Source organism: Homalodisca vitripennis, unplaced genomic scaffold (genome assembly GCF_021130785.1).
Source record: "Homalodisca vitripennis isolate AUS2020 unplaced genomic scaffold, UT_GWSS_2.1 ScUCBcl_541;HRSCAF=2789, whole genome shotgun sequence".
NCBI lineage: Eukaryota > Metazoa > Arthropoda > Insecta > Hemiptera > Cicadellidae > Homalodisca > Homalodisca vitripennis.
The window spans coordinates 43,017-115,105 of record NW_025776686.1 but is presented as its reverse complement, the minus strand read 5'-3'; the positions used below and the strand labels follow the sequence as shown (position 1 = coordinate 115,105).

At 38.7% G+C, this 72,089-nt stretch overlaps 1 protein-coding gene and 1 pseudogene across 1 annotated transcript; both read right to left on the bottom strand.

The window, feature by feature from the left end:
• Positions 1–24,027: 24,027 nt before the first annotated feature.
• LOC124370836 (piggyBac transposable element-derived protein 4-like) lies at positions 24,028–25,638 on the bottom strand. The gene has a single exon (XM_046829136.1). The coding sequence runs from the start codon at positions 25,636–25,638 to the stop codon at positions 24,028–24,030; it is 1,611 nt and encodes a 536-aa protein (XP_046685092.1).
• Positions 25,639–38,867: 13,229 nt separating this feature from the next.
• On the bottom strand, positions 38,868–43,154 carry LOC124370835 (annotated as a pseudogene).
• Between the last annotated feature and the right edge of the window lie 28,935 nt (positions 43,155–72,089).

Here is a 72,089-nt window from a genome sequence, read left to right as displayed (position 1 = left end):
TTTTGCAATGCGCTATAAAATATTTTAGTGTGAATTCAAATGAAGTCCAAATATAATGAAACTTTGCAGGTATGCTTAACACAGGTCTTAGTTATTTTTAGAAATATTTTGGAAGAATAAACTTTTTTTAAGTTTTCATAAATTTATAAATAAAGTTATAGTTTATAAAAAAACATATTTCCGTTTCCCTAATATTTTCTGGAATTCTTCTGTAAAGTGAAATATGCAATTATATTCTTGTTCCTAGATGCTTATTGTACAATATGAACTATTTTAATAAATTTCTTATAATAAATAAATTTTTAAAATTAAAATTTGAAAAAGTATCAATTTTTTTAAAATGCTGTTTATTATATAAACATTTTTTTACTCACCCTTATGATTGTAGTTCACATTGCAGCTATATTTGTCCTAGTAACTCGCAACAATTTTGTAGCTGTAGCACAAATAGCTTTTGAGTTATGAAGGAAACGGTAATGTAAATCACAGGTTTCGGAAAATCGCTGTCAAATTTTTTTTAACACTAATATTTGCACTAAAATTGTTTAAAATTCACCAGCAGCATATCTAACTCCTTCTCTTTCCTTGTCTTTTTGTTCTTTTTCAATCCTTAGCTTCCTTCTTCCTCTTCTTACTTCCAGTGTTCCCAATTTTGCCTTTTTCTCCGAGTATCCGATTCAAATGTGGTATTAATTTTAGAAAACCATTAAACTTGTTTTGTGTTAGTTCTAACGAAGAGGGTGTAGTTTTTTTATGTGTTACTAGATGGCAAGGTAAGTTCTTTCACAAATTGAAGATTAAACACTTACTATAAAGTAATGTTTTCGTCAAAATAATACACCTAGAATACTTATGTGTAGTGGTGTATGAGGTTAAAGATGTTTCATCGTCATATTGAAATTATACGGGTAATTAAAAAATAATTACCTACATTTGGGTAAATATCAATTACCTCAGTTAAGCACAAATAAAACTTTTAATTTAAAAGTAATTCTACAAAATCCAAGAAATAATAAAACACAGTGTACGAAAATAATATATCCTATTTACTGTTAATTTTACTACATTTTTCTTTAGTAGCAGACAATTTGACCTCTAAGTTTTTGTACCTATCTTAAGTAGCTTTCTTATTTCACCTAACGTAAAGTGTAGTAATACCGTTAGCGGGGGGAGGAGTGTGGAGCCAGGCGATTGTCATCTACTGTCGGCAGTAGGAGGAGCCTAGCAGCTATCGCAACCTTGTATCCCTCCATGACTGCCCCCTCCTCACGATTCGGCGTTGACGGAATGGGCTGTTTTCGACGTTGGCGGACGAGCTGATTCGGCTCTGGCGGACTGGTATGAATTCGGAGTTCGTGGACAGTTGAAGATTCTACTTTAAAGTTTCCTATAGCGGCGATAAATTCTACTATTCTTCCATCAAAATCGAAGAGTTTCTACATCAGTCCGCGAGCTCCGAATTTATTTGACTAAAGGAATCTTTAACTTTCGGCCCTAAAAGACACATGAGTCCGCCAGAACTGAATAACGAGACAGTCCGCCAACTCCGAATCCTCCTAAATTCCGTTAGTGCCGAAAATTAGAATCGTCCGTGATCCTCGAATATTTAATGTCTTAGTCCGATAGCTCCGAATAATTTTCTCTCCAGTCCGTGAACGTTTTCGGTCTTAGCGGACGATTTCACTATTCGACCCTGGCGGATTCGGTGCTAACGGACTCCACCCAACAAAGGTCAGATGTTGCGACTACGCAATAGCACACGTCACCATAAAACAAAAAGATATTACAGTACGCGTGCTGGAGGTTCGGCCCTGTCGTTGCCCTACTAACCAAATACAGTAAAAAGCCCGCTAATTCGGCACTTTCGGGGATCGAAGTGTTCCGGATTATTGAAAATTCCGGATTACCGAGCGTCATATGAAAATGCCGGAAAGTTCGGTTTTTAGCCGCTAAAATCGTATCACACTAAATTAAAAGGAGTGAAATCAAGTGATATTAACTCAGAAAAGCTGAAAACCCAGCCAAAATACAATCACTCTTTAAAAATAGTGGCTGGGTTTTCAGTCCCAAAGAGATAATGTACAGTAGCTTGATTTTACTTTTTCTACATCACACAGCAACCACAACTTGACAACAAATCTGTGGTGTTTTTGGGCATATACTGCATCAGCAGAGCCCGTAGGGGGACGTCTTACTCTGACGTTTAAAGGTTGGCGACCTTTCGTACCCCGAACTAGTGCCAGACACATCTCCAATCCTGGCACTTTCCCCTGTCTCATCCATAAATCCTACCTATTCCTAATTCCTCCCTTTTCCTGACTGGATCGTGCTATTGTTTGTGGGGAGTGCTTGAACTGCTACACTCTGAGAAGGTGTAGCAGAAGAGAGCTGATGTGAGCTTGCTCTGCCGAAGCAGACGGTAGTATGAATCCTGGTGCCAGCCACTTCGGTCCCTGGTCAGGAAGTGATTATTGGACAGAAATGTCGGAGATTTCTGTTGCCACGTGCGAGCCCGAGTCGTGCGTGAATTCCCGACTCGGTTAAACGAGATAACATCGGGCCCCGGGGAACTGGGGTAGGGTGCCCTGCCAAGCTTTGGCTGACAGGTTCCCGAGGGTATACCCGTTCCCGATGTCTCGGCCTGCACCTTTAATCACGATGCGCTGGTTCAAATATTGAATGGCTACATTAAACCCTTCTCAAGCAAATGATAGAGTTGTAGAAAGAGATTCTATGGATCTGGAAAAGAAGCGTGCTCTCTCTTCAGAATCTGAAGAGGAAACAAACAAACAGAGAAAAACTGCAGACAAGAAAATTAATATTCAAAATCTTCCCACCCCACTTTTTCTAGTATTCAAACACAAAGACGATACTCAGAACTTGGCAAAGGTGAGCCCCTTCCTTGTTAATAAGGCTCTAGTCGGAGTGGGCGGCTCGCCGTCTTCTGTTAGGAAGCTCCGTAATGGAAGCATCTTGGTAGAGGCTGCGAACGCTCCACAGGCTCAGAAATTTCTCTCCATGAGATCCTTTTACGACAAAGTAGAAGTCGTTGTCCATCCTCATGAGACATTAAACTTCTGCAAAGGAATTGTATTCTGTCGCGATATGCTATGTTGCTCAATTGAAGAGTTGAAAGAAGAACTGAAAGATTGTCTTGTGACTGATGTGGTGAGAATAATGAAGGTTGAACACGGTGTACCGACACCTACACCAGGTCACATTTTGACTTTTGCCCTTCCTCACCCACCAGCCACAATTAGAGCAGGATATCTTTCTCTACAAGTTCGCCCATACTTTAGAAATCCCCAGAGGTGTTATAGATGTCAACGTTTTGGGCATTCGAGCAAAACTTGCAATAACCCTGAAACATGTAGTCTTTGTGGAAAAAGTGGTCACAGTGACAAGGACTGTGCCGGTGGCGAAGAACAGTGCGTCAACTGCAAGGGCAAGCATCCTTCAAGCTCTCGCAGCTGTAAAATATACTTAGAAGAAAAGGAAGTGCTGAAAATAGTTACTAGCGAGAAATTGTCTTTCGGCGATGCTCGTAAAGAGTATAGGAAACGACTTGGACAAACCCCGAAGAAGGACGTATCCTATTCTCAGGCTGCCTCTGTCCCTGTGCAACCGAAACCGTGTGCTTCCCGCTCAGCTCTGGAAGGCATGGTTAGAGAACTAACGCAACAGGTTGCTGCCTTGGTACAACAAATCAGTGCCAAGACCTTCCCACGTAGTGGAGGCACTGATATACCAGAACTTGCACCTTCTGTGTCTGTAAGACCGGCTACACCTACTCAAACCAAGGGACGGAACACTTTTAACAAGCAACAGTCTACTGAAGGCCAGGTTGCTGCTCAATTTTTAAAAAACCCCTAATGCTGGAGGTTCCAGCGTGACGGGGAAAAAAGATATATCTCCGGAAGTACGCTAAAGACTTGTTTCTGGGATAAATCAAAAAATTGCCTCTAAAGTGGTCGAACGGTCAAAGGGTGCCAACAGAACCCCTCCCTCATACCAGTCCTCCAAATCCAGCCTAATGGAGGAGGATTTGTTTGATGACGACCTTAGGCCACATTCAGAAATTGAAAAAACTAATGTAAATTTTAAACAAAATCAAGGAAAAACAAAAAACAAAATTACTTTTAAAACCTAATTTTATATGAATATTATACAATGGAATATTAACGGACTGCGAAGCCATCTGGAAGACCTGAACCTACTAGTATCACAAATAAAACCAAATGTCATATGTATTCGGGAGACCAAGCTTCAGCTTCACCGTGCATGCCAATTTTCCATCAGGGGATGGGATATCTTCCGCCATGACAACCATAATGACGGACATGCATGTGGAGGAGTTATGGTTCTCGCGAATCCTTCTCTGAATACAGTGGAGGTACCTTTGAACACACCTCTACAAGTAATATGCATAAAGATTGACATACCGTTTAAATTACATATCTGTTGTGTTTATATCCCCCCGCCACCAGAATGTCTTCCAAGAGAAGATCTATTGGACCTTCTTAATCAATTGCCTCATCCTTTCGTACTTGTGGGCGATTTGAACGCCCACCATCGTGTTTGGGGCTCTACTACTTGCTCTCCAAGGGGCAACATGGTTTCCAAGGTCCTTGATGATCTGAATCTTGTTTTGTTGAACGATGGCTCGCCAACTTATCTTTGCCCGAGAACAGGTTCCTGGTCAGTATTAGACCTAACCGTGTGCACACCACAAATTGCTTACCGCTTCGATTGGTCAGTTTCCTCCGACCTTTACGGTAGCGACCATGCACCGGTCATAACTAAAGTTCTCGATATTCCAGGTAATGTGCCCCAAAGACCTAAATGGGTGCTTGATAAGGCAGATTGGGACAAATTTAAACAAATTTTACAGGCACCAGATGTTTCAACATCAGTAGCTATAGACTCCGCCGTCAACAATATAACAGTTGCTATTTCAAGCGCCGCTCTAGAAAGTATTCCGAAAACAACAGGAATCATCAAAAGAAGAAACTTACCTTGGTGGACAGAAGAGTGTAGGATATCGCTTCGGGAGCGCAGGAAAGCCTTGCGGATATTTAATAGATCTCCGACCGAGGAAAACCTCGCACGATTTCGTCTTGCCAGAGCTAAAGCTCGACTCATATTTAAAAGATGTCGACGAAATTCGTGGAAGGAATTTACTTCTTCGATTAACCGTACCACCCCTTTATCTCTGGTGTGGAGGAGACTAAAGGCAGTTTGCGGAAGACAGCCACCTCTGCCTATTCTTGGCTTAAGGGTGAACGACACCATATTAACCGAGCCGAAAGATGTGGCAAACGCTCTGGCCTCGTCCATCTCTAACGTGTCGAGGACTACGTCCTACAGTCCTTTGTTCCAGCGATATAAAGTACAACATGAAGCACAGCCCATAAATGAAAATAACTATATAAGTCCCTTAAATTTATTGTTTTCCCTTGACGAACTAGAATCTGCTATTTCTCCCATTATAAACTCAGCTCCCGGTGCTGACGACATCCACTACGCCATGTTGAGAAACCTTCCTGTAGAGGTTAAAGCGTGCCTCTTGTCCCTTTTCAATAGAATTTTTCAAGAACGCAGCTTTCCAAGTTCATGGCGTAACTCTTACGTTGTATCATTATACAAACCTGGCCAAGACAAGTTCTCCCCTACTAGCTACAGGCCTATCTCGCTTACCAGTTGTCTTTGTAAGATACTGGAGCGAATGGTAAATCGTAGACTGGTATGGTTCCTGGAACACAATAATCTCCTGTCTCCACAGCAATGTGGTTTCCGTCAAGGCCGTTCAACTCTAGACCACCTAGTGTGTCTAGAGTCGTCAATCCTGAATGCTTTCCTTGAACGGAGGCAACTTGTTGCTGTGTTTTTCGATATTACAAAAGCGTATGATACAGCTTGGCTTAGGGGAGTTATAAATACCCTTTAAAATTGGGGCGTCGGCGGTAATATGTTGTATTTTATTAAAGGTTTTATGGATGAACGTTCTTTTAATGTAAGACTGGGAACTCATTTGTCCGACACCAAAATTCTTGAGAACGGTATACCTCAAGGGAGTGTCCTTAGTTGTACTCTCTTTGCTGTGGCCATAAACAGCATCACTTCCTGCGTCAGAGCTCCTGTCAGATGCTCTCTATTCGTAGATGACTTTGCTGTATTTGTCCCTGCCAGGAGGCTGGCTACTGCAGAGAGGTACCTTCAGCTCACCATCCACCGTCTTGAAGATTGGAGCAACCAAACCGGGTTTTCTTTCTCTCCTTCAAAGACTAAATGTATTACTTTTTCTCGACTGAGGAACGTCGCTGATCCAACTCTTAGGATAAATAGAATAATAATCCCAGCGAGTCGCTGTGTGAAATTCCTGGGGTTGTGGTTTGATTACAGACTGACGTGGGTTCCGCACATTAAAGAACTTAAGGCGAAATGTCTAAAGAGACTTAACGCGATGAGAGCTCTAAGCAGAACGAAATGGGGTGCAGATAGAAAATGCATGCTTCAGTTTTACAAAGCATATATTCGACCTTGTATTGATTATGGATCACAGGTTTATTCTTCTGCCAAGCCAACTGTCCTTAAAATGTTGGACTCAATCCATCATTCTGCTGTCAGACTGGCTACTGGGGCTTTTCGTTCAAGCCCCGTTGTCAGTCTTTTAGCTGAGAGTGGTGAGCCATCCCTATCTTTCAGACGTGTTCAATTGGCTATGAACTATTTTTTTAGTTTAAAATCAAGGCCAGAAAATCCGGCCTTTGAGGTTGCCCTAGACACATCACTTGCTCCCTTGTACCACAATAAGCCTAATGCCCCCGCACCCTTTGGCATTAGAATCCTGTTACATCTCGCAGAAGTGGACATGAGAGCGATTGATGTTGAGGTATGTCACGAGATGGATAGACCACCATGGACAGTCAGAACTCCCAATGTAATACTGTCGTTATTACAGTTGGACAAGCAAGACGCATCACTGTTGTCCACAAGCTCCTGTAGAGAAATATTGTCATCCTGTTCACCCTGCGATGTCATCTACACGGATGGCTCAAAGAGTGAGGCAGGAACGGGTTGTGCCTTTGTCACTTCCAATAGAGAGTACAAATTCTGCCTCACTCCTGGGTCCTGAATCTTCAATATACACAGCAGAACTAACAGCTATCTTGAAATCGTTAAATATTGTATGTCCAAGAACAAATAGGGTGGTAGTGTGCTCTGACTCGCTAAGCGGTCTGCTGGCTATCAAGGACATGTACTCCAAACATGTCCTTGTTCGTAAGATCCGCTACGCTTTGAGCGAGATGATGTCTCGGGGTATCGCAATTACGTTTCTGTGGGTACCTGGACATACTGGAATACCTGGTAACGAGATCGCAGATAGGGCAGCAAAGGAGGCAATCTCTCTGACTCCATGTACTAGGCGATCAATCGCGTCCGATCTAAAGCCGATTGTAAAGTTACGACTACAACATCAGTGGAATATATCGTGGGATCAAGTAACCAATAACAAACTTCGGCAGATTAAATACACAGTAAAGCCTTGGTCGACTGCTTACCGCACTAACCGTAGAGAGGAGGTTGTACTGTGTCGACTCCGTATCGGACACACTCGCTTCTCTCACAGTTTCCTAATGAGTCGTGGTGATCCACCGCAGTGTGCGGAGTGTAATATGGCGTTAAACGTCAGCCACGTGTTGATAGACTGCCGCCTCTTCGCCGGGCAGAGGAGAGCACATCGTTTGCCAGGCCGGTTAGTTGAGTTGCTTGGTGACAAAGAAGATGTTTTAACGAAGCTCTTTAGTTTTCTGGAGAGCACTAAATTAATGTCCAGAATATGAGTGATATAGTACCTGATTAGTTTTAGTAAACATTTTAACCGCTAGTTTTAGGTAAGGGTGAGCCCTTTTACAGTTCACCCCTGAGTTGTTATTTAGTTTTAAGGCTCTTAACTAGCACCGCCTAAGTGCAATCTTTTAAATTTCGTTAGGAAAATTTCTGTGTTTTAATCAAGGGTAAACCCCTTTACAGTTAAAAATTTCTGTGAGGTGAGAGACACCACTATCTTAATACGTAGGTGTCACGTAAGGAGACGGGCACTTTTGTCCTTCTATTTATTTGTTATTTGTTATTGGTGAGGGTGGGTCCCTTTACAACCTACCCTCACTAACTTACCTGGTTTTAGCATTAGATGTTGTTATATTTATTAACGTTATTATTTATCTGACATATTTTAACTATCGGGCCCCTTTACAGCCTCTCGGTTAATTCTGTTATTTAGTTTTAGTCCTCCGTACACTGCTGTTGTTTTTCTTATTGTCTTAATGTGATAATAATGTTATTTGACACAGAGATCCGCTATTTATTCCTTGCACTGATAACGTGACACCATATTTTAAAGTGTAGGTGTCCGTTAACCCTACGGGCATTGATAACCTGCGTGTTTTATGCCCTTATAAAAAAAAATAAAATAAAAAAAAAATGCATCAGCAGATTGTGACATTTGATAAGTATTATACTCTCATCAATAGATAGAAATCTGTTGGGAGTGTAATGACGCTTAGAAATTTGATTCATGTGGTCTATGAGAGGTTGTACACGAGCACAAGGATCATAATCTGGTTCCTTCGGTTTTGGAAGGTTTCTTGTGTCCACCATATGTAAATAAGCCAGTATGTCTTGAAATCGATTTCGGCTGAACATTCTACTAAACCTTTCAGTAAACTGACTGGAGGATGTCCACCAATAGTAGCCTTAATGTGCATTATTAAGATTAATTTTTTAAGAGGTTAAGGGGAGATGGACGTCCCTATCTCGCCTATGTTAAATTGGTAATATAAATGCCCCATTATCTCAGGAAGTATATAATGTAGACAGCTAAGATTTTAACCTAGTATTGTAGGCCTAATTATACATACACCCTACCAATTTTATCTAAATCACTCAAAAACTTACTGTAAAAAAATTTTTTTTTCCTAAAAAAAATTCAAACTTAAAAAAAATCATTTTATATTTTCAAAGTTTATTATTATATTTCAATAAAAGTGGTAGGGGTTCTGTATTACATCATAAACTACATGCTGTAAAAATATCATTACTGTAGCTCTACTAGTTTTTGAGATAATAGGTCATTTATAACAAAAATTGCGTTTTTCGGGAAACTCACGGAAACTGTAAAAATTCAACAAAAAAACAAGCTGATTATGAAAAATGAGTTTAATTTACCTTAAAACATCCCAGGGTTGTAGTCTGTGTCATTCTGGTTTACTTCTTCATCTTGCTTTTTCTTCTTTAACATCCTAGCATGTTTTCTTGCCATTTTCTTGACGGGCTCGTGTGCCTTCTCTGCTTTTAAAACACGCTGGAAATCTAGCTTACTAAGGATGTCAGTGCAGTTTTCCCAGGATTTATACCCATTTTCTCTTAACACCTTAACCCTAGCCTTATTTTCTTCATTGTAAGTCATCACAGCATCATATGTGCCACACTCTAGAGTTTTCAACCCTACAAAATTTGCCTTCGGAATTCTCGTCCATAAAACTGAATTGAAACTCTCGTTGACATTTTGAGTCTTCCCATGAAGACATTTCTTCAGAAGTTGAGGGTTAGCTAGATGCTGATAAATTGGCTTGATTACAACAATCACTGCTGGGTCCAAGGAATTGTTGTGGTCATAGGTTAGGTTAGGTACATCAAGTGCTTGCAAATACTTACACCACGATTTATCACAGAGGTTGTGTTGCGGTTTTGCATTTGTAGAAGCTTTATGGAAGAATGTCGCCCACACATCTCTTTTCATGCTATCTAAATTGTTTTTATTCCTTCTTATTGCTTGTCCATAGTAATTTTGTAAAGATTCAATTGCAGAATCATTCAACCTACCTTTCCTTCCACCCAAAGCTTTGCCATCTTCAAGTTTTTTTCCCCGATAATCACGTCGCAATTTTCTCAGCCAAGACCCCATTCTCTTTTGGACATGGCCAACGCATTCCAATTTTCCAATTATAAAATCATCACCATAAGGCTTTGATTCTAAGACTTTATGAAACCCCTTCGAATCACCGTCCCCCAAGTAATATTTATATCGGACATTCCTCGAGGACTCAGATCGGGCGAAAACTTTGAGGGCACCTACTACTTCCATGCTTCCACTCGCTCCAGTAAAATTCTTACATTTATGGGGAGATTTACTTTTTGTAGCACATGAATGACAGTAGTTTGTAAGTACTTCTACATCTATTATCTTACTGGTATCTATACTTGAAACAGAAATAACTCCATTGAGTGACGTATGCCCCCTTTGTTACCACGTTCCGTCAATCCCTACGCTAAGATCACGACTAGGTAGGCCTACTTCATCTTCATTTTCTGTGCAAAGATTTAGGCTTACAGACTCCTCAGTTGCTGAAATCATTGTTTCAGTGGCTACACACAGCAATTGTTTTGCTTTTTATCAGGACTTTTTTCAAAATACATGGATGATTGATCAGCGTCCCCTCCACCTTGCTTTTCTTGAACAATGTTATTGAAGTCTGCAGCAATCGCGGGTCTTTGTTCTTTGACCCGGCCGAACGGTTTTCTCCATATAACTCAATAGTAACATAAGGAACATTTTCTCAGTCATCTTTAAAGTTACATTGTTATAATTTTTACCATAGTTTCTATGCTTACTTACACACCTTTTAACATGGGCTTTTTTATTAATTTCAATTTGAAGTGGAATTATAAATTTTTTTGTATATTTTCTAATAAAATTCCATTTTTTTACATTTAAGCTATAACAACTAAAAATATATTGGTCATATTGAAAATTCCCTGTGTCTAAATGTGTATTGGGACCTAATAAACAAGTTCTGAAAGTTTCATAAGGATATCTCAAGTAGATCCTGAGAAAATGTTCCTTATATGTAAAAAAATGCAAGTTTCGGTAAATCGGAAAAAACTATAATAAACTTACATTTGTGATGTTAAGACTTACTTCTAAAACATTCCAGCTTCTTATTGCTGCTTATCTTCATACTGGTCTTCTAATTTCTTAGTCTGCAACCTCTTCATCCTCCTAGCTTTCCTTTCATAGTCGGTTATAGCTTTATCAGCCGCATAAACTCTCGCCGCATCCAAGGCCTTCATCGTTGAGATCATATGACAACCAGGTCTTATCTTCATGCAGTCCAAAACTTGACACTTTGTTACTAGTCCTAGGTTGAATGAGGCTATGGCATCATAAACCCCAAGTTCCAATGTGTCAATACCTACAACACTTTTTTTTTGGAATACGGCTCCAGATCACGTTGTTTAGGCTCTCGTTTACGTTCTGCGTATTTCCGTGAATACACTTTTTTAACAAATTCTCATCTGAGAGATCTCTAAAAATTGGTTTAATTTCTGTCATAATTGCAGATGGTAAGCTATTTGTATGATCATATTTTTCATTTGTAATGAGGGATCTATTATATTTGCACCAGGTTGTCTCTTCTTTTGGACATAGCCCATGCTGAGGCGTCTCATTAGTTGATAGTTTATGGAAAAAAATTGCCCATATGGCTTTCTTCATCTCTGTGACAGATGATACATTCTTTCTAATGGCCTGGCCATAATAGGATTGTAACACATCAATAACTGAGTCTGTTAGTCTATTTTTACCACCAATTGGTTTTCCGTCTGATAATTTTTGTTTGCCCAGTTTACTTTTCAGTTTTCGCAGTCTGGACCCTATCCGCTTTTGAATGTGGCCTACACATTCAAGTTTGGTAATCTCTATACCATTGTATGGGTCTAATCTAACCACTGAACCAAAAGCTGCACTATCTCCATCGCCAAGAAATTTAGTGTATTGTATATTGTATTTTTCTTTGGAGCGGCCAAAAAGAGTTTGTACTCCTGCGACTTCCATTCCCCCACTGCTTCCACTGTAGTTAGCCTTACAGTTGACGTTGTGGCTGTTTTTATCTAAGCACAAGCAATGTTTTGACAAAATCGCAACGTCTAACACCTTACCCGTGTCAACAGAAGTGCAAGTGACAACGCCATTGAGTGACTGATGACCTCTCTTCTGCCACCTTCCATCAAATGCTGCGGTCAAATCGCGATTTTCATTTTCCAATTCTGCACTGTTTTCCTCTACAGCTTCTGCTACGGCTAACTTCATGCTTTTTTCAGCTATTTCTTTCACTGCAGTTTTTAGTATTTTTATAGTTTTACTATTTTTTACTGAAGGATTGGGTAAGTTCATGACCCCACATAGCATACGCGCAGATGCAGGCCCTTTACCAATAGAGCGTAGGCCATAGGCTAACCTCAAGTTTATTTCAAATGCCTGCTCTTGTTCCCCAGTAAAATCAACAGTACACTTATTTGAATTATAAAAAAAAGCTTCGTACTCACATCTGTTACACATAAGTGACATTTTAGAAGCGAGGCCAAATTGTCTACCAACTTTCCGTATACTCATAGATCCTTGAGTACAATGTTTACACAATGTATTTTCCAATAATGCTGAAGATAGCAATGATAGATCTACTACTTCATTTCCATAATCAGAACTGTCTTCAAATATAGTAAAATCAGAGTCTGACAGTTTCTTTTTTGATGCACTAATCTTAGGACTAGGCCTAGAACTACAACTTGGGGTTTCACTTACTTTTTGCTTTTTACCATTCTGAACATCATTACTGTCACTAGCTGAATCAACTGCCTTTCGTTTACCAACAGGCCCTCTCTTTTTAAATACTTTATTAGAAAACCTCGGCATTTTCAATACAAACACTATTTACTAATCACAATTTCATTTCACAAAACTCAAGCAAACATAACCAACAACACTAAACAGTAACATAAACAAAACACAAGTCACAATAAAATGCATTTAGCAGAATGCAGCATCTGTAAAAGCTGCCACAGCCATTACAATAATAAGCTTCAGATCACAATAGGTGTACTATAACAAAGACAATAAGTTTACAATAACAAACTTCAAGCAGTAGCCTGCGAGTCAAAGGAAAATATACTAAAAGTTGCTTGTCGAGAATTTTTTAAAAAATTGTCATAAATAAACTAATAGAGGTATCATATAACATGTATATATTTTTGAAATCAGAATTAACTGAAGATTAATAAAATAATATTATTAAAAAAAACCGATTTTTTGATATTGTTTTGGACACTGTCCCCTTCCCCTGGCAACTAACAAACAACACTACTGAAGGAATCAACTCCTGCGTATTTCAAAGAAATAAATTTAGTGGTTGCGAAGCAACGTCAATATAAAAAATACGACTTCATCAGTAAAGGGACAGTAAATGAGTCGTAATTTATGACTCATATCAGTTGTAGGGCTAATCAAAGGCAGTTAGTGACCCACCTGCCGAGCAAGACATCAACCTTCAGAAGCTGGGCTGCAAACTACGCACGAGTGTGCTCTCATGCTACATGGAACAGCATTGTAGGCTCCAAGTAGTTCAAGACCTTGCCAATTATACGTCTTCCGAGGTTATATGTATATACCCAAGGTCAAGGGAAGATCCACAATTACCAAGCTCATTCCACAGAACAATATAATTATAAATATATAATTATAATAAATATAATTAGTCCGCATCCCGTCCTGGTATGACGTTAAACTGCCTCTTCCCACCTAACCATTCCCTAAATTCCTACCAAATCCCCCTCCAGGGTGTTATTAGTACCCGTCCTCTGACCGTTCCATGCATGGCTCGCTGGGAGTGCTTAAGCCGGCACTAGATGCCCTTTCTGGTGTCGGTGAGAGCTGATGTGAGCTTGTCTCTGCCGAGGCGTAAGTCTTGTACTGGTTCAGAAGCCAGCCACTTCGGTCCTTGGTCAGGAAGTGTTCAGTAGGCAGGGGTTGTCGGAGCCCCTGTTGCCACGTGCGAGTCCAAGTTGTGCGCGTATTCCCGACTTGGTAATCGATGGAAACCGGGCCTCGGGAACTGAGGTAGGGTTGTCCCCCAAGCTACGGTTTGTGGGACACCCGAGGCATGCCCGCTCCCGGTGAATCGGCCCGCACTACTAAACACGATGCGCTGGTGACCCTATATATGGATATTCAAACCACCCCACCCTTAGGGCAAGAATTCGGAGGAAGAGATCTTAATGATCCAGAGAAAAAACGACAGTTGTCAGATTCTGAAAATGAATCATATATAAAACAATGGAAAGTGGAAGAAAAAGTAAATGCAGAAAATATGAACATTCCAACTACCATTATACCTAATCGTTGAGTCATAAGGATGAGGGCAAAACTCTAACAAAGGTTAGTCTTTCCTTATAAACAAAGCTTTTGTTTCCTCAGGCGGTCAGCCTAAATCGGTAAGCAAATGAGAAATGGAACTATCCTGGTGGAGGCTGCGAATTACATCCAAGCCAGGAAGTTCCTTCAGATGACAAGCTTTTTTGACCAGGTGGAAGTCGTTGTTCAACCGCACTCCTCACTGAATACCTCTAAGGGGATCGTCTTCTGCCGTGACCTGATGGAGTGTAGTGAGGAGAAAATTTAAGGACGAGCTGCAGTGTGAAATGGTAACCGATGTGGTCAGGATGCTTCGGACGGAGAATGGGAAAAAGGTTCGACTCCTGGTCTAATTCTGACCTTTGCTTTTCCCCAACCTCCAAAAACTATTAAGCTGGGTACTTGTCCCTGACTGTACGGCCATACTTTAAAAATCCGCACGGTGTTACCGTTGTCAGAGATTCGGGCACTCTACTAAGACGTGCTCGGGCCCTGAGACTTGTTCCCGTTGCGGCGATGAAGGCCACCAAGAGGAAGGTTGCAAGAACGACGTCAGATGCGTGAACTGTAAGGACAAACACGCGGGCCACTTCGAAGGAGTGTAGAGTTTACTTAGAGGAAAAGGAAGTATTGAAGATCGTTACTCTTAACAAAACTCTCTTTTAACGAAGCCCGCAAAGAGTACAGGAGAAAGAATCGCTCCAACCCCTAAAAAGGGAGTCTCGTACTCCGAAGCTGCTTCAGTCCCAGTCCAATCCGCACAGTGCCCGTCCTGTACCGCTTTGGAAGGTATGGTACTCAATCTAACAGAGCAGGTTGCCGCTTTGGGTTAAGCAGCTTGCAGCCGGTACCGGACAACATCCGTTGACATCCGCCAGTAATCCTTCCCAAAGAGTTCACACGCCCCATACTAAGTCCAACACACAGACTCAAGCTCGCCCAACAGCTACTTCTACTTCAGAGATAAGGCTCAACAAAATACGAAACCCGCCTTATCTTTGGAAGAGAGGAAAAAACTCGCCGACAAATTAAAAAAGAACATAGAAACAAAATCAGAAAATAGATCCAAATTCCTAGTAAAAAAGACTAATCCATCCTCGTCCAGATCCTCACAATTATCACTTGATGATGATATGGTTGAGGACCCTTTGGAGATGCAGACAGAGTTCCAACTGTTCATTGGTAACTTCCGTCCTGTATCTAAACAAAGAAAAAAAATTACGATGAACTAGCACAAAATAAAATATATAATATAAAATGCTGTTTACAATGGAATATTAATGGTTTGAGAAGCCACTATGAAGACTTAAAATTACTCATAAATACAAGAAAAACCTAAATTTATTTGCCTACAAGAGACAAAATTGTCTCCTCATACTCATTTCAAACAAAATGGTTATGACATCTTTCGCCTAGATCATCACCAACAAATTGCCTGTGGAGGTGTGGCTATTCTAGCAGATCTTCTGTTAATGCTAGAGCTTTGAACATCGTCACAAACCTCCAGGCAGTAGCAGTATCAATCGATGTTCCTTTTAAAATTAACTATCTGCTCCATATATTTTTCCACCTCCCCCCTTTTGATTTATCTCTTGATGATCTACGTGATCTCTACGGCCAACTCCTTCTCCTTTCTTGATGGTTGGTGATTTCAATGCACACCATCGCTCTTTGGGGTTTCCAGCCATTCTGATCGGAGGGGTAACATGGTTGCGGGATTTGTGGGATGAAGTGGCAGCGGTCATTCTCAATGACGAGTCGGCCACTTACATGTGCCCTAGGGACTGGCATATGGTCGGCAATTGACCTGTCAATCTGCAGTCCGTCGTGGCAACTCGAGTGCATTGGTCCGTACTTCCCGACCTGTCAGGGAGTGACCATGCGCCCATTGCCGTGGCTTTTGAATCCTTTCCGTCTTCGACAGCAGGTGTCCCAGGTGGAAAATTAAGAGGGCTGACTGGAACGAGTACAAAAATAACATAATTTCTCAAACTATTAATATCCAATCAAACGACATAAATACAGCCACTATATTATTTACATCCAATATTTATAACATCCGCAGAGCGCAGCATTCCAAAATCCTCGGTTCACCAAACAAACGCCAGGTATCTTGGTGGTCTGAATGAATGTTCGGCGGCTCTAAAGGAACGTCCGAAAATGTTTAAGACAGTTCAACAGATCACCGACTGAAGAAAATTTAAGTAGGTACAGAAGAGCACGGGCCAAAGCAAGACAGGTATTTAGACAGAGACGGCGGCAGTCCTGCTGGACTACACAGATCGAATAAAACGAACAACTCCTGCTTCTGATGGTTTGGAGGAAGCTTAGATCTGTTTGCTGTAAGACCTCTCCACCTTCTCTTATTGCTCTGAAAAAATGGTACCTGATGTGGAACTGATCCCTTGACAGTTTCCAATCTACTCGGCTCACATTTTGCGGAAATTTCAAAAAACGTCATCTTACAATAGGGAGTTTCAAAATTTCAAAACAAATACAGAAAGACATCCTCTAAATTTAAATATTAATAATAACTCTCCTTTTAAACCTTCCCTTTACCATTGATGAACTTGATTCATCACTAAAGGCGACATCAAAATTCTGCTCCAGGTCCCGATAACATACATTTATGCCATGTTGCGGAACCTGACGGAGGATGGAAAAACAAGATCTTCTAAAATTATATAATAGAATATATTTAGAAAACACATTCCCTAATTCTTGGCGTCGTTCACTACATTATTGCTCTCCAAAAACCGGGCCAAGATAGAACTTCTCCAGGTAGCTATAGACCAATTTCGCTTACTAGCAGTCTCTGCAAAGTACTCGAAAGGATGGTCAACAGACGCCTTGTTTGGTTTCTGGAGAAAAATAATCTTCTTTCACCTTCCCAGTGCGGATTCCGACAAGGCCGGTCTACAAGTGACCATCTACTTGCATTGGAATCGGCAATCCTGAATTCCTTTATTGAAAGAAAACAGTTTGATCGCGGTATTCTTCGACATTTCCAAGGCTTATGACAAGGCTTGGAGAAGGGGGATATTAAATGCTTTAATATCTGGGTGTAGGGGGCCACATGGTTTCTTCATACAGGGCTTCTTGTCGGAAAGAACCATACAGGTCAAACTTGGGACAACAATTTCCGATTTATTCACGCTGGAAAATGGTATTCCACAAGTAGCGTTCTAAGCTGTACTCTGTTTGCCATTGCAATCAATAACATATCGTCCTGCGTTACCCCTCATGTGCGCTGTTCTTTGTTTTGTAGATGATTTCTCTATTTACATCTCTACAAAGAAGCTAGCGGTGGGGAGAGAGCTTTTACAGCTTACCATCAACAGGCTTGAGCAGTGGTGCGGAGTTACGGGTTTTTCTTTTCTCCACCTAAAACAAAAAGCCATAGTTTTTCTCCAGAATGCGTACTGTTGAACAGCCAAACGCTCTCTTGCTGGGTCAGAGAATCACTACTTGTGACAATATCAGATTCCTGGGTCTCACATTTGATACCCGTTAACTTGGGTGCCTCATCTGAAAGACCTAAAAGATCGATGCGTGAAGCGCTTGAACATACTGAGAGCTTTAAGCGGAACAAAATGGGGGGCGGACAGGACATGCATGCTCAGATTCTACAAAGCCACCATTCGTTCCTGTCTAGATTATGGATGTCAAGCATATGGGTCCGCAAGACCCAGTGCTCTCAAAATGCTTGACCCAATCCATAATTCTGCTTTAAGACCTGGCCACTGGAGCTTTTCGATCTTCTCCTCTTAAAAGTCTTCTTGCAGAAACGGGAGAACCTCCTCTTTCGCATAGACGGCAACATCTGTCCCTAAACTATGTTCATGCTCTTTCAGGTAAGCCAGACAACCCTGCATTTGAACCGGTTCCTGCGAAATCCACTCCAAAAATTCTTTCCTAGCTAAACCAAATCATCCTTCACCCCTAGCGTTTAGGGCCACAACCTACGCTTATGAAATAGGCCTAAACGATTACGAGTTCAAAGTCGTCCATCAATGTGATATTCCACCCTGGAGCGTCCTCAATGCCAAAAATCATTTTAAATCTCTCTAGGTTTAAAAAAGACTCCACTCCAGAAACAGTCTACCAACAAGAACTCCGTCAAATACTAGGCAGCCTCGCACCTTGCGATGTTGTCTATACTGACGGGTCAAAGGAACGTTGTAGAACTGGATGTGCTTTCGTCACTGGGGTTAGACGATACGGTTTCGTCTCCCCAACGACTCTTCATTTTCACGGCCGAATTAACAGCCATCAAAAAGGCCTTAAATATAACGTGTGCCATGACAAAATAAATTGGTTATCTGCAGCGACTCCCTTAGTGGTATGCAAAGCCATCACGATATGTATTCTAAACACTATAATCATCCGCGAAATATGGCACTCTTTGTCTTCCCTTCAGTCCGAAGGTGTTGCTGTCTTTCTTGTCTGGGTACCTGGACACATTGGAATATCCGGAAAACGAGTTGGCAGATAGAGCCAAAGAAGCATTGAACTCCAGCCTTACACCGCACGGATGGTTTCTTCCGATATTATCCCGGTGGTGAAGGGCAAACTGAAAGCCAAATGGAATACCGAGTGGCAGCAGTCGTTAACAACAAGTTACGACGTATTAAAGACTGCGTTGGACTCTGGGAGACAGCAACCGCCCGAGCCGTCGTGAGGAGGTTGTGCTGTGTCGCGCCTGCGGTTAGGCCACACGCTTCTCCACACATGGCTTCCTCATGGGTAGAGATGATCCTCCGGTCTGCGACACATTTGTGAGACTGTCATCACAGTTGAACATGTGCTTGTTGACTGCCCTCGCTACTTGATACATAGGCGCAACTCGAATCTGCCGGCTTCGTTGAACGGTATTCTCTGTGATGACGAACGGCAACTCAAAAGACTGTTGTGTTTCTGAATGCAACGTCGCTGATGAATAAAATATAGTATTATGTTAAACTTATTTATTCCGATTATTGATTGTTGTTTATATTTATAAGTTTTATTATTTATGTGTATTTATCTTTATAATGACAGCTGCCAAATTAGCCCCTTTACAGCTTTCTTGGTGGCAGTAAAATTTGTTAAGTTTGCACAGTTGATTTAATTAATGTTAAGTACCTTGTCCTTATTTATGTTCTATTTTATCTTTTAGTCCTTATATAGGTTAAGACCTCTCTACAGTCCTTTCCCTTGTTATATTATTGTTACCTAGAGTTTTAAGTATTAATTATTTACCCACCTACTTGTCGTAATTCCTATTTTTGTTATATTCAATGTAATCTTTATGTACCTAATTGACACTACCAAATACAGTAGGTGTCAATTCTTCTTGAGGGCAATGATAACACTCAGCGTTTTTTTGCCCCTTATAAAAAAAAAAAAAAAAAAAAAAAAAAAAAAAAAAATTAGTCCGCATGCTCACATTTTACTGTGGTTACACGATGATCCACATGAGACTGTCAGAAAATATGCCGAAGACCATCGAGCTTGTGGAGAAGCTGAGTTCCGTCGCCAAAGAAGATGTGCCCAACGATACCATCTACGCCAATCAAATCCACAAGCACACTTTCACCTGCACGAAGCGAGGCGAAACTACTTGTAGATTTGGGATCCCGTACTGGCCAATGCTCACTACCCGTGTATTGATCCCAATGCCTCAAACTGATGGACGCCGCATAGCATTCCAAAAAAAGGCCAAGGAGCTACGCAACTGTCTCAGCGAACGTACGTACGCTAGCATGGACGACTTTCTTAGGGAGCATAGTTTGACATTCGATGCATACCTTGACATAGTGCGTTCAACTTTGCGCAGGCCATCTATGTTGTTCAAACGCAACTTCGACCAACTTATGACGAACACATTCAACCCTTACCTCGCTGGTGAAATCAAATCCAACATCGATATCCAGTTTATCTTGGATGAATACAGCTGCGCACAGTATGTCGTGGAATATGTGAACAAATCAGCTCGTGGAATGGGTAACTTGAATCGTGAGCTGACTAAGATGATGGAAGAGCATCCTGACCGGGACTACACGGGCCAATTGAAAGCATTGAGTGTCAAACTTCTTAATGCAGTTGAAATGTCAGCTCAAGAAGCAGCATGGTATTTACTACGGCAACCGATGAGCGAAACGAGCCGTCAAATTATGTACATACCAACAGTTTGGCCATCGGAAAGACAACGCTGTCGCAAACGTCGGAAACAAATGGATCGCGAAAACATCGAAGCAGACAGTACAGATTTATGGACCAAGAACATCATTCAGCGATATGAAGAGCGACCTCTCTCTCTGGAATCTTCATATTTGGCCGAGTTTGCTTCGTATTACGCTGATTATCATGATTTCATCGACAATGAAGATGACGTAGATGTGCAAGAAGACGAAATTGAAGAACCGGTGACCGAGGAAAGGACAACTGTGGGAAGGACGAAATCAAATGAACACCGCAGACGAAAAATTGGACGAATAATACGATACAGACGCTACGAAATAGATGAAACTGTTAATTATCAACGTGAAATGGTATTGCTGTTCTTGCCTTTCCGCAATGAAATAGCTGACATTGTTGATAGCAATAAATTTCTACAACTGTTCAATGATAACAAGGATACCATCATGGAACGCCGCCAGCTGTTCGAAAACAATCTCAACATCGACAGTGTGATGCAAGAGCTTGAAGCTATGATGATTCTACAAAATTCAGACAGCAGAGAACCACCAGAAATTGAGGAAAGAAGAGTGTTTGTCGAGCAGGTGTTAGGAGGAGAAGGTTCCGAGAACAACGATGATGTCAATCAAATCGTCCCGCGAGAAGGCTTATCGGTCGTAAAAAAACGTTGCAACTTGATGCCAAAACAGCAATTTTGTGAGCTGATACGAACGACGAACCCTGAACAACGTGAGCTGATTCATGAGGTCATACATCGTTTACATGGCTGCGGAGATGAGGTCGTCTGTGGGAAAACTTATTCAGTTAAGTGCCTGATGGAGACGTACAATCGTTACACACAGGAACACAATTCACTGAACAACGCATACGTTGCTTGTGGAAGCACAGGCAAATCAGCTGTCCCTATTGGTGGAACGACAGTTCACTCAGCGTTTCGTCTCACAACTTCTCGAGTGACAAAACTTCTTTCTGCTGAGAACTTGCAAGCCTACAGAAACGTGTTTGTCGGCGTGAAAGTTGTTTTCATTGATGAAATCAGCATGTTGAGTGCAGCTATACTTGGAAAAATCAATTATCGACTACAGCAGATTACGGGTATTTACGATCAACCATTCGGAGGCATTCACATGATCTTATGCGGCGATTTCAGACAGCTGCCACCTGTGCGCGCTACTCCGTGTTACACAGTACCATACAACCAACTCGGAGGACCTGTACTCTGGCAAAGCATCAACTACTTCCCATTAGTCCGTGTTGTCCGACAAACTGACGAGCTGTTTTCGACGATTCTCACCGAAATTGGAGATGGACTCAAACTAAGTGTCAATAAGATCGCACTTATTGAGTCCAGGCACAAATCTGAAGCCTGGTGCAAAGAGAACGTACCCGACGCTGTCAGATTGTATTACAGCAACCAAGAAGTAGATTCATACAATCGAAACGCAATTCAAAACGCACACAACTGTATCGCCACTGATAATATGCTCGGGTATTCCAGCAATCCTGAAAAGAGCCGGGAGCAAGGGAAACTTCACAAGATGTTGGTTGCAGAAACCGACGGATTGCCATACATGTTGCCATTAGCAGTAGGATATCCGTACATGATTACATCTAACATAGACGTCGCCGATGGATTGGTAAATGGGGCTATTGGAGTTTTGCGATACATCGAACGTCAGCCAGCCAATGCAGATGACCGTTCTGCCCCAGGAGGACCATCGACCAGCACAAGTTTGCCGCCAGCTGAAGATGAAATCGCCACTCTATGGTCCCAGTTTGAAGACAAAAATACGGGTACCAAAGCAAAAATCAAATGTCGACCACATGTGCACAGCAAACCAAACACCTTATCCGTCGATTGGGTGCCAGTGCACAAGAAAGTGGTAAACATTTCGTTAACAAAAACAGTGAAGTGCAAGCGAAAACAATTTCCTTGCGTGCCTGCTTGTGCAATTACGATCCACAAGGCCCAGGGTGGGACGTTTACTACAATTGTTTACAAGTACTCCTCAAAGCAACCACAGCAATTGGAATATGTACCCATGAGCCGCGTCACAAGTATCGACGGATTGTACATCATAACAGAAAAGGACTCTCCATTGGTTTTCAAACATGGCCGAAATGGAAACGACTCACAGACTACTCGAAATATTCGCAATGAATACATACGACTTCATGGACACACTCTAGACACAACTACCAAACAAGCCGTAAAATTCTGTGACGACGCAACCGATGCTGGACAACTTATTGTAACGAACATCAACTGTCAAAGTTTAAGTGCCCATGCCGCGGACATTGAAACAGATACAGTGATACCACGATCCGACTATTTAGTATTGACTGAAACGTGGATGCGCGACACTTGTGAACCAACTCCAATCAAGGATTATGAGTGCGTATGCAGGGAAAATAATCAAACTAACTCAGATACCAACGCGGCTGGTGGAGTGGCGATCTATCGTAAATTATCATCGACATCTACGGCGGAAGTGGTCCAAATTGCGATTACAGACGCAACTCGTGTCATTAAAACCAAGGGTGACATGTGCATGACTGAAGTTACTTGCTTCACCGCTAATACTAGCTTCAAGTTTATACTCGGTGCTGTATATATTCATCCAGGAGCTGGTATGCAGGACATTGGAATGTTACTATGGCAAGGACTCAGTCCGTACGTTCACAACAGCCAGTACGTGCCACCGTTCGTGCAATTTGATTCTAGTATACCGATTCTTCTGTGTGGTGATTTTAACAAAAACGTAGTCTGACAACTCGTTTCTTAATTTCATGAAATATACGTATAATCTTGATTGCGTATCAAACGTTTCTAAGTCAACTACGTTAAAAGGAACACCCATCGACTTGACTTTCGCAAGACACATTACAGCACACAAACACTTCCTTTCATTTCATATTTTTTATATTGGAATGTTTGTTGTATGTAAAAACTCATTTAAATTCTGTGCCAACTAATAGTTCTGTACATGGTTATTTCACAAGAAACTGTAATATGCTTAGATTAGATAAGTACAACTATCATTCCACTAAATCAAACTTTTTAGAAATAGGCAAAAAAACTGTATAATTTGTTACCAAACCATATCCAACAACTTAGCTTAAGACCTTTTAAATTGAAAATTAAATGTTTGTTGTTGGATTTCTGCTGTTACAATATTGAAGAGTTTGTTAGTTTGATAAGTCAGGTAGATAGACTTAGTAATTAGTCAAATAATCATTAACACGTTCACTGCTAAATATTGGAAAAAAATTTTAGAATATGCTAAAATAAAATATAATTTTTTTACTTACTATATGGTGAGGCCAGTTTTGTAGATAGGAAAGAAGCTGCCAGAAGTTAACCTTGCACCCGGAAGTGACGTCATAAAGTTGTGGGACGCCGGTCACCCATCAGCACTGCCGAAAACTCCTCCATGTGGGACACTGGTATCCCATGCGCACTGACTAAACTTTTAGGGCTGTTCGTGCTTTTCCTTCACTACATCGTATTGTTTATGACAAAAAAGTCATCAAAATAAAATTAAAAACTAAATAAAACCTATTTACATCCCTCCCACCACCCTTTCTTCTAAACAGTCCTAAGCATGGTGTTTTTCAAAGCATGCCACAGGACAGAGTGAAGGTTCTCCTGGGCACTGTGCACAAAAGTATGCAGTACGTTTTTCTCTTCCTTCACTGTGGCAGACTCTGCAACGTTTTCTCTTCTGCCGATTCCTGTTGTCCTTCCCTTCAATCAAGGAGACAACGTGCAGTGCCTTCTCATTGCTTCGGCGAGGACGTTCTGGGGCTTGTAGCTCTTTCTCAGGGACAAGGGATTCGATGACAGCTAGCCTGAAGTCATAAAGATTCATTGTTTCTTGGGGATTGGAAAGGTTGTACAGCTTCAAGGCGTTCACCAGTGCCATCTGCATTATGTGTACAAAGATCTTTTTGTACCACCTCAGCGTTTTTCTTTCGCATGGATAGTACGCTAGCATTTGATCTGCCCTATCCACTCCCTTCATAAATGTGTTATATTTCACAATGGGCAGGGGTTTTACTCTAGCTACTCCATGGCGATTCCGTGATTCAACCATGTTGTTTTCAAACTCTGTAGTGATGTATGTCACTACACGCTTGTCCTTCCACTTGGCAACAGTGACTTGTTCTGCACTCCGAGCAATTGTCTCACCTTTTTTTACTTTGGCTGATTTTACCTCATCTGGCAGGTACTTTCTGTCTGCTCTAAGTGTGCCAGTACAATACGTCTTCTTCCTAAGCAGTTGGTAGGCCAAAGGAAAGCTATTGTAAAAATTATCCATGTACAACGAGTGACCATGGTTGAGCTTCCCTCTCATAAGATGTAGTACTACCTTTGTGGCATGACCTTTCCCACCTAAGTCACTGAGAGATCCTGAGTAGACAAGAAAACGAAGTATGAGACCACCAGGTTCACAAAGAGTGTACAGTTTGATGCCATACTTGTGGCGCTTTCCTTTGATGTACTGTCGGAAAATCAACCGACCGCGCCACAAAACCATAGCCTCATCCAAAGAAAGTTCTTTGCCTGGATAGTAAACATCATCCATCTTTTTGTTGAAGTGGTCAACTAGCATCCTTACTTTTGACAAACGGTCTTCCTGTACACCTTGAGCTACATTTTGATGATGTGAGAAATGAATGCATCGTAATATAATCAAAAACCGATCACGGCTCATATGGTCACGGAAGCAATTCAAGTTGAACATTCGATGGGTTTTCCAGTAGTCATTGAGGCGGTTCAGTTTGAACGTACCAGTGTGAAGCAATAGGCCTATGAACTTTTTTAGTTCGTCTAAAGTTAAGTCCTTCCATCTGTGAATACGTGATCGTGGCTCAGTGGAAGGCCCAAAAAACAAGTCAAAAGCGTACCTGTTTGTATCTGCTACGATACTTTCCAGCAGCTGATCGTCAACCAAAAGCAAAAACCAATCTACCGGCTTATTTTCTCTTGGCGTAGGGACTAATAGTTCATTTTGTTTTGTGAAAGGAATAACTGTAGGGGGTTGTAGCTGTGCAGACCATGCAGGGTTTAGTGGAAAAGTTCCGTCATCATCCAAGTCACTTTCGGAATCGGTATCACTTTCCTGCACGGAACTGTCTGATTCATTGTCAAGGTCATTGTCTATAACCTCCCGTTCAATCTGTGAGTCACTGAGTCCGGCAGCCATTGTTATAGTCACAAGTATTTGTAGGAAGTATAAAAAAACTACATAGCAAATAACAAATATAACAACAAACACACGACACACTTCACGACACTAGCAACGAACAAAGAAAGGCGCCAGCGGGACACGAACAGTGCAGTGTAAACAAAGATGGCGGTTTCAACACGCGCACAAATAATCGCCTTCCTTGTACGGAGCCTGAGCAGGCACTAAACGACCAACGTAGTGATGGTGTGATGGGACGCCGGGCACCCATGCGCATGCGCAAATGGATTGGTATGGGACGCCGGCGTCCCACGCGCAGTGAACGTGTTAAGCCTAAGCATGACGTTGTGTCGCATTTGTGAAAATGTTTACCACAATAAATTTTCTGATTCTGATTCATTACCTATTTATTGTACTACCTAGGAGGCATATTATACCTGAATCTATTAGGAGGCATTTCAAGCTTAAGTACATAAAAATGAATCTCTAATAAGCCATGCAGGTAAAAAAGTGTAATTCGTGAGCTTACCTGTGAATCATTCTCCTTTGAAGCGTTTTGTAAAGTACATGAGTTGATGGTTTCCTTGCACTTGTTCTTATCCTTCAAAAACCCAAAAGGTTCGTAAGCAAACCATTTGCTCCTGTAGATCTCGTCTGCACCTGATAAAAAATAGGTACATTTAATTATCAATTCGTTGAACCGAAAACATAGGTGTACTATTCAGAGAACAATGCACCGTCTGGCTGCAAATCACAACATCTTATTTCCATTCCACCTTTTATTGTCTATATTATAATAACGATAATAAAGATACTTAACTTTTTTATATATTAAGAGATGATCACCTTCTATTTTTATTATTATTTATGATTTCTTGAAAATAATATTGTCAATTGGTGTATTCAAAGTGTATGAAATTGGTTGAAAGATTTATGAATTTGGTTGAAAAAATTATGAATTTCACCGGAAAAAGCTATAAATTTGCTAGAAGAAGGCTGACTTACCTTTTCCAGTCCCTTTTGAAGTTTCTTCCTTGTTCTTCTCCCTCCTGAAGGAAGCCAACAAGGAGGTTATTTTGCTTTTGACGGTGTCCTATGTCGTCTCCAACTGCGTCGCTATAGCTTCCCAAGCGTCATTTTTTTAAATTTTGTTGAAGTACAGCTTGTGGTTCGGCTGCCACAGCTCTGGGTGCCCCTCATAAAGAGAAACTAAAAGGAGGCACTTTTCATTCTCCCACTCCATGCTGCTTTCACGAAAAATTACTACACAGAATAAACTAAAGAAGTAATTCCACACTCGAAATGGGAGACGTGTGAACTCGACAGCCAGTAGGCAAGAACAGAATTCGGTGAACGCTGTTCGAAGAAACCCGAGGTGTTTACACTGAGCGAGCGGCGAACGAGCATCCCTTTGATGATTCGCCGGAAAACCGACATCGGGCGGATCAGGCTCGAGCACGAACGAGCATTCGATTCGACCTTGCTCGGCTCGCCGAAACTGTTTACACTGCCTGAGCCTCGAACGAATGATCGTTCGTCACTCCTGTTTGCGACGAATGCTCGGGCAGTGTAAACGGGGCTTTAGGTATTTTTTGCTCTATAAAATATATAAGTATAATCTAAATCGTTAGAGAAAATTTTATTTTAAAAATTAAAAACTTATTTTTATGTGTGGTTTGCCCGAATTTGAAGAAAATCGGTGTGGTAGTCTTGGGTTAGTTTTTCCACATACATTTTTCAGCAGCAAGTGCTTATATCGAGATATCGAGACAATGGCGTTTAGAACGTTTTACAACTTACCTCGCCTGGTGGCAATTTTCCAGGGACAGGCTTCTTGTTTTTTGAAATATACGGCTCCCCGTGGTCCTTGGCATCTTTACGTACCTTACTCTTCCAACTTTGAACGTTAAGTTTACGTTTCTTACCACTTTTCACATGATTAACGTCGCCGGGCGGCTATGGCGCGGCGGTTAGAACGTTTTGTACCCACGCGGCGCGTGGCGTCTTCAAAACATACCTCAGTTCAGCAGACGATTTTTGTGGTACCAACCTAAAATATTTCAACATTAAATATACCGATGTGTAGAGGATGTCGTCTAGAACGTTTTACACTGAAAAACTCCACTTTGGATATTTTGTCGCTTGGAACGTTTTAACGCGGACCCATTCAAATGTTTTAAATACTGTTTCTGGCTTAAAGTAGTATTTTGTGTATTTTAAAGCAGTCAGTTGAGTTCGGCCTTTGTGCGAAAATTTAAGTATAATAACCAAATTGATATATCAAAACATTAAGCATTAGACTGCATCAAAATATTAGACATCTTCCTTCTGTTCTTGAATCATTGCAAATCAGACTAGAAAATCTTAATCCAGATTTAGTAGTTCTCACCAAACATAAAGTGGGCTCAAGTCTAATAGGCCATATCAATATTCAAAATTATGGCATATAATCTTATTACACTAGAGAAAACTTCCAAGGAAGAGGTGTAATGATACTTGCAAAGAAAAACCTTTTAAAATTTAAGTCAGTAAATCTTAAAATAGTTTCAGAGCAGATGGAAGACAAAATTTTTGAAGTTTGTATGTTGGCATATGTAGAAAAGAATAGAAACATGCTGTTGTTGGGATTTTTTAGATCGCCAAATACTTTAAATTAGTGTATTTTTGTTAACAAACTAAATTTAATATTGGAAGCTCTATGTTCTAAATATAATGATATAATGATTATTGGAGATTTTAATATAGATATGACTAAGAATACATGTACTAGTAGGGAATTAAGTAATATACTAACCAACTACGGCTGTTATTATCTTGTAGATTATCCAAACCGTTTAACAGAACAATAAGAAACTGTTATTGATAATGCTTTTACTAACATTGATATTTCATTAATAAAGATAGTTGGTATTAATACACAACTATCCGATCATGATGCTCAATTAATCGAAATCAATATAGGTGCTCATGAGAACAAAAAAGAAAAAAATTTATTTTTCAATATTCTAGACATTTTTCAGAAGAAAATATTTCAAATTTTCTGATAGCTCTGAGTAATGAATTATAGTTTGATGTATATACCTCTGATGTTTGTAATAAATTTGGAATGTTTAACAACATTTTCCTATATCACTTTAATATTTGTTTTCCCAAATTATTAGTTAGTAAAAATGTCAACCAACAATCTTGGATTACAGATGACCTGAAATTGGATAATGCTGACTTAATCACTCAAAGTAATTTGGCACGACTACCAAAAAACAAAAATATGTAGGATAGCATAAAACAGAAAAACATTGAATTTAAAAGAAAAATATTACAAAACAAAAAAGCATTCTATGACCACAAAATTCTAACATCAAAAAATGTAATTGGTGATATTTGGAAAATTATTAATAGAGAGGTTGGAAATAATGACGGAAAGCTTTACACTAATCCTGATAAAATAAGTGAACTTTTTCTTAATCATTTTACAAAAAATTAAAATTTACAAAAGAGCTTCCGCTCTCAAAACACCTCTGAGGCAGACCACAGTAATAGTAAGCTGTTCCGGTGCAAGGAAATTGATTACAAGACCCTAGATAATATCATTTTAAGTCTGAAAACAAATAAAGCTGTGGGTATGACGATGTACCATTAGCCATTATTAAAAAAGCTAAGACTCTCCTGTTACAACCACTATTGCACCTATTAAACTCCTAATTAATTACTGGGACATTTCCAAAACAATTAAAAATAGCTAAAATTATACCAATTCACATAAAAAATGTAAAAATGAGATGGATAGTTATCGTCCAACTGCCTTACTGCCAGCATTTTCAAAAATGTATGAACGCGCTATGTCAGACCAATTACTTGATTACTGAAAAAAATCAGTTGCTGGACTCTTTTCAACATGACTTCGGAAAAGGCAAGTCAGTCAAAACAGCAGCATTGGAATTCATAGAATCAGTAATAGATTCCATTGATAATTCAGAAAAAGGTCTGGATACTTTTGGATCTTAGCAAGGCATTTGACAGAATTTCACATGATTATCCATTCTTGGATTTATTCTGATTATCCATTGTTGTTAATATTAATGAATTTTATTATTTAATTTTTATTTATCATTATCATGACAGCTGCCAATTTAGCCCCTTTACAGCTACCTTGGTGGCAGGAAAATGTGTTAAGCTTTTATAGTTTATTTAATTAATGTTATGTAACTTGTCCTTATTTATGTTCTATTTATCTTTTTAGCCTTTATATGGGTTATGACCTCTCTACAGTCTTTCCCTTGTTACATTTATTGTTATCTAGTTTTAAGTATAAATGATTTACCCACCTGCTTGTGATTCCAATTACTTTTGTTATATACAGTGTAATCTTTATTTACCTACTTGACACCACCAAATACGAGCAGATGTCAATTCTTGCTTGAGGGCGATAACCGCAGCGTTTTTTGCCCCTTGTAAAAAAAAATTTTTTTTTGTTCGTCTACTCATGGGCCCAAGAGTATACAACAACAAAATATTGCAACAAAGAATTGGAGATGGCCAATGAAAGTACAACAAATTGGAAAAACTACCTAAGGGAGGTTTGTGTAAACTCCTTACTACACAACCCAATAGAGATTGGTAGTCCAGGTTGTACTGTAGAAATTGATGAATCCTGTTCTCCAGGCGCAAACATCAAGTTGGGAGAGTATACCCACAACTGTGGGTTTTTGGTGGTATTTGTCGCGAGACTCTAGATTGCTTCTTGTATGCAATACCTGACAGAACACCTGCAACATTGGAGTTTTGTATTAGACTCGATTTTGCCAGGTACGACAATTATTTCTGATTTATGGAGATCATACAATGGTATACCAAATATGCCAGGTATGAATTTCCAGCACCTAACTGTTAATGACAGTGAAAATTTCGTCGACCCAGTTACTGGTGCTAACTCGCAGTCTGTTGAATGTATGTGGGCGTTTGCCAAACGCAGCAACAGGTGGGAATGTGGAACGAGCCGTAGTCACGTTGATTCCTATCTATGTGAGTTTATGTGGAGGAAGAGGAACAAAGACGTTGATTTGTGTGATGCCATTTGGAGGGATATCAATTGGTATTGGCCTCCAGAACAATAAGTTTTGCTCTCAATTACTTGAATTTTTTCATGAGTTAGTTATACTTTGTTTTTCTTGTTCAATAAAGCGTGGTGAGTTGATCTGGGCTTGGACTTTGCAAGCTTGAGTTAATCTTTTTTTCTAAAAAAACAAACGGCGCAAAGCGCTGCGAAGCGGGCAAGCATCGCGTGATCTGAGTTTTGAATAGGCAAGCTGGGGTCTTTTGTGCTGGCCCTTAAACGAAAAAGACCCGAAACCTCTGTAACACTGCAGTCTACGTCCATGTTTAAAACCTCTGCAACACTGCAGTCCATGTCCATGCTTGAACCCTCTGTGAAACTGTAGGCCACGTCCATGCCTGAAGCCTCTGTGACACTGTAGTCCACGTCCATGTTCGAAGTCTCTGTAACGCTGCAGTCCACGTCCGTGTTTGAAGCCTCTGTAACACTGCAGTCCACGTCCATGTCCGAAGCCTCTGTGAAACTGTAGTTCACGTCCATGTTTGAACCCTCTGTGACACTGTAGCCTACGTCTATGTCCGTAGCCTCTGTACTAGTGACACTGTAGCCCAGTCCATGCCTGAAAGTCTCTGTGACACTGTAGCCTACGTCTATGTCCGTAGTACTAGTGACACTGTAGTCCACGTCCATGCCTGAACCCTCTGTGACACTGTAGCCTACGTCCATGCCTGAACCCTCTGTGACACTGTAGCCTACGTCTATGTTCGTAGAAGTGACACTGTAGTCCACGTCCATGCCTGAAGCCTCTGTAACACTGTAGCCCTCGTCCATGCCTGAAGCCTCTGTGACACTGTAGTCCACGTCCATGTTCGAAGTCTCTGTAACGCTGCAGTCCACGTCCGTGTTTGAAGCCTCTGTAACACTGCAGTCCACGTCCATGTCCGAAGCCTCTGTGAAACTGTAGTCCACGTCCATGTTTGAACCCTCTTTGACACTGTAGCCTACGTCTATGTCACTATAGCCTCGTCACTGATGTGGTGAGAATAACGAGGGTCGAGAATGGTGTACCAACACCCACACCAGGTCACATTTTGACCTTCGCCCTCCCTCACCCAACAGCCACGATTAGAGTAGGATACCTTTCTCTTCAAATTAAACCTTACTTCAGAAATCCCCAAAGATGTTTCAGATGCCAGCGTTTCGGACATTCGAGCAAAACATGCACCGGCTTAGAGACATGTAGCCGATGTGGTCAAAGTGGCCACAATGACAAAGATTGCACAAGCGGAGAAGAGCACTGTGTGAACTGTAAGGGCAAGCACTCTTCAAGCTCTCGCAGTTGCAAGATTTATTTGGAAGAGAAAGAGATATTAAAGTTAGTAACATTAGAAAAACTGTCTTTTGGCGACGCCCGTAGGGAGTATAGGAGACGACTTGGACAAACTGCAAGAAAAGACATCTCCTACTCTCAGGCCGCTTCTGCACCTCCAGCCCAGCCCGCACAGTGCTCCTCCTGCTCAGCTCTGGAGGGCATGGTGCGAGAACTCACTCAACAGGTCGCTGTCTTGGTGCAGCAGTTAAATGCCAAGGCCTTGCCGCAAACACAAGCGAGTAGTCATACGACTTCTGCCCCCGTAGCAAAGGGACCCCCGAAACAAACAGGAGCCATTCCCAGGCCAGTTTCTGTGTCTGTGGCACCCGCTAAAGGAAAAGAGCGACCATGTAACCATTCCAAAACGGCGGAGGAAAGGAAGTCTCTCCAAGAGAGACTTAAAACCCAAATCCGATCGAAAGCTCAGGCGAGATCAAAGGGAAGCACTGGTTCACCCCCCACTCCCTGCTCCTCTCAACTTTCCATAGTTGATGAGGATGAAATGGGAGATGACCTTCTGCTTCGATCAGAATTTCAAACAACTCAAGGTACATTTAAACTTAATAAAAATAAAAACAGACATAAAATTACATACAGTTAAACAAAACATGAACGAATTTAATATTATCAAATGGAATACTAATGGTTATCGCGGACATTTGGAAGATGTAAAACATCTTTTACAAACCAAAAAACCTCATGTAATTAGCAACCAAGAGACTAAACTCCACCCGGGATGCCAAACCCCTTTGAGGGGATTTGACATCTTTCGTGAAGATTTCTCTCACGAGGGGATTATCTGTGGTGGTGTTGCTCTATTCGTGGATGAATCCCTAGGTGCCTCTGAGGTGCCCCTCCACTCCAATCTCCAATGTGTTTGTGTGTTAATCCAAGTCCCGTTTTAACTGTATATATGTACCGTCTACTTTCCACCAATCCCAGTCACCCTCTGTCAAGGTGATCTCGAGGCACTGATTGGCCAGTTACCGAAGCCTTTTCTTCTCCTAGGCGAATTCAATGCCCACTACAACATTGATTTAAAAATATCTGCCAGCTCTAAAGAAGAAATTTAAATTCTATCTAGTTTAAATATTTCCACCATGAATAGTTAATCTAAAAAGAACAACCTTTATATTAACCCAAATAAAACTAATTTTATCACTTTCTCTACTCGAAAAGGAAAATCATAAAACCCAATAATAAAATTAGATGACCAAAACATTTCACAGGTCAGAAGCTCAAAATTTTTAGGTTTGGTAGTAGACCAACACCTAAGTTTAAGTTGGACACATCATGTAACAATGATATTTCCAAGAATATCATCTGGTTTGTATGCCCTTCGCAAAATGTCCTTGATATGCAGCTCAAAAACACTGAAAATAACTTATTTTGCATACATACATTCAATAATTTAATTTGGCATAAGCCTTTATGGTGGGACTACAAATAAAAATATGGACTCTATTTTAAAGACTCAAAAACAGGCCATAAGAATTATTTTAAAATTGGGTCAAGTTGTTCAGTTAAAACAGCATTTTTCTTCATTAGGAACGTCCTGGGTATGACGTTAAACTGCCTGCCCCCCCCCGCCTAACCACTTCCCTAATTCCTACCCAATCCCTTAAACTGCCTACCCTGTGTCCCTTCTCTTCATACCAGGGTCTATTCTATGGTCTGCATTTCTTCTTTCTTTGTGCAGCCCTCGTTTTTTCTTACTTCTTTTCTATCCACGTTCTGTCTTCTTTTTCCATTTTTCTCCGTAGGGGAGCGGCCTGCCCGGACGCTTTAAGGTTGGCGACCTTTCGTACCCCTGAGCTGGTGCCAGACTATTGTCCGAACCTGGCACCTCACCCTATATAACCGAAAATTCCTAATCCTGTCCCGACTGGGTCGTGTTGTTGTTTGCTGGGAGTGCCGGAACTGCTACACAGATCCTCGAGCATGCCCGTGTTCGGGGCTGTGTAGTAGCAGAAGGCTGATGTGAGCTAGCTCTGCCGAGGCATAACGATATACATGAACCCTGGTGCCAGCCACTTCGGTCCCTGGTCAGGAAGTGAGTAATGGACAGATATGTCGGAGATTTCTGTTGCCACGTGCGAGCCCGAGCCGTGCGTGAATTCCCGGCTCGGTTAAACGAGATAACACCGGGCCCCGGGGAACTGGGGTAGGGCTGCCTGCCAAGCTACGGCTGACAGGTACCCTAGGGTATACCCGTTCCCGGTGTCTCGGCCTGCACCTTTACTCACGATGCGCAGAGTGAAAAAAGGTGCTTTTCCTCTCATCGAGATACGTGTATAACATCTGGTCTGTCCCATCAATACCTTCCATTCCATGATTATATTGGTATACAATTTGTGGTTTGCTTTTAATTAAAATTCGACCACTTCTTCTCATTGTATACAATACGTTTTTAGCCTCACAGTTTGATGAAAGTAAAATGAATTGATTTTTGTTAGTGGGTTTTCCCGCATAGCCATCATTAGAATAGGTCCCTTCCTAACGTAGGTTTGTTGACCTACTTTATATTTACCTAAAAACTCTTAGGCATTCCTTGTCTGTTTAATCTGACGGTGCCTGTAACCCAAGTTGAGTTGGCATACAGGTATCTGGCTAGTTTTTTTGTAGTGAAAAGGTTATCCAAGAAAAGATGATACACTGTTTGAAAGAAGTTTCCCATCCGCATTAGTTTGTCCACAACAGCATACCCCTGACCAAACCTTTGTAAGCAGAGACCTCCGTTGAAGATGTGGCTGAACAAGGTCAAGTCCTAGAATCTTTAAGTTTCTGCGATCCATGGTAATTTGTAAATCGACTGAGTTTAGAATGACATCCAAGAGACCAAACCATAGTACTTGGGACCAGCGCCGAATTCTTCTTTCTACAGAATAAATAGCACATTTCTGATCCAAGCAGTCGACACCTCCTTTCGTTAAGTTGTAAAACTCGATGATTTCTGGCTTGTTTTGATTTTCTATGTCGATTTTCTTATCATGATGCATAGTTGACAGCAGTGTAACGCTTCTGTTTTTTTTTCTTTTTTTTCTTTTTTTTTCGGTACAGAAGAAACCAAAGCCTTGTCCCTAGTAAAGCCAAACACAGATGATTGGACGGGTCGGTATTTGTCAGGTTTAAAAGCAACCGGTATATCCCTTTTATTTTGTCGAATCGTTCCAACGTATGTTAGTTGTCTTTCCCTTAACGTATCGACAAGTTCAATGGAAGTAAAATAATTGTTAGCAGTCACGTTCCTTTTTGGATTAGTAACTGGTTCAACAAGGCTCAAAACAGTAGCAGTAGTAATGAGCAATCTTTCTGGATTCTCAACACTGTCCTTGAGCCACAGACATTCGGAATTGCTTCAAAATCATTTTTTTTCCTGGATTGCCTACGCCATATGCAATAGACGCATTTACAACAGTGACGTCAACAAATTGCCAAAATATTCTCAAATACCATCTTTCCGGTTGATTTGGTAGCATGATTTGAGGTGATCTGCTTTATCTACGAACCCCATGTGACATTGTAATCTTTTACCATTTTTAGGCAGGGGATTGTTACTCGAGTCCCATCATTTTTCTTTCTTTGGGCTGTAGTTACTTCAGAAGGGTCATGGTGGTTGCTAATAAATAAAACACCTTTATTATCCATTCATTTGATGCAGGTAAGTCCAGTAGTACTACTCCTGAATTCAAAATCCTCTCGATGCATCTCCTTGTCTTCTTTAAATATATTTGGGGTAAATTTTCTACTTTTCAGAATAGTACCGCGCAAGCATATACTTGCTTTCTTTACAAACAGTCGAACAGAGGAATGGAAGTAAAGTAGTTGTCAATATAAACTTCATATCCTTTCCCTCCAAAGGCTTGCATAAGCGTTTAACTACACTGGCACCCAAAGCCTTTTCAACAATACCTACAACTTTACCAGTATAAATATCAAATTGCACAATGAAACCTCTTTCATCAGCCCTAGTTCAAACTTTGTATCCACGTTTTATTGGTTTCATGGGCATATATTGCTTTAAACTTGATCTACCCTTAAATTTAATCATAGAATCATGAATAGCTTGAATTTGGGTCGCCTTGTACATCTGTGAAAATGTTTCAGACAGCCTACTCAAAACAGGTCTTATTTCGAACAAATTGTCATAGTTAGGTGAGTCCCTAGGATGTTCTCTGGTATTATCAACAAAATGCAAGTTATTGAGAAGCCAGCCAAATCAATTAACCGACATTATATTAGAAATGTAAGGATCTCTTAGTGATGGATCCGAAGACCAGTAGTCTCTATAACTTGGAAGTTTCTTTATTCCCATAAAATATTAATTGCAATGAAATTTGTTATCTCTTTTGTGTTTGTAGGGTGTCTACATTGACCATCATTGTTTTGAGTGTTGTACAAGTTAGTTTGAAATACCATTTCATCTATTAGGTCATGAGGAAAATATTTTAAAAACATATCAGTTGGCGTGTCAATATCCTCAAAGAAATTTGTGGTGTCTTCCATAAAAGGAACCTTATAAACGAAATTGCGAACAAGTTTCCAAGGAAACTCTGTTTTTCTATGTGATCTATAAATTAAGGGCAGACCATCCAACTCATCATCGGCATCTAGATTATCACTAATAATGGTATTATGTTCTACCGTTTCTTGGGCCTGCGGTTGAATGTTTTCAGAAATGGGTGATAGATTTGGAAACAACTCAAAAAGTCCAGGACTTTGAAAATCACCAGAGGTCGATGGCCCAGCTTCATTAATAATGGTTGTACGTGTTGCTTCCCTCGAAGGAGATTTAATTATTGAAGGGGAAGATGGAGATCTTAGTTGGCCACTTACTTGTGATAGAATTGGGTCATCCTCCAAAATAACTTCAGTGTTTTCATCAATGATGATAGAGATTTCCGTAGGGACAGAGGAAATGCTGTTACCTTCCAATTCGTTGTCTGAGAGGCCAATTTCATCACAAGACCTTCCACTAGGAATTTCTGCAAGTAAAACATCTTCCGTCAGCTCGTCAGTCAGCCAGAATTTTCTGCGAGACATGAAAAATACCATATATTTACTAAGGACTAATGTTTAAAGTTTTAATATAAAATCATGTTATATATGTTCATCTCTAAACCATATTTCTTCGCCACTTTTGCCCATTTGTTCAACTCTCGTTCTATTATTCTAAAGTTTTAATATAAAATCAAATATATTGGTTTTGATTTGTCTGCTAAATAAATAATATGATATTAAAATATACTATACAGGTTATGTTCCTTGCCAAGATAACTAGGCATGGTGGTATTATAGGGGTACCACGCATATTTTACCTATAAAATATGCAACAATGACAAACTAGGTATTTTACAAGTGCTATAAACCTTCTTGAATATATTCTTTTGCAGGAAATGATATAGCTTACCTTTGATATTAAAATATAACTGCATTGAAAGATGACAAAGCAGCAGTAATCCACCCTCTACGCAGTGCCGTGTCTTCCCGGCTTGCAACTGCTTTGTTCCACTAAATAATGCAGGCTACTAGTAGTTCTGCTGAAATCCGCTAGGTTACATCACTAATCAGATCAGTGATGCGTTTACAGTCACCATACCACAATGCAGTGAGCCAGGAAAAATAATGTTCTATCTGGTATTCCTGTAATATCACTATGAATCAAAGGGTTAAGCTTACCGGACCTACAGTCTGGCCCTGTCATATGACTTTGTAAGCTCAGTTTCTTACTCACCTCTGACATACGACCAAACGTCTTCCTCTTTTTTTGTTTTCAATGCACCAGAAATCACTTGAAGTTCCTCTCCACGATCATCACTATCGATTTCCATCACTATATTAAATAATTACGTAAAATGTAAACAACACAGCCCTAACTAACTAGAGTTACACAAACATAACCTCAAACACAGCGATAATGTCCAAGCAGAGTGACAGAACTGAACGCGAATGGCGGGCTTGTCACTGGTCACGTGACTAATGGTTGAATTGCCTCCTTTTTTTCCCTGTAGCAAACTTACTTAGCCCCCTTTTTTCCTGTACGCTGTTTTTTCATTAGCTAATTTGAAGGGACTAAGCTCGTTTCTTCCCTGTAATATTTTTATACAAGAAAAGCTATCAAGCGAATCTATCGAATGGCATCATAAACCAACTTTGAAAAAAATTAACTTAGCTCCTTTTTTCCTTGTACCCTTCAAATGTTAAGCGCAAGTGTTGGATTCATCCTATCAATCAAAGCAGAGAATACACGGGGACATTTTACACTCTTTTTGAAGAACTAAGGCTTGATAGTTGTAAGTTTATTAACTTTTTCAGAATGTCCATTGAATCCTTTGACAAACTCCATGATAAGTTGAAAAATGAAATTCAACATCAGAATACTAAAATGAGAAACTCTATTCCTTCAAGAGAAAGGCTTGCTCTAACATTGAGGTAAGTAGTAACTCAAAATATATACCTGACACTTTTCATTGATATTTCAAATGTAGGCCTACTGATCATTAGTGATTACATATTTTTGTAACATTTATTTATAATCTATAATAAATAAAACCAAAAGATTCTTACAACAATAAAACAAGAAGTCCAAGATTCCGAGATTTTTTTATCTATGATTTTGGAACTAATTTTTGAAACAACTTTTAGGTAAGTAGGTATTGAAAAGTGCAATTTTTTAGATATCATTTTAAAATGGTACAAATAGCCATTCAAGAAAGTGTAGAAAACAAATAAACGCACAAGTTATTTTTTGAATATTAATTTAATTTTTTTACATGTTACCTTGAAACCGAATACTTTAGATATGATAAAAACTTGATGTAACTAATTAATTAAAGTCATAACTGGCTTCTGAATAGGAGATTCAGCTGGAGAAGGGCTCGCCGATGGATAGATCTCTGGAGATGTGGTTGCTGACGTGTGGCCAAAATCTTGATAGTATTGTGCAATTTGTTGTTGATGTTCAAGTGGCTGTCCTTTCGAAGAGCGTGCCTGCTGGTGGTTTGAATCACTGTTATTGGGATTTTGTGGATTTTGATTTCGATTTTCGTGCAATTGATGAATTTGGGGATTGATGAATTTGGGGATTGATGAATTTGGGGTGGTTGTGGGATTGTTGTGATTGGAGGCTGTTATTTACGATGAATTGGTTGGGATAAGACAATTGGGAAGTGCGACATGATTGATACTGTGGAAAGGGATAGTTGTTCGGATAATAGGAAGATGTTGGCGGGGGAAGTAGTTTGAAGTTGAGCAGATTGTTTGCGTTTATTCTCTATTTTTTTTCATTACTTCCAAAACACCCATTTGGAATTCAAGAATTTCACTGTCATCGAACTTGTGCAAATGCGGCAGAAGTACTTGAATATATGAAATATGAGGACTTTGTTCTTCTAATGTTTTTATCATTTTGAGTTCAACCTCATCAGGCTGACGACGTCTTTTGTTTTCTCGTGGTTTGGGCTCCGTAAAGGTAGGCTTCTTGGGGGTAGTTGGGCTTCGGGTAGATTATTATCAGCTTTGTCTTCATTGTTGTCTGATCTAAATTCTAAACTTTCTGCAACTTCCCTTGACTGGTATAATTTATTTAAAAATTGCATCTGGTCAGCGTAGATGTATTTCTTAATATTATGGGCACTAGCTCAACTTTTCTTACACTCTGCTAGTTTCTTCTTCGACTTCGAGAATGCGTCCCGAAGATTGCCCCATCTCTTTATTACTTCTTTTCCTGAAACAATTAAATATAAATGTAGACCAGGACATTTGTACAAAAGAAACATCAACCTGGATTTTAAATAACAGGCTGAAATTTGGTGAAGATGGTAGGTATACCATCCTATACAACACACTCAAAGTATAAAAAAGCCACCGAGGACAACGACCGTGATTTAGGATATTATAAAATATCTGTGTGACGAAGCATCTTATTGTAGGAGGAATAGTTTGTTTCGCTTTAAATCTCAGGAAATCCATGTTGAAATGCAAGGCACCAGTGTCACGTCGATAACAAGATTTTTTTTATTGGATTTGGCAATCACATTTCTATATTCCTCTGGCGTAAAGATGGTTTCATGTTTGCGCAGGTTCTTTTCGATGATACCAAAATCTCGGTCTGAGTCCAGATATGTGTGTCCAACTTCTGGAAATTTGTGATCGATTAATTCAAATGTACCATTCTGCACCAGGTGTTGGTATAAGCAGATCTGTAAAAAAGTTTTTGTTTTAGCCACTGCATGAGTCAGACCAAATAATCAAATGATCTTTTGATATTAGGACTTCATCAAATTCCAATGCTATTAGAAATATCTTTACTCACCCTTCGCCGAGCAATGTTCACCACCTTTGTGCAAGCGTTGGCTAAAAATGGTGTTTGTTTGTTGTAGTCCAGCTTGTAGAACTCCACTAACAGCTTCTTCTTTTCATCGTGGGTAAGTTCACCACATTGAAATTGGCATGAGCAGACCCTTGCCTGAAAAAAAATCGCATAAGTATATTTTATACGATTCATTTCACAAATTAATATTTAAAAATATGATTTTTAAATTTTTTTTAACATTCTTGTATGATAATATAAGCTTACAGGAACAATAACTTTTGTACATTTTCATACAAATGTAAACTGAAGAGCTATTTTTACAGATATGCGATTTGCAGCGTAATCTTAGGTATTTTTTGCTCTATAAAATATATAAGTATAATCTAAATCGTTAGAGAAAATTTTATTTTAAAAATTAAAAAACTTATTTTTATGGGTGGTTTGCCCAAATTTGAAGAAAATCGGTGTGTGGTAGTCTTGGGTTAGTTTTTCCACATACATTTTTCAGCAGCAAGTGCTTATATCGAGATATCGAGACAATGGCGTTTAGAACGTTTTACAACTTACCTCGCCTGGTGGCAATTTTCCAGGGACAGGCTTCTTGTTTTTTGAAATATACGGCTCCCCGTGGTCCTTGGCATCTTTACGTACCTTACTCTTCCAACTTTGAACGTTAAGTTTACGTTTCTTACCACTTTTCACATGATTAACGTCGCCGGGCGGCCATGGCGCGGCGGTTAGAACGTTTTGTACCCACGCGGCGCGTGGCGTCTTCAAAACATACTTCAGTTCAGCAGACGATTTTTGTGGTACCAACCTAAAATATTTCAACATTAAATATACCGATGTGTAGAGGATGTCGTCTAGAACGTTTTACACTGAAAAACTCCACTTTGGATATTTTGTCGCTTGGAACGTTTTAACGCGGACCCATTCAAATGTTTTAAATACTGTTTCTGGCTTAAAGTAGTATTTTGTGTATTTTAAAGCAGTCAGTTGAGTTCGGCCTTTGTGCGAAAATTTAAATATAATAACCAAATTGATATATCAAAACATTAAGCATTAGACTGCATCAAAATATTAGACATCTTCCTTCTGTTCTTGAATCATTGCAAATCAGACTAGAAAATCTTAATCCAGACTTAGTAGTTCTCACCAAACATAAAGTGAGCTCAAGTCTAATAGGCCATATCAATATTCAAAATTATGGCATATAATCTTATTACACTAGAGAAAACTTCCAAGGAAGAGGTGTAATGATACTTGCAAAGAAAAACCTTTTAAAATTTAAGTCAGTAAATCTTAAAATAGTTTCAGAGCAGATGGAAGACAAAATTTTTGAAGTTTGTATGTTGGCATATGTAGAAAAGAATAGAAACATGCTGTTGTTGGGATTTTTTAGATCGCCAATTACTTTAAATTAGTGTATTTTTGTTAACAAACTAAATTTAATATTGGAAGCTCTATGTTCTAAATATAATGATATAATGATTATTGGAGATTTTAATATAGATATGACTAAGAATACATGTACTAGTAGGGAAGTAAGTAATATACTAACCAACTACGGCTGTTATTATCTTGTAGACTATCCAAACCGTTTAACAGAACAATAAGAAACTGTTATTGATAATGCTTTTACTAACATTGATATTTCATTAATAAAGATTAGTTGGACGTATGTATGCATAATGGAACCAACCCACAATGATGTCTAACTGAGAAAAAGAGGTTAAAAGTTTAGCGTGGGTTCCCCATTCCCAGTAACAAAGAAATATATTCCAGATGTGTTTAATAAACATATTAAAGGCTTTATTAAGTTGTTAAATAAAATACCACAGCAAGAAATATAATATTGGTTGATATATTAAGGAAATTGTTGGTTGGTTCCCCTATGCTTAAATTCAAATATAATATGATTTGAGCTTTATAACACAAGGGAACCAATTGATACAAATGTCTGTTATTATCCTGCAATCTTGTTTAATCTAAATAATTAAAGGTTTTTAAAAATACACCTCATTTTAAAAATAACTTTATTAAAAAATCTATTACTAAATAAAATTACATAATATCTATTTGTATTATTTTTTAGTGTGTGGAAAACGTTATAAACAATCAGTTACATCGTTGATGAAAGTTGGATCTTTTCATCCTCTCATACGTCATCACTAGTATTTATTTTTATAGTAGAACAAATTAAAAAAACTAGAACATAATGCTATATTCACTTAATTGATATTTTCCTCAGCCTCTAGTTCAAAATCCAGATTCGCATTGAAACCATCAATATCATCTTGTACGTTGGTGTCAGAGGAAAATTGTTTGTAAAATTCCTTCGCATCTGATGGGATTAAACTCATGATTGACTTGAGATCTTTTAACTTAGGCAATGAAATCCCTTTTCCATTGGGCCATAGGAGTGGTAAATTTTCTGCTAATCGCAAGTAGCACGTATTAGCTCCTACCTTCTTCTTTTTCTTTATATCAATTTCTTGTTGCAGTCCACCTAGACTTGTCCTTACAAATATTGAGAAAGGTTTATCTTTAAAGATTTCAAATTTCTCTGAACTTAAGCCATCCCAACTTTTATTCCATCTACATCTTCTTTCCTGTTTGTTATTTTCTTTTCTAAAATCTGATGTGCTAAAGAAGTCCTCTTTTTTTCCATTCTTGTTACAATAAACTTGTTCTTTCTCCTACAATTCTCCATCACACTTATGTAAATCTGAATCTGTGTACATTCTCTGTTGTGTCTTCAAGTGGCACTCGACATCCCCAAAACTCTGCGTCATTGGGAAGGTAAGAATGCCCTGGGAATCATGTACCTTAAGACAATGTTTTCCAAAGGTCGGGTGTAAGCTAAGGACATGTTTGAGGAGGAGAACTATTTTTATGCTCCTGTTCTGCCCCCCACATGAATCGGACCACAAGGTCAATTCCTTAATCCCAGGACAATTTTCCAAAATATGCCTCTTCAAACAAGAGCCAACCTCTTGAGTACCTCGGCCAGCAGTATTCTCCAGCCAAACATTAAAATTGACCTTTACCAGTTTTCCCCGAATGAATACCCAGATTATAAAGCATGATTTGTCGTTTATAGTAAATGACATTTGTCGGCAGACGAGGTAATGGTAGGGTTTTTTGAAGATCAAAAGACAGCGTTTGTTTTGATTCAAACAGTTTTTGCCGTTAGTAAGTCGTCTTGAAACTGAGCTCTTACTTCTTCGACTAATTTCAGATGAGCCTCATGTTTTATTTTTTAAATTTCATCTCTCTCTATATCACTGGTAGTTGAATTTTCCAGGGCATGTAGTGTGTCACAGGTACTGCAGGTGTCTTTCTGAAGTGGTTTCCGTTTTAGGTTAAAATCTGCATAAAATATTTGATTATATTTTGATTGGGACACAGGATGCTCTACTTCAGCCTTGTACAAACTGTACATACGTGGCAAATGTCATATCAGGCAGGGGGTATAACCAGCATGATTCTGTTGTCGTTCTACAGTAGTGGGACCTTGTATGCTGGAATTCTTTTTAATGTGGTTTTCGGACTTCTTCAATCCGTTTGTCTTCAATCTTGTTACTGCCACCCACATTTCCCCCTTTCATCTTTCACATTATCGTTTTTAAGCTTTTTAAGAGCTGTATTAATTCTTTTTGTGGACACTCTTAAGGTTTGTACGTACATATTCCTGCAAATAACAGTATTGATAATTGTATATTTTCCTTGTGTAAACTGTCTTTAGATAGATAGTTGTACTGTTGGTCTTTTTGTTTTTTTCTTCCTGTACTGATGCACAAATAAACATGTTTTGGGCATTATAGTCCCCAAATCATAAAATTTCTTAAAAGTGCTTTTTCTTACTTCAAGTGACACTTTCTCATTACACTTGCAAGCACAATGAAAATCCCCTGAAGTTTTTAGGGTACACAACTTTTCCTGTTTTGAGAAATGTATTTTTTTATTACTATTTTTCCTTTTTTTTTCTGATATCTCTAGATTGATGTGCATACTTTCTCTTCCTACCTTTCTTTGGTCTTCCTGAACTGTCAATTTCTTCAAAATCAGAACACTAGAAGAGCTATCATCTGTTATGCTAGGCGTTTCGTCTACTACTTCTGCTCTGTTGTTATCAATCTGGGGTTCAGCAATTACTTCGACTACTTGATCCTCAATGTTCGGTTCTTCAGTATTTAGTTCACCAACATTAATTAAATTATTTTGATTTCCCAGTAATTAGTGGGTCATCATCTTGCATACTCTGAAAAAAAAAACAGATTATTAGCTTCAGGGTCATAATAGGCAGTTTGCTAGTCTAATGGTTAGTGTCTTGGACTTAAGTTTAAGAGATCATGGATTTAATTACTTGGATGCTCAATCACATGCTGGGAGAATGAATGAGTTTTCTTTAAAACACATTTCAGTAAAACTTGAGTAAAAATATTACTTGGGTATAAAGTATACTTTAATAAATATTCATTTTCAACCATTTAATTTTAGACATAACATCTTTAAAATAAAAATCTTTAGTTGAGTTAGTAGTACAGCCGACTGATTTTCTGGTTATGATCTATTCATAAAAATACAACATTGACAGTAACCATAGCCTAAGAGCCGGAGCAAAGATATGTTACAAACGATCAATAATTTTAAGACATTAAGAGATCTCTACCAGATAACTGGAAGATTTTTTTACGGACCTGAAAAGAATTTATGTATGTTAAAATTTGTATTCCTTTTTCTTTTTCTTACCTCATGCTCTTCCATTTCCAGATGAGGAACAATATGAAAAGAGTTAAGATCATCTGGTGCATGGTTAGTTCCATTTTCTACCATCATTCTTCCAATATTATCTGTAATTTCAATAGCACCAGATAATTGAACACTATCACCATCATCTAATATTGAATCTGTTAGACTAGGTTCTTGTGATTTGCTGGTATCAAATGAAATATTTGGAAAGTCGTACACAATTTCCATTTTTTGAAATATCCAGGTAGCTTGTATCCTAGAACAGAACATAAAGTTGTAAATTGAAGTAGTTCAGATTAAAAAGAAGTATTTTGTCATTTTTGGCATAATTTCTAAATTAAGATAGTCATGAACATGAATAGTAGCTTACCAATCCTAATTATAATAATATAACCTAACAGCTTTTGCACGCTGACAATCGAAAAAAATTAGCAAATAGGCGATATTTTGAAACCTTTTATTTAGTATTTAATTTAGGCCTAGTATTGAACTAAAAAAATCCAATACCAAACAAAAAGTTTTGGTAACTATGCAGCAGTTGGTACTTGTGGAAAAATATATATTTTTAAACATTTTTCCATGTAAAATTACTTGCTGAACACGATTATAATGGTCTTTTTTGTCGGAAAACGCTGTTTAAATTCACTTAAATGCTACTTAAAAAGTACAGATTTCAATGATTGTAATCTGCTGCTTGGAACATTTAACGACTTTTCCGACAAAAAAGACCGTCATATTCATGTTCAGCAAGTAATTTTACATGGAAATTAGTAAAAAAATATTGATTTTTCCACAAGTACCAACTGCTGCATATATACCAAAAGTTCATAAATAAAGGCTAGGCCAGTTTTTGGTACGTAATACTGCAAGTAATGTGTAGAAAAAATCTTTCTGCCATTAACACCACTACCCTAAACTTTTGCCAGTTTTGTTAGCTATTGTTATAGGCTAGGTTATGTTCGAAATAAATTTGTATCTGTCCTTCAGATAAGTTTATACCAAATCTAAACTTACCAAATCAGGCATGTTATTTTCCAACATTTCATTGAGATCTACACCGTTTTTCTCCTTCATTCTGTGTAGGTTTATGTGATATAGGACTATCATTGCAGACATAGCTATGCTCTTGTTGTATATTTGTCGACTCCTGAAACAAAGGCAATTAATTATTTATTTTACTGGAAAATATTAATTTCATCTTATTTTAATGTATATTTATTATTATTATTACAATATTTCATTATAAATATAAGTAATTATTAGTCCAAGGCTCAAAAAACCTATTATTTAACCTAAAAAATTATGTGCTTACCTGATCAGTTTCCAATAACGTAGGATCATGATCTGGTTCAGAAGAATCAGGGGTTTGAACTTTTGCCATTTCCATAATTAACAAAGTTCTTCTCTTTATATCCATTTTGTAACACTTAGACACAATACAGACATAAAACAATCATTTATGTTACTCTATTATTATTGTATTGCAAGCAGGTTTATCTAACTTCAAACTTGGTTCCTGTATGCAAAACAGCTGATCAAGATGAAGACTACACAACAAAGAGAATCAAGTTGGTTGGTTCTGTTATGCATATTACAAAACCAGTCTCTGAATTTTGAAACAAAGAACCAAGCCACTTGGTTCCCTTATTCATAATATTGAATCCGACATACAGCATTTGATGTTTTTTCATGATTTTTTTTTTGCATTTGTAGTTTCAAAGCCAGTTAAAGTAAAAAAATCAGGGTATAAATTCTTTCAAGCTCTTCAAGATGGCGGTGATATCTCAATTTCCCAAAAATTGTTGGTTGGTTCCATTATGCATATATAGGTCCAGTTGGTATTAATACACAACTATCCGATCATGATGCTCAATTAATCGAAATCAATGTAGGTGCTCATGAGAACAAAAAAGAAAAAAATTTATTTTTCAATATTCTAGACATTTTTTCAGAAGAAAATATTTCAAATTTTCTGATAGCTCTGAGTAATGAATTATGGTTTGATGTATATACCTCTGATGTTTGTAATAAATTTGGAATGTTTAACAACATTTTCCTATATCACTTTAATATTTGTTTTCCCCCAAAAATTATTAGTTAGTAAAAATGTCAACCAACAATCTTGGATTACAGATGACCTGAAATTGGATAATGCTGACTTAATCACTCAAAGTAATTTGGCACGACTACCAAAAAAACAAAAATATGTAGGATAGCATAAAACAGAAAAACATTGAATTTAAAAGAAAAATATTACAAAACAAAAAAGCATTCCATGACCACAAAATTCTAACATAAAAAAAATGTAATTGGTGATATTTGGAAAATTATTAATAGAGAGGTTGGAAATAATGACGGAGAGCTTTACACTAATCCTGATAAAATAAGTGAACTTTTTCTTAATCATTTTACAAAAAATTAAAATTTACAAAAGAGCTTCCGCTCTCAAAACACCTCTGAGGCAGACCACAGTAATAGTAAGCTGTTCCGGTGCAAGGAAATTGATTACAAGACCCTAGATAATATCATTTTAAGTCTGAAAACAAATAAAGCTGTGGGTATGACGATGTACCATTAGCCATTATTAAAAAAGCTAAGACTCTCCTGTTACAACCACTATTGCACCTATTAAACTCCTAATTAATTACTGGGACATTTCCAAAACAATTAAAAATAGCTAAAATTATACCAATTCACATAAAAAATGTAAAAATGAGATGGATAGTTATCGTCCAACTGCCTTACTGCCAGCATTTTCAAAAATGTATGAACGCGCTATGTCAGACCAATTACTTGATTACTGAAAAAAATCAGTTGCTGGACTCTTTTCAACATGACTTCGGAAAAGGCAAGTCAGTCAAAACAGCAGCATTGGAATTCATAGAATCAGTAATAGATTCCATTGATAATTCAGAAAAAGGTCTGGATACTTTTGGATCTTAGCAAGGCATTTGACAGAATTTCACATGATTATCCATTCTTGGATTTATTCTGATTATCCATTGTTGTTAATATTAATGAATTTTATTATTTAATTTTTATTTATCATTATCATGACAGCTGCCAATTTAGCCCCTTTACAGCTACCTTGGTGGCAGGAAAATGTGTTAAGCTTTTATAGTTTATTTAATTAATGTTATGTAACTTGTCCTTATTTATGTTCTATTTATCTTTTTAGCCTTTATATGGGTTATGACCTCTCTACAGTCTTTCCCTTGTTACATTTATTGTTATCTAGTTTTAAGTATAAATGATTTACCCACCTGCTTGTGATTCCAATTTCTTTTGTTATATACAGTGTAATCTATATTTACCTACTTGACACCACCAAATACGAGCAGATGTCAATTCTTGCTTGAGGGCGATAACCGCAGCGTTTTTTGCCTCTTGTAAAAAAAAATTTTTTTGTTCGTCCACTCATGGGCCCAAGAGTATACAACAACAAAATATTGCAACAAAGAATTGGAGATGGCCAATGAAAGTACAACAAATTGGAAAAACTACCTAAGGGAGGTTTGTGTAAACTCCTTACTACACAACCCAATATAGATTGGTAGTCCAGGTTGTACTGTAGAAATTGATGAATCCTGTTCTCCAGGCGCAAACATCAAGTTGGGAGAGTATACCCACAACTGTGGGTTTTTGGTGGTATTTGTCGCGAGACTCTAGATTGCTTCTTGTATGCAATACCTGACAGAACAGCTGCAACATTGGAGTTTTGTATTAGACTCGATTTTGCCAGGTACGACAATTATTTCTGATTTATGGAGATCATACATGGTATACCAAATATGCCAGGTATGAATTTCCAGCACCTAACTGTTAATGACAGTGAAAATTTCGTCGACCTAGTTACTGGTGCTAACTCGCAGTCTGTTGAATGTATGTGGGCGTCTGCCAAACGCAGCAACAGGTGGGAATGTGGAACGAGCCGTAGTCACGTTGATTCCTATCTATGTGAGTTTATGTGGAGGAAGAGGAACAAAGACGTTGATTTGTGTGATGCCATTTGGAGGGATATCAATTGGTATTGGCCTCCAGAACAATAAGTTTTGCTCTCAATTACTTGAATTTTCTCATGAGTTATTTATACTTAGTTTTTCTTGTTCAATAAAGCGTGGTGAGTTGATCTGGGCTTGGACTTTGCAAGCTTGAGTTAATCTTTTTTTCTAAAAAAACAAACGGCGCAAAGCCCTGCGAAGCGGGCAAGCATCGCGTGATCTGAGTTTTGAATAGGCAAGCTGGGGTCTTTTGTGCTGGCCCTTAAACGAAAAAGACCCGAAACCTCTGTAACACTGCAGTCTACGTCAATGTTTAAAACCTCTGCAACACTGCAGTCCATGTCCATGCTTGAACCCTCTGTGAAACTGTAGGCCACGTCCATGCCTGAAGCCTCTGTGACACTGTAGTCCACGACCATGTTCGAAGTCTCTGTAACGCTGCAGTCCACGTCCGTGTTTGAAGCCTCTGTAACACTGCAGTCCACGTCCATGTCCGAAGCCTCTGTGAAACTGTAGTCCACGTCCATGCCTGAAGCCTCTGTGACACTGTAGTCCACGTCCATGTTCGAAGTCTCTGTAACGCTGCAGTCCACGTCCGTGTTTGAAGCCTCTGTAACACTGCAGTCCACGTCCATGTCCGAAGCCTCTGTGAAACTGTAGTTCACGTCCATGTTTGAACCCTCTGTGACACTGTAGCCTACGTCTATGTCCGTAGCCTCTGTACTAGTGACACTGTAGCCCAGTCCATGCCTGAATTCTCTGTAACACTGTAGCCTACGTCCATGCCTGAATTCTCTGTAACACTGTAGCCTACGTCTATGTCCGTAGCCTCTGTACTAGTGACACTGTAGTCCACGTCCATGCCTGAATTCTCTGTAACACTGTAGCCTACGTCCATGCCTGAATTCTCTGTAACACTGTAGCCTACGTCTATGTCCGTAGCCTCTGTACTAGTGACACTGTAGTCCACGTCCATGCCTGAATTCTCTGTAACACTGTAGCCTACGTCTATGTCCGTAGCCTCTGTACTAGTGACACTGTAGCCCACGTCCATGCCTGAATTCTCTGTAACACTGTAGCCTACGTCCATGCCTGAACCCTCTGTGACACTGTAGCCTACGTCTATGTTCGTAGAAGTGACACTGTAGTCCACGTCCATGCCTGAAGCCTCTGTAACACTGTAGCCCTCGTCCATGCCTGAAGCCTCTGTGACACTGTAGTCCACGTCCATGTTCGAAGTCTCTGTAACGCTGCAGTCCACGTCCGTGTTTGAAGCCTCTGTAACACTGCAGTCCACGTCCATGTCCGAAGCCTCTGTGAAACTGTAGTCCACGTCCATGTTTGAACCCTCTTTGACACTGTAGCCTACGTCTATGTCACTATAGCCTCGTCACTGATGTGGTGAGAATAACGAGGGTCGAGAATGGTGTACCAACACCCACACCAGGTCACATTTTGACCTTCGCCCTCCCTCACCCAACAGCCACGATTAGAGTAGGATACCTTTCTCTTCAAATTAAACCTTACTTCAGAAATCCCCAAAGATGTTTCAGATGCCAGCGTTTCGGACATTTGAGCAAAACATGCACCGGCTTAGAGACATGTAGCCGATGTGGTCAAAGTGGCCACAATGACAAAGATTGCACAAGCGGAGAAGAGCACTGTGTGAACTGTAAGGGCAAGCACTGTTCAAGCTCTCGCAGTTGCAAGATTTATTTGGAAGAGAAAGAGATATTAGTTAGTAACATTAGAAAAACTGTCTTTTGGCGACGCCCGTAGGGAGTATAGGAGACGACTTGGACAAACTGCAAGAAAAGACATCTCCTACTCTCAGGCCGCTTCTGCACCTCCAGCCCAGCCCGCACAGTGCTCCTCCTGCTCAGCTCTGGAGGGCATGGTGCGAGAACTCACTCAACAGGTCGCTGTCTTGGTGCAGCAGTTAAATGCCAAGGCCTTGCCGCAAACACAAGCGAGTAGTCATACGACTTCTGCCCCCGTAGCAAAGGGACCCCCGAAACAAACAGGAGCCATTCCCAGGCCAGTTTCTGTGTCTGTGGCACCCGCTAAAGGAAAAGAGCGACCATGTAACCATTCCAAAACGGCGGAGGAAAGGAAGTCTCTCCAAGAGAGACTTAAAACCCAAATCCGATCGAAAGCTCAGGCGAGATCAAAGGGAAGCACTGGTTCACCCCCCACTCCCTGCTCCTCTCAACTTTCCATAGTTGATGAGGATGAAATGGGAGATGACCTTCTGCTTCGATCAGAATTTCAAACAACTCAAGGTACATTTAAACTTAATAAAAATAAAAACAGACATAAAATTACATACAGTTAAACAAAACATGAACGAATTTAATATTATCAAATGGAATATTAATGGTTATCGCGGACATTTGGAAGATGTAAAACATCTTTTACAAACCAAAAAACCTCATGTAATTAGCAACCAAGAGACTAAACTCCACCCGGGATGCCAAACCCCTTTGAGGGGATTTGACATCTTTCGTGAAGATTTCTCTCACGAGGGGATTATCTGTGGTGGTGTTGCTCTATTCGTGGATGAATCCCTAGGTGCCTCTGAGGTGCCCCTCCACTCCAATCTCCAATGTGTTTGTGTGTTAATCCAAGTCCCGATTAAACTGTATATATGTACCGTCTACTTTCCACCAATCCCAGTCACCCTCTGTCAAGGTGATCTCGAGGCACTGATTGGCCAGTTACCGAAGCCTTTTCTTCTCCTAGGCGACTTCAATGCCCACCACAACATTGATTTAAAAATATCTGCCAGCTCTAAAGAAGAAATTTAAATTCTATCTAGTTTAAATATTCCCACCATGAATAGTTAATCTAAAAAGAACAACCTTTATATTAACCCAAATAAAACTAATTTTATCACTTTCTCCACTCGAAAAGGAAAATCATATAACCCAATAATAAAATTAGATGACCAAAACATTTCACAGGTCAGAAGCTCAAAATTTTTAGGTTTGGTAGTAGACCAACACCTAAGTTTAAGTTGGACACATCATGTAACAATGATATTTCCAAGAATATCATCTGGTTTGTATGCCCTTCGCAAAATGTCCTTTATATGCAGCTCAAAAACACTGAAAATAACTTATTTTGCATACATACATTCAATAATTTCATTTGGCATAAGCCTTTATGGTGGGACTACAAATAAAAATATGGACTCTATTTTAAAGACTCAAAAACAGGCCATAAGAATTATTTTAAGATTGGGTCAAGTTGTTCAGTTAAACAGCATTTTTCTTCATTAGGAATACTAACTGTCTATATATAGTCTTTACGTTTTTGAAACTACTGTTTTAAGCATAAAAGAAACATTTTATAACCATTTAAAACTAGGACACCATCATCAATATTCAACAAGAAACAAAAACAAGTTGTGCTTAGAAAAACATAATTTACAATTTTATTTCCAAAAACCCTCATACATGGGTGCAAAATTTTATAATCTGCTTTCTAGTATTCAATCAGAACCACATTTAAATAAATTTAAAGTCCTTCTGAAGCAGTTTTTAATAAAAAGAGCCCTCTATAGCCTGGAAGAGTTTTTTGAGCCGTGTATAATACTTACTTAACTTTCTTTAACTTAATTAGTCGCATTTAATATAGTCACATTAGCAAAAAATAAACAACTTTGATATTTTTATACACTTAACATATAAATAAATAAGACAATATTAACTAAATAAAAAGCTAACTAACAATTTTATATTAGATAACTGGCACTATATTTTTTATTATTCTATAAATATGTACATTATGTGACACAATAATTTTGACACTATACTATGTACAAATCCTGTACTGTCTTATGAATAAAGAAGTTTTGAATTAAATTGAATATTATTTATTTGACCCTTTGACTAAAGTTTTGTAGGTGTGAACAACAACGAGGAACGTAAACTCTTGCGTACTTTACTTGATAATGAGGAGAAATAAATTTAGGAAGAAGAAAGAGTTTATGAATTGTAGCTTTTGCTACATTGAATAGAGAGCTTTTGCGTCAACAATTATTTGAAGATTGTGAAGAGGCTTGTGCCAATATTGAAAATGTTCAGGAAGAGAAAATAGAACGCGAAGAACAAGATCAGTTAGATGATTTGGAACATAGTGATCGTAATACGGAAGAAAATGGAGAATAATAATTTATATAAAACTTGTTTTGGTAAAAAATAAGGTTCTTGGCCATCCAATTCCCCATAAGCACTGTGGGATTAGTTGATTTTGCACTGTTGAACGAAGCTCTCAGCGGATAGGCGCGATATTATCGTATCGTTTTCTTTGCCTCCTCGTCCTAATATCATCAAACCCTATTTGCTCTTAAAAAAAACTGGAATCTTTTGATTGGCATTGTTACTCGGAACATTTCTATGCCAAATCCATCTGAAGACCATAGGTCTTCTAAGTTTGTTCTTACCATTTGTTTGTTGAAGGTCTTACCATTCCTGCTAAAAGCAGTAATCCAAACATAGCGTTTATTTCTGTGCTATCAGTGTCTCTTGCATCTCTCTCCCTGTTATAGTTATTTAGATTCTTATCTATCCAAATATTAGTGTATTCAATAATTTTCTCAGTAAATTCACCCGGAAAATATAATTTCCAGGATTCTAATGGAGTCTTAACATTTTTGGCAGCTCCTTTTGGACATGGTAACTGAACATCACTTCTTTCAGCTGTAATTATGTTATGGCGCCTTATACGTCCACGCAGTGATTCCTTTGACATGTGGACATTCCACTGAGTTTCGTTGTCTCTTCCATAAATAACATTCCTTTGTCGCAAGTTGTTTATCTCATTATTTATATTTTCTTCATTTTAGTTCTTTCCTGAATCGTAATAACACTGTGTCTTTGTTCGTTTGATTCATTAGCCCTGCGCTACTCGCGTTATGTTTTGTTACGCCAATACTCGCATGGGCTACAGTTGTAGCCCACGACTTTTTTTTGTACAGTGACATCTAACTTTAGCACTGTTTTAGATATTTTTTATTATTTCCAACATATATTCTTACTTAAATTAATATTTCAATGTATTACACAACAACATTTTTAAATAAAAAAAATAAAATTGTAAAGTTGCGTTATTTTGTATTTTTCTGGTTTTGAAAATTGCCTATCTTTAACCCTAGACCGGTCGGGCAGATAAAAGTTCCTAGAATGGTCGGGCTGGGCCTGTGAGACCCAAAAATAATAATTCAAAAATTAATATTTTGTATACGTACATTTAATATATTACATTATAATATATAGCTACAGTAGAACCTCGGTTAACCGAGGTAATTGGGACCGAGGGTACCTCGGATACGGCGAACCTCGGATAACACGGAACGTAACCTAAAAATCGTCTACCGGGGCTAAAAATAGCTCAAGATATACTAAAAACATGAACAAAAGTTATTAAACTGAACTGTTGTTTAGTTTATTAGTACAAGAAATGTTATTAGTACGCAATAAAACGTGAGAGGAAACGGTAACACTCACAATACTAAACACTGTTTTAATATAACACTCAATTTATTGCACAACTGAATACGTATGATATAGGCTACACAATGTACAGAAGTTTAGTTACAGTACAGTATTCCTGTTTACAAAATTAAATCAAAGAAATGAAAATTAATTTACTGTACATTGTACAAAAATAAACAAAGTAAGCTAATCTTTTTTCCCAAAGAAATCAGTTATTGTTTTTATTTGACTTAGATTAGAGGATCTTAGCTAGCCGCCCTGTTGCGCCAGCGTCGCAGCCAAACTAAATCGTTTGTTGTTGCGGTTTCTTGTTGTTCAATGTATGGCCAGTGTGCTCCCTCGATCGTTCTTAGACCTTCTGTATGTGATATTTTCTCAGTCGCCCCCATCAGGTTTCATCGCTGTAAAAAAAAACTTTTTGTTTTACGTAACCGTAACGCAATCAAAAGGCAGCAGTTGGAATTGGTTAATGAAAATTAGTTTTTGGATTGAATGAATGGGCAACATTTAAACTAAAGTGTAACAAATATACTGTAGTTGTGTTAAAAAATTGATGTTGGATTATGTTTTTATGTTAAAAATTTTGCATAAAATAAAAAATAATCAAAAACTTACTTGTCATCATCTTCTGGTTGGTTGAGCATCTGGATAATCACGTCATCAGTTAGGCCTGATCCTCATCTCCATTGATCCATTCACTGATGTCCTCTGCACTGATGGGCTCAGCCACTGGAAGGTGGTTACAAAGATTCACAAGCTCTTCATTTTCAGGAGGACATGCTCTTGGGCTGGTTTTCAGGAGGCAGCTGTCTCTTGGCGGCTTGCCTTTTCAATTCCGAAAAGTTTGCGCCATGACCTTCTTATAGTGTCCTCCCTAACGTTATCCCAAGCTTCTGACACCCAGTAGACAACATCTTTCATTGTGATTAACTTGAGAGCATCAGTGACACCCAGGCCCGTCCTCTAGCTTCTCCAGTAGAATTTCTAAGCAGCCTCTTTTTGTAGTTTCGCTTAAAAGTTTCCTAGAACTCCCTGGTCTAGAGGCTGGATGAGGGCAGTAACGTTTGGAGGCAAAAATAAGGCTCTAATGCCATCGCTGACTAGCTCATCAGCATCTGGATGGGACCGAAGCGTTTGTCAAGAATAAGAAGGGCCTTGCGAGGGAGTTTTTTGTTCTCCAAGAAAGCTTCAACGACTGGAACGAATTCCTCAAAAAACCATTTGTTTGAAAATCCGCGAGTCCATCCATGCGTTTTTCTGGTTTGTGTATGTGCTGGGAAATGTGTCCACATTAGTATTTTTAAAAGCACGTGGCTTTTTTATACTTGCCTATTACAACTGGTTTGAGTTTCAAACTTCCTGCAGCATTGGCACATCCTAAAACTGTAACTCGATCTTTAGATTTCTTATACCCAGGAGCTGATGTTTCCTGCTGACTGGCTAAAGTTTTTGAGGGCAACATTCTGAAGTTAAGGCCTGTCTCATCACAGTTTGAATATTTGATCGGATGTAAGACCCTCACTCAAAATCAATTTTCTTATTTTTTCTTCAAAAACTGTCACATCAGTTTCATTACCTGAAAGTTTTTTCCCCAGATATATTAAGTTTGCCGCACTCCATAACGGTTCTTCCATCGCATTAACCACCCGGAACTAGCGGTAAAAGGTTCATCGCCATCGCCAAAAGATTTATGGAAATCTAGCGCTTTTGCCTGCAAAATAGGCCCACTTATTGGACTTCCCCTTGCTCTCATTTCCGAAAACCATAAGAATAAAGCCTCGGAAGTTTTTTCATACTCACACTTTTTAAACGTTTTTTCTCTCTGAATTGCAATTGGAATTTAAGCTCTGAGCACCCCATTTTTCTAACTCAGCCCCCTCTTCCTCCTCCAATCTCCGACGGTAACCTCACCAACACCCAAGTCTTTAGCGACTGTTCTTATTGACTCACCATTGTCCAGACGACGAATCGCATTTAGTTTAGTCTCTAAGGACACAACGACACGTTTGCGTTTAGCACTCATTTACACCTACTGTAACTGCACTTAAACACACAATAAAAAAACAGTGATAGACACTTGACTTGTAAAAGTAAACAAAGGACTGCCACTGAGACGAAATGGCGTCTTCGGGCAGACCGATGATGCACGAACACATCCGAGCTGAAGCTGTACACCAGGACAGCCCACTAGATGCGCAATAAGCTACGGAGTCGAATCGGGGTGGTGGGGAGAGCGAGTGGCTCAGTCGCGTCTCGGCATTGAAACAGTTTCGCATTGGTCCGGCGGCGAGCGGTGTCGGGTTACAACACCTGCAGCTGCTCTGGCGAGCGGTGTCGGGTGACAGTGCCGTATGCATTCGACAAAGATAAGCGCTAAGCTACGCAAATATTTGGCCGAGGAAACACAAACAGTTGCCAACAATTTACTGTACAGTAGTTTTTAACGCATTGCAGGCTAGCGTGCGTATTGCGATAAAAGGAGCACCCAAACGCTCATTACTGTACGTAGTTGTGCGTGTTTCTTTTGCTTTTTAAATAAAAAAAAATCGTCCGAGGACGGCCTCGGTTAACCCGGAGTCTCGGTTAAGCGAGGCTCGGTTAACCGAGGTTCTACTGTAGTACATTATCTCCTAGCAAGTATAAAAACAACAAAAAATTAAAAAGAAATTATATTGATTTTTAAATGAATTGATGATATAACATGTATTTTGTTGCATCAAACTGTAAACATTACAAATACAGGTTACTTTCTTATTTTGTAACTAATTTTAATATTTCTTTATACCTATATAGTGTAGAAGTAACTTGTTTCTTTACTTAAATGTAGAATATTTCAAAAAATTAGAGTAAATATAAGAAACTGGATATCGCTAAAACCTTTAGGTTTCTAGCAGTCACCGCACACCATTTCTGCGTGCGTCAGGCATAACCAAACTTTACAAGACTTGCAAAAATATTTTGTTTTTGTATCCTTGCACTTTAGACATCACGATAAACTGTCCACCCCCCACCAAACCATTTCCCTAATTCCTACCCAATCCCTTAAACTGCCTACCCTGTGTCCCTTCTCTTCGCACCAGGGTCTATTCTATGGTCTGCGTTTTTTTCTTTCTTTGTGCAGCCCTCGTGTTTTCTTACTCCTTTCCTATCCACGTTCTATCTTCTTTTTCCATTTTTCTCCGTAGCGGAGCGGCCTGCCCGGACGCTTTAAGGTTGGCGACCTTTCGTAGCCCTGAGCTGGTGCCAGACTATTGTCCGAACCTGGCACCTCACCCTTTCCAACCGAAAATTCCTAATCCTGCCCCGACTGGGTCGTGTTGTTGTTTGCTGGGAGTGCCGGAACTGCTACACAGATCCTCGAGCATGCCCGTGTTCGGGGCTGTGTAGTAGCAGAAGGCTGATGTGAGCTAGCTCTACCGAGGCATAACAATATGCATGAATCCTGGTGCCAGCCACTACGGTCCCTGGTCAGGAAGTGAGTAATGGACAGATATGTCGGAGATTTCTGTTGCCACATCGACTCCAACTTTTGTACGATTGTAGACTGTAACTATTTCTGGCTTTTTCAACTCCCCACTGTCTAGATCAATGGTTTGGTCATTGTGCATTGTCGAGAGTAGGACGACTGCCTTATTTTTCTTCGGGCAATAAGATACAAGAGTCTTTGTTTTGTGGTGTGCAAATATTGAGGAATTTAATTCTCCGCTTTTATTTGCCTTAAGATCTTCGGGTATGCCAATTGAAGGGTTGAGTGAAGAAAGGGGTAAGTCACATTTTGCCACTTTGAGGAAAAATGGACCTAAAGTTTTTTGTTATAACTTTTTATTTTTTTATTTAATTCAGCTCTGAAATACTGGCATTGGAGATGGGACATAGATACATTACATTTTTTGTGGCAACTCCTAGGTAAAAATTCAAATACTCCTTCCTACGAAATTTTCTAACTTGTGTCTATCACTTTACCCCTTTTTCCACTTAAAAGGGGGGTACTTTGGGAAATGGAAGGAAGGGGTTAAGTACTGTAAAATAATACAAAGATTATATTAATGTAAAAGCCAAGATCTTTATTTGTAAATGTTACCTTATGGAATACCTTTAGATAAGATTGTTGCACACACAACAAACTCTTTTAACAGTGTGTAAATACTACTTCTTATGAAAAATTGTAAACTCATCAGTCTTTTCGTGATTGGTACATAAAAACTGTAACTAAATATCTAGTTTTAAAATACAATAGGCTTCAATATCATTACTAATTTTTAAAAGCTTAAAAATGAACTTTAATTGGAGTAACACCCTTATCTCAATGATAAACTTTAAACTGTAACTAATTAGGCTACTCTTATTAAAAGGTAAATTTCTAAGTCTTTTCTTTTTGTATAAAAACGGTTAACTAATAATAACTAAAAACTTGTCTCATTCAAAAAGGCACCAAATTACTATTAATTGTTTAATGCTTGAAAGAAGTTAAAAAGAGAAACAGTGTCATTTTAAGTCGGTTCTTTCCTCAGCGATTAAAACTTTAACACAGTAAATAAATATCTGTTGTTAAATACAAAAACATTATATGTATTTATGCTTCTCTTGTAAGCTATTTTAAAAAAAACAATAAACTAAAGTCCTACTCTATAAAAAAATTATATCTTATTATTATTTTAAAAGGCTTGAAAATTAGGTTAAAGAGCTATAGTCTCTTTTTATTAATTAATCAGTTTTTCTCATTGGTTGCGATGTAAAACTCTTTTGTCAACTTTTCTTTACATCTGTTTCTTTCACTGGTCACTCATTTGTTTATCTGCCCCTTCCTCATTTTTCTTTCTGATTCTTTCTCCCGGTAACCTGTTTTCTTGTTCAAGCTTCGATTTACTCTCTGATAAAAACCACTTATATTATCGCCTTTAAACATATTTTAAGTTGTGTTTTAAAATTGTTGAGTTTCTCTTTGGGTTACAAGTCTCATACCGATTTTCGTTTACTTTCAATGTAAACATTCTTAAAAACACCGGATCGATCATTCTCCGTCTTTTTAGTTAGCTTTTGTGCCTTGTCTTTCCTGCTTTATCGAGGGACACCCTTTATTTAAATTGGTGTGTTTTCATCATAGGTATCTTAGTATAAGTAACAACGAATTCGTCAACCCTTATCCACTTTTATTCCGTCACGGAAATCTGACATTCTCTTCCAGAAAGATTCCTTTTTACTTTGGTTTTAGGCCCAGTCGTAGTGTAGTTTGTCAGCAAATCCTTTCAAAATCTCTAAAATGAGATGTACATGTCTACAACAAAGTTTTTCTTGGCTGATTTAGATATGATTTCTCTGTAACTGATTTGGCACATATACATTTTCGTGTTTTCTGAGTTCTTTTTCGGATGCGGACCAAAATCACGGTTCTGAATCCAAGTATAAGCTATGGCCAAAACTCCCGGAAATTTATGATCGATTATTTTGAACATTTTTTGGCCACTCATGTACTGATAAAGGTAGGAATCCAGTAAGAAGGGTTTTTATTTTGTCCTGTGACAAGAAATCCGACCATATAATTAATGTGGTCAAAAAAAATATATTAAGGTTGTATACTAGTTCGAATAAGGTGAGCAAGGAGCTTGCTCACGTCATTACTGCTCCGATTCGCAACATCTTCTGTCATGTGCCAAAAGTCAGTTTTTTTCTGTCTCTTTAGTAATATTATATGTACTCCTAGGTTATAAAAACCAAAGCTGTCTCAAGTAAAAATGCTTTTGACGTTGTTAATTTGGTTCTGTGGCATGGTTTGTTGACTAGTCTATCAGTCAATGTAATACTACACTTTTTTCAGTACTTTTGGCTTTTTTCCCAATTTCCCTTTTTCTGGTGAAGTGCAAATGTTCACTCTTATTATAGTTTTCTTGACGTTCTTCTGTATTTTCTCCTGCATCAACGTGTAGATACAGGTGTTCACTTCGTGGGGCGGATGTCAAACGACAAATTAAAATCTCTGTCTCGAATATTCTTCGGTATATATTTAAACTGACTTTTACTCTGAAACATTTAGGGTTTGTTTTCAAGATCATAATAAATCTAATATAATTAACTTATGCATGTTAGGAATTATTAAGCACTCGTGAAAGATACTTTTTGTAGGCGTTAACATTTCGAGAATAGTTCGAGGACTCTGAAGGGAAATGATTTTTATGGTGCTCTTGAATTGTTATCTTACAACATCAATAGGTACTTTGTGGAGGTCGGGACATATGAAAACCTCTTTTGGTTGGGGGAGCTGCACTGATTCAATCTTTCATTTTTTCTTGTGCTAATTCCAATTTTCGTTGTTTTTCCTATTTGAAAAAAGGAAACATAAAGGCTTTCTTGCAAACTCTTTTTATCGTCATTGTTCTTACGGACATAAAATTGGTCAAGGACTGACTTTTTTTTCTTTTTTTTAGAAAACGTTTTGCTTGGACCTATTCTACAGGCACAGCCAATCGTACGATAGATTTGAAACAAAAAATTATTTTTGTTGGCTGATACTCTTCTGTCCATTCACTGCTGAAATAATGATCTGATCACTGCCAGATACTATGTACTCCTCCTCTGCAAATCAAACAAACAAATTTGCAAAGGAAAAAGAATTATAGCATTGAAAACATAGTTTTTAATTCCGAGAATATTTATATCAGGCCGCTAAAGTTTTTATTGGACTCCACAGTTTAAGAGCGTACTGGAATATATTTAATTTACCTGGCCACACACAAACCAAATGTTGTTGTCTAGACCTAAGTGATTAACAGATCATGGAATATAAATGACAGGCTTAGCCTACTTCGGAGAATAAAAATTTCAGAGTAATCTGAAAAGTATACAAGAAATTGTTGGCATAGTTCAGTTTAGGAATCGTTTAATAGATTAAGGCCTAAAACGCTACTGTAACGAAACAATCAATTCATTTTACTTAAATAGTTTTATTCAAACACTATAATTGGGGATTTACTCCATAACTTTTACTTTTCAGGAATGGCAATTGCTATTCTAGATTTAGGACTGTGTTACTTAGGCCTAGGTCTAAATTGGTGTTAACCAAACTGCTTCTGGAAAAAGGACCTAATAACTCTAAATTAAGTATTATTGGTAGAAAAAATTTAAAAAAAATATATTGTTTTAGTAAAACATTGCTTTCCTTCAATAATGGCTCAACTAATCCCATTTACTTTATTGGTTTTCTACACCATTCTTCATTGCCAACTTCTTAGGTTTTAGAATCATCCATTACTTTACTGTGACATACTTTCATCACTGGGTTTCAGAATGTTTGGAGTGCACTAGGATTTTAGTGCATTAGCTAGCTTAATTGCAAGTTGATGGATATCTCGCCTGTGTGAATATTTCAGCTAAATACTTCAGCTGCTTTACAAATATTGGTGTTTTACATTCACATCTAACCTCAACCACAGATGATGAACAAAACCAAACAATAATTCATCGGGTCTTAGTGGATAAAGGACGGCCAAAGTAATATAGAGTACTGGATAAAAAGGGGGTAAGTGCGGATAGAGTAGGGGAGATCCGGGGCTACCTATTTCGGACGTAATTTTCATGGTTTCACTTTATGCATTTTTTCTAATTATGAAGAAATCTGTTAGTTAAAAAATTTTAGGTTTTTTTGGCCTTGGGGGGTGGTGTTTAGTTGGTCTTCTAGAACACCAACAACACAATTTTCTAGATTAATTTGAGCACCCTTATTATGTGGATTATTTTTTTTTTATAAACCTCTACATTTTGTCCCAAATTTGCTACCCCGTCGGGGCAGTTTTGGACAAAATAGATTTTTTTATTGGGGCACCAATTGGGATCAGTGCTAAAAATTGGTTTAATTGGACATTAAAAATAAACTCATTTATAGGTTTCAAACATTCTTCTATATTTATGTAAACATATATACAAAACTTTTATAACTGAAAAAAAAACAGGAAGACACACGTAAAAAACTATTTGAAATTAAAAAGTAGTCCAAATTTTCCTTGAAAACAAAAGCAGTTTGATGCTGCTGGATGTCCCACCAATTATATCTGGTTGTCGCAGCTTGAAACTCGATGTCTTTGGTTTCGACAAAGCTGACTTCAACATTGCTTGGGAAGTAAATACTTGTAAGAGTTTTGGTTCTTTTTGAGAAATTTCACACTGAAAACCATCATGGTCACATGCTCCTCTATTTGGCCAATAAAGTGGTATAGATGGCCTTCTTAGAAGCAAACTTTGTCAGTATGAAGTCATTTGTGGCATAGGTTTTTAATCAGGAAGGTAATCAAAACAGTTCTTCTTTTTTCATCCTCAGAAAAGTCTTCAGGACTAAGGGCCTCCATCGTCTAGTTTTATTTGTATCTTCAATCTTCTTGTTGCTAGATGAGTCATCCTTGATACCGCTTTCTACAGGCACCTCAGTTTTTTTCTATCTTTCCTTTCCTTTTTTTTACTGCCCTCTCTTGTTTTCTTCCTTTTTTCCACCAACATTTTCTTATGTGTTCTTTTTCTTGTAATCTCTGCTACAAGAGCCTCTTTCTCTGGAGTATCAGGAGTCAGAATTCGCGATACGACCTTTTTTTCGGCCTCGCTCTTTCCTTTCCACTTAGGAACGTATTTGGGGTAAGGCATCATGACATCTCTGGATTTAAGCGTCCAATGTTAGTAGGTTCTTTTAACATTTACTGGTTGTGGCGTTGATGTGGCCAGGTACATTCGGGTCAATTAGGTTGGCTTGTTTGTTGATTGTGAGCCTTAGTGGGTCGGCAGCAGCTTTGGCTATTTTCCAATCTAACAGGAAAGTCACATGACGCTACCAGGCACTGGATTATGGTTGTTATGGTTTTCTTCTAACTAGCGATGACATAACACGGTCAGTCACAACTGGCACACTTGAAAATCATGTCAGTGAACAACATCTGCGGCTGAGTGGTTAGATTCAGCTTTACGAAATCCACTATTGATGGTTAGATGCAGGTGAAAAGATTCAACCAAATGGTTTCGCAGTAAGCTGAGCAATTCTCGAATTGTATTCGTATGTCCCGGATGTTTGAGATAGCGCAGAGATTGAATTACAGGAACGTTAAGCGCCTTTTAAAAACCGGACCTAAATCACCTGCTACATCAGCGGCTCCTGGATCTTTTGTGCGTTTGTGGGCTGGTGGGATGGCTAGTGATCATATGTATGCCAATGATCTCTGCTGTACATCACCCACATTCCACAAGCCAATGTGGGACTCAGTGATTATCCAAGGGGTTAAAAACCCACGGCGGGTTTTCTTTAGAACATTTTGTGGCCTTTTTGGATATGTTTTTAAGCGTCTCTAAAAAGAAGGAGCTGATGTCATCCAAACCCAGAAATCAGAATAAAGAGCTTTGCTTTCCTTTCAGGGTGCCCCAAATCATGTAGGCAAGAGTTTGGGCCCGTTTTCTGGGGAAAAATGTAAATTGGTGGCAAGTAAGTCCATCGCGCATTATGACGGCACTAGAATGTTATGTGCTCCCCCCTTCTCTCCCTGATACGACTTGGGGCCACACCTGTTTTGGTTCCCCTTGCTGCAATCCACTCTTTTGAGGCGCTCCCAGCCACAGTACTTATTCCACTCTCGGAGTCTAAATTTAAAAATTCTTGACGGAGGAACTTCTACTTTTGCGAAAACAAAGCTTCTAGGTTGGTCAAAATACGTTCCCAACGTTGTGTTTATTATAAGCCTTGTGTTCCTGGACCAGCCTAGTCTTTTCTGCTTTGGCGAAGTGAAAGTCCTTGTTGGTCTTCTTCATTAATATTGGTTGTAGCCTCATTCTTCTCCTGATTAAGCCTGTAGATACGCCATTTAGCCAAGGTATGCGGTTGAATCAGAGAATTCAAAGCCAAGGCATATTTTGAAGGCTAATTCCCTTGGCCATCATGTAAGTTAGGCCATAGTTCATTCTGGACCCTTTTCAATGCAATAGTCTGCAATTTTTTGTTTCTTAGTTCAGGTTCTGTTAAATACTTATGTCTTTTGAGAGTATTTAGTGTTATAAACAGGGGGCCCGATATCTTCTCTATAGTATCACTCTTTTACTGGCTGGTGTCATCTTCATACCTCTTGGAATTTAAAGTTACATTTTCATTGCCACAGGCTCATTGGGACATGATCCTGCATTGTTAAGCTCATCAATACTCCTCATTACCATTGTTAGGCTCATTTATGCTATAAGGATATCTCATGTTGGACTTCCTTTTTGCTTTACTGTGTTGAGTCTGAAAATGTAGGGGTTCGACTTTTATGCCCATGGGCTTCGGCTGCTTCTCTAAATGGATCGGTTAGTTACCAATTTCTATAGTATTTAATGCCGCTACTTATAGATTCATTCAGAAAATATTAGCCTGTTCTGTTTTCGTGTATATACTTCCTAACCCATCATTAACCTGGACAAACAAAAAAAAAACAGTATGTAGCAATGACAAAACATAAAATAATGTTTTGTCCAATTGTGCCCCATTACTTTTGTTCCCAAAAACTGCCCCGAGGTAGGTTATGATATTAAAAATTTGGGAAGTATTCCAGAAGAAAGGAAGTGGACATAACCTCAAAATGAATTGAAATTCATTGCATAGTCAGTGTGAAACTAACAATTTCAAAAATAATAGAACACAATTGTGTTCAGGATAATATTATTACTGTGTAAAGAGATAAGTTTGTGAATATGCAAAATCACGTTCATTTTGGGTAAAAAAACATAAAATACTGAATCTCAATTTCTAAGAAGAGGTTGTGCCACAATAACCAAAACTTTCCACAGTGAAATTGTGACCGTCGTCTCAGGCGATAACCAAAATGGGAAAATGAGTTAGGCGAAGGGAGACAAAAAAATTTCCCTCTAGCTTATAAAAAGGCAATTGTTCCAATAGTGCCCCAGTCCAATAGTGCCCCCGGGTCTCCCCGTAATGGAAAAAAGGGGCAAGTGCGCAATGAGTAAGTGGCATGAAGGGGGTATATAGTGCTATTTTTAAGAGGAAAAAAGCGGGGGCATGGGAAGCACCTTAATCCTTCATCCTTATCACAATCTTTTGAGTTCAGTTATCTGCAACTTACCCCTGGAATTCAAATATAATAATCTCAGCTGTTACTGCATGTTAGGGACAATGGGGACCCAGTGTACCAAATACAGGATCACTTACTCCCTTCCCATACCATACATCTAACCTCAATTTCGAAAAAAATGATTACTTGCCCCCCTTCTTCCACTCAAACAACTTTCAATTCTGTTAGACCTCATCATACCAACAATAGTCAACTGTTTTTCTTCAAATAATTTTTCAGCCAAAGGTATTGAAGTAAACCAGTTGTCCATTGTAATATTCCGATTTGTTCCTGCAACTAGCTCACAAATTCGAATTGTTACGTCCTCTGCAGACTGTGACACATTGAAAGGTCCTGGAGGCTGCTTAGCCACATAAACTTCTAAATTACACACATACATAGTTTTTGCACAAACTAAGGCAAAAACCTTGATCCCATATTTTCCTGGATGTAAATCTTGAATTGGCAGTTGTCTCTAAACTTCAACAATTGTTCGTCAACAGTGCAATACTCACAGGGTGTGAAGAACGTCCTAAATTTCTGCACAATCAGCTTAAAAAACGATCTAATAGATGCTAGATTATCTGGAGATTTTCTTTGTGGACGATCTCGAATATCATCGAATCGCCGCATACACCTCATTAGAAAATGAAAACGATTTTCACTCATTGTCAAGTAACACGATTCTACGCCACTTCCACGATTATTGTCCCAAATGCTTGGTGTGTTTCCTTCCACTGCCCAAACAACCAGAGAGAAGTAGAATTACTATAAAAGCACGAATTTCAGTCTTATCTGTTGGTCTTGCATCTCATTCACGCTCAAATTGGTCTTTTATACCTGATATGTAAATGTTAGTTCCATTTACTATCATTTCTATAACATCATCATCAAAATATAAATTAAAACAATCAATCTCAGTTTTAGTGTTCCGCGCCTCACCTCTAGGCCCGCGCAATCGCAACACAATGTTTGATGCCCTTGTACGAATGTTAGATGGATCAAGCGGCCACTTCATCACTCTCTTCTGTTTGTCCTTTGAATAAAAAAATATTACCTAAAGGAGTATATTCTTCATCATCACACTCACTCATGTATTGTGGACTGGAAGGGGCAGAAGGCGCCATTTCTGCATCTTCTTCATCGGATAAATGGATTTCTTCTTCCACATGATCTACTTCTCCATCATCACTGTCCACGGCAACGTAATCCTCCTCATCAGAACTTAAAGGATTGTCAAACTCATCAAGAATATCTCGTTTGGTCAACCTGGCACGCTTCGGATTTTTCATGACACAAACACTCGCGCGGGCTACAGTTGTAGCCCAGATCACTTTGAAGTAAAACCACGCGAACACCTTTACTCTATGCAGTGCAAGAGCACACTGACTGGACTGAGCAGCTATTAGTTTGAAGGTACTGAGGCTCCGCCCCTCCTAGGAACACAGCGCTCCTAGTAGTAGGTGAACAAATTATGTCACTATCATGTAAATATTGACCTATCCATTTTTAAAGATACGAACACAACATAACCACTACAACACGCATATATCAGCGAAGTAAAACAGACTACTAGCCTGTAAACATAGAAGTCCATTGCCACCTGTATAAAGCTGTTTGCCGACAAACTTTTTATGTCCTAATGTAAAAAAATCTTATTAATAATATAATATAATCATGGTTTTTATGTAAAAACATATGTGTATAAAGAAGAAAATGTGTCTAAATAAATGAAATGTTTATTTTTGAATTCTTAATGATTTCTTTCGTGACGTCCGGTAAACAGGACGTTGGCACTTTATGCATAGTTTTTAAGACGTCCGGGTAATAGGACGTTGGCACTAAAAGGGTTAAATACTTTTTTAATAATGGTATACAAATTAATGGAAAAAAACTAAAGCAATTAGATTTAGAAAGTCAAGAGTTTTCATCAATGTTAATATTCGTAGAGAACTGTTATTGTATCGTCATAAAATCGAATGTTTACAAATAAACAATAATGCGTTTAAAATTTTCTACCGGGGAAACTGACATAGCCTATGCGCCACCCTGTATTTATTAGTTATTTGTAACGTAGTACCGTCAAAGATTTTTTTTATCATTTTACAGCTTTCGTCATATTTTTATTATACGTACAAAAAACAAAAACAATGCACAAACAATAAATATATTTATTTTTTCAAGCACTAATACTTAAACTTACTTGTGTATGATGAAACCAGCATCCTTCATGTGTAGATATGGGAAACACTCGTTTCACTGCCTCATTGATGGCGTTTTGAAAGTCAGATATTATCAAATGTGGGGACAAATCTTGATATTTGCTCTTAAAAAACTTAAGAATTGTTTAATATGCATGAGATGTTTTACTTTTCATCAAAGCTATAATAGCAGGAAATTTCTGAAATAAATAATGTTTTCAGTATATATAACTTAGTTAAAACAACGTACAAATCGGTAATATACTAATTGTATAGAATGTATAAAATACAAATGAAGAGCAGAATTATCAGTCTGATAATAATTATTATCTATAACTTTATATTTTTAGTTAGGGCATCCTCTTGGTATCTATACTTACCTTATACGTTAAAAGTAGATATTATTTTTTTATAAAGGCACTTCAACTTAGATCATTTTATCTGACACCACAAAAATTAAGTAGTCTTGATTCTTTATAAGAAACATTAATGATATCGACCTTAAAAATTCTACTTACGAGATCGTTTTTCATAACCAGAATTGAAAACAGCTGACGACTGTCAGGAATTCTTGTAACGACTTTAAACGTTCCGTCCAAATCAAATTCTGTGCGTTCCTTTAACAAATGTTTAATAGGTTCTACAATCAGATCAAGCACATACCCTGTTTCACAATCACATAAAACATATGTCTTTATCCCGAACCTACTTCTTTTAGATAGAATAAACTGTTTAAAGGCTAATCTACCCTTGAACAATAGCAGACTCTCGTCTATACATAGATTGCGAAAAGGGATGAAGTTCTGTGAAAAGGATTTTCTAAACATGTCAACTAGTTCATTTACCTTGGTGAATTTACCATAAAGATTTGGCTGAGAGTTGTCACTAAGTGAAATAGTCGCAATATTGTCTAATATCTGTTTCTTGACATGATGTTTGGGATGTAATTTTGATGCAGTTTATTGGTATACCAATAACTTTACAATACAATTTTTTTATTGTGTACCATTAGCAACGATACAGCAAAAAAAAAACTTTCAACTCCCTTACAGTCAAAGGTTGCCATTGTTGAAACCTTGATTTAGGTGTTAGGGCCTGGAATGCAACAACAAATTCGTAATGCCTATTCATTTGTGCAACAATAAATTCTAAGGTCTCAGTAGGGAACATTTTATCAAAACAATCTATCTCACGACAAGGATCAGGATACAAGTCTCTACCAACTACTCCACTATTTGTTTCGTTATAGGGATGATTGACTGGAACAAAATTTGACATTCCATTCATGAGGATATTTTGGTTTCTTAGATTTTTTTGTTTTAGTTTTCTTTTCTTCTTTGGTTTGAATATTTTCGGTTTAGGTTCTTTCTTAGGTTTTCTAGCTCGTTTAGATATATTGGGACCAGTCGCAGGGACCTCAGGAACTTCAGGGACCCCAGGACCATCTATGTCTGACCCCCGACTCTCATTGTCATTATCTGAATAAACAACGTTACTTAGCTCTGTGAATGTATCCAAATCAGCATGGTCGTCAATCGAAACATCACTCATCCATCCGCCGTCATCGGATAAATCGTCATTCATAGGACCAAACTCTGAACTTGGCAGTTCCAGTAAGTGTAACAACTCATCGTCAGCCTTTATATAATATAGTCACAACACACTACTATCAAGGTAAAGAGGCAACAGTGCATAATATAAATAAACAAATAATATAACATGAGCACAATGTAAAACTACGGACTCGTATTACAAACACGAACAAATAACACTACCCGGACACAATCGAACTACTGACACTTTTGGTAAAGCTGAGCACGTGCAGTGCAAGTAGTTTCGGAAATATCCACCAGAATACAGCACTAACTGAGCGACAGTATTCCAAGACACCAGTGCAGCCAAATATAGCATAAACAACTCGGATACGGCTGATAACGAGTAAACAAAACAGCTGATTACGGCAAAACGAGATAACTCGGGCATGGCGGTTGCTCACAACACGCGTACTGCACGAGATATCTCGGTCGTGGCGGTTAAGGGGTTAAACTTACATTTACCCCTGAACTTGGCGAGCATTTCATCAACACAAGTGTAACATCCCAAAGAAAAGCTCTTTTGGAAGTTCTCTACCGACTCATTGAACAGTTTTGAGACCGCTGCAGCAGGAGCGTTTACTTCTTTTGCACAGACTCATTTTCAGGATCCTTTACTGCAAGTAGTGTGCTAAAAAAACCCGTGAGAAGATCTAAACACGTAAAAACGTCCTCTAACCCTTAGGTTGAGCCAACACCATACAACACAGATCTCTTGAAACCTATGTATGCTGGCCCGTTACTGGTAAGCCAGGCTGTTTCAGGACTTGATGCATCTGAAACGCTTCTGCAATCCAGTGGGAAAGAGTTTTTGGAAAATCTTACCCCCGCTATTCAAGTTGAGAGTAAATCCGAAGTGGATGACGAAGACAACTAAAAGAGGTTTTGTCTATGTGTTTAATTCACTGAACATTTGATAGTCTTTGACTTGATTTTTACACTATATGACAATATTAATTATTCTTTCTCTAATGTTATCATACAGACTGAATTTTTCAATACAACCAGGTCTATGTTATTGAATTAACCTAACCTATTAACCAATTTAATAAAGAATACGATAGACTATGATCGTCTTTTGGTATTTTTTCATAGACTGTGATCGTTTTTTGCCGGTCTAAATTGCAGTTTGAGAAGAAAATGCTGTTTCATTCGGCTCTTAAAGTGGTTTATCAAAAATGTATTTATCTTTTTTTTTGTAATAAAAAGATATGTATATATATAATTACAAATTTTACCACTAAAGTACGATTCAAACAAATGCAAAATTTTAAATTCTTATTTCTCAAAAACTACTTTCGGTGACTATGATCATTTTTCCCCTGGAGCCTTCAAATGTTTTACAGCAACAAGAGACCGAACTGGCATCTGAAAATAGTTCAGAAGACAACCCAGAAGAGAATAAAAATCAAGACAAAGAGCCTGCCGTATACTACGAGGGCCGTTCTCCCGTACACGGTAGTAGTTCGCGTTCCTGCCGTAACGAGCGTTCCTCCCGGCATTCCTAGCGAACAACTTCATGTTAGTTGCAGCTCTGTAGCTAACCTGTATGCATTACTGTGGATCTTTAAAATGTTTAAGATTATCGAATCACCCGCCGCGTGTGAGATTCGGTGAGTGATACGATTTTTGACTGCAAGAAACATGTCGGCTGCTGACATTCACCGTCAGTTTTGTGAGGTGTATGGTGCCAAGGCAATGAGTGAAGGTAAAGTGCGGAAATGGGTCCGAGAATTTAAAGATGGCCGCGAAAATATCCACGATGAAGATCGCTCAGGCCGGCCATCTGTGATCACGGGAGATTTGGTTACTGCAGTTGACGCAAAAATTCATGAGGACCGACGGTTCACAATAACCACTCTCTCTATGGAATTTCCTCAAGTGTCCAGTTCAGTACTGTACAAAATTGTGTCAGAAAACCTAAACTTTAAAAAATTGTGCTCAAGATGGTTACCCAAACTCCTCACTGAGGATCACAAAAAAAAGAGATTAAGCAGTTCTTTGACTTTCTTGACCCGCTACGACGAGGAAGGAGACGACATGTTGAGTCGAATTGTCACAGGAGATGAAACATGGGTATCCCATATCACTCCTGAATCAAAGCAACAGTCCTTGGAATGGCGGCACACAACATCTCTAGTCAAAGTCAAAGCCAAGCAAACGCTGTCGCGGCGCAAAGTTATAGCAACTGTGTTCTGGGACAGGCGCGGTGTTTTGCTAGTGGACTTTATGCCGCGAGGAATGACGATTAACTCAGAAGCCTACTGCGCAACCCTGGCCAGTCTCCGACGCGCCATTCAGAACAAAAGACGCGGCATGCTGACAAAGGGAATTCTGCTCCTCCACGACAATGCAAGGCCTCACACCGCTGCTCGGACACAGGAAATGATCGACTCTTTTGGCTGGGAAGTTTTGAATCATCCGCCGTACAGCCCCGACCTTGCTCCGAGCGATTTCCACCTTTTTCGATACTTGAAAAATCATCTTGGCGGGAAGCGCTACAATGACGACGAAGAAGTCAAGACGGCCGTGAACTCCTGGTTGTCAGAGCAGGCGGCACATTTCTTTGAAGAGGGATTTCAAAACTTAGTTTTAAGATATGATAAGTGCCTTAACAAAC

What these genes read in the sequence shown, in the direction of transcription:
- LOC124370836 (XM_046829136.1), bottom strand. Translation starts at nt 25,638, where the DNA reads ATGGCTGCCGGACTCAGTGACTCACAGATTGAACGGGAGGTTATAGAC.